The sequence below is a fragment of the Cynocephalus volans genome, chromosome 8 (genome assembly GCF_027409185.1).
Source record: "Cynocephalus volans isolate mCynVol1 chromosome 8, mCynVol1.pri, whole genome shotgun sequence".
Lineage (NCBI taxonomy): Eukaryota > Metazoa > Chordata > Mammalia > Dermoptera > Cynocephalidae > Cynocephalus > Cynocephalus volans.
This window is the reverse complement of record NC_084467.1, coordinates 87,848,332-87,920,420: the sequence shown is the minus strand read 5'-3', so window position 1 is coordinate 87,920,420 and position 72,089 is coordinate 87,848,332. Positions and strand designations below refer to the sequence as shown.

At 36.8% G+C, this 72,089-nt stretch overlaps 1 protein-coding gene across 1 annotated transcript; it reads left to right on the top strand.

The window, feature by feature from the left end:
- The first annotated feature begins 40,576 nt into the window (after window positions 1-40,576).
- Window positions 40,577-69,093, top strand: FRRS1 (ferric chelate reductase 1). Its single transcript, XM_063106917.1, has 15 exons — window positions 40,577-40,772; window positions 41,665-41,801; window positions 42,837-42,931; window positions 44,009-44,156; window positions 46,641-46,823; window positions 53,467-53,565; window positions 54,835-54,982; window positions 59,952-60,065; window positions 61,396-61,511; window positions 63,183-63,269; window positions 66,429-66,526; window positions 66,776-66,834; window positions 67,666-67,809; window positions 68,866-68,927; window positions 69,001-69,093. The coding sequence occupies exons 1-15, from the start codon at window positions 40,577-40,579 to the stop codon at window positions 69,091-69,093; spliced, it is 1,779 nt and encodes a 592-aa protein (XP_062962987.1).
- The last annotated feature ends 2,996 nt before the right edge of the window (window positions 69,094-72,089 follow it).

The window sequence follows — 72,089 nt, the reverse complement described above, 5'->3', positions numbered from 1 at the left end:
ACGCCTCTAGTTTTGTCACCTCACTGCAAAGCAACCTCCACTGTCCAATGAGGTGTAGAAGACTCAGACCAGAGGCAATATTTAAATTCAGATGAGGTGCCATGGTGGTTCCAAAAAAATCATTTTGGTCATGAGAACTCCAGCCAATGACAGAGATATGAGAAATAAGATCCAATATCCCAGAGAAGAAGCCTAGAAAAAGTTACAAAAATTATCACGGTAGGTCTCCAATGTTTCTGTGGAATAGTAGGCAGGGAGACCCAGGCTAAAGCCCAGATACATAAACTGGGCCAACAAAACAGGGACAGAGGAAGGCTCAGCTGGATTAAATATGGAAACACATGCCCAAGGCACATTAGATTTTAAATCTAGCCCCAGAACTTATTCATTGGTAAGGCTGAGCTTCAAATATATTCCTGCTGTGTTTTATTAGCATCATATAGAAATATGGGACTTGGGTAAATCCTCAGAGCACTAAGACAGACATGTGAAGCCAAAATTTTGTATGTGGTGGGGACATGGGGGTGGCAAACACTGATCTATCAGAAGACCCAGCATGTGCAAGTTTATGTGGAGGAGTAGTTGGGTTTAAAGTTGGAGACTGAAGGAAGTAAACAGATTAATTATTAGTTGATTAATTAAGCCAGCAACCCCTTTTTGTTTGCTAAGCAGAAGGGTCATAAGATCTAGTAAGATACAGACCTGGCCACAATGATATTAGAGTCTCAAGTGGAAAGCAGATAAGCATAATAAATTAACTGAGAAAATGCTAATATATCTGTGTTTTGAAGGACAGGAAGGAGTTAGTTGGATGGAAATGAGGGGGAATGCTGAGAAAACATCAGGTGAAACAGTAGGGAGACGTAAAGGTCCCCGAAACATCTGGGGCACTACAAAAAGTTTTGGATAGTGGGAGCAAAGAACAGGTGTGTGTAAATGGCAGATGATGCCAGAGAGGTAAGAAGGATCATATTCTAAAGGGCTTTGAGTGACATGCTATAGAGCTTGGACTTGATTATGAAAGCAGAAGATTTAAATATGAAAACGATTTAAACAGGAGAAGATTTTAATCAGAGGAGTAATATAAGGATTTGTATTTTAGGAAGATACATCCAAAGTAGTGTAGTGGATGAATCAGATGGGGACAAGATTAGAGGCAGGCAGACCAGTTAGGAGGGAAGCACGAGAGCCTGAATTAAGATAGTGACAGTGGAGACAGAAAAACATGGAAGAATATGAACAATCATGAAGGCAGGATCCACAAGAATTGATGGTCAATAAAATGTGGAGGATAAGTCAAAGGAGAAGACTATGATTAACACCAGGTTTCTAGCTTGGAGAATGGGTGGCTGGGGAAATAGATTTAAGAGTGAAAGTCTGAGGAACATTAATGTTTAAAACCTAATGTTAAGGGCCGGCCTGTGGCTCACTTTGGAGAGTGTGGTGCTGACAACACCAAGTAAAGGGTTAAGATCCACTTACCGGTCATCTTTAAAAAAAAAAAACTAACGTTAAGAGTATAAATAGAAGTCCATGTAGGAGCCTGAGTACAGGAACTCAGTAAACTTAAAGAAAAATGGAATGGGTTCTGAGCAATAGATGGAATAAGTAAGAAACTAATATTAAGATAATTGTGTGGAATGAATGTTTCTTTATCCCACAAGAAAGAAAAAATGATAAGAAACCCCAAAGCTAAACAAGCAAACATGAAACAGTATAGGAAAGGCATTGTGTTAGGGTTCTCCAGAGAGACAGAATCAATAGAATATGTTATAATTATATGAGAGGGATTTATTAGGGGAATTAGCTCACGTGGCTATGAAGAAAAGTCCCACGATAGGCCATCTATAAACTGGATGCTGGTAGCATGGCTCGGCCCAAGTCCAAAGGCCTCAGAACCAGGGAAGCTGATGATGTCCTTGGTGTAAGTTCTGGAACCCAAAAGCTGAAGAGTCTCGAGCTCTGAAGTCCATGGACAGGAGAGAAGAGTGACAGATAGACAGCTTCACCTCTTTCCTCTGTCTTTTGTTCTCTCGGGACCCACAGCAGATTGGATGGTTCGCACCCATTCTCAGGGTGGGTCTTTCCCACCCAGACCACTCAGACTGTCATAATAATCTCTGTTGGAAACATCCTCATGGACACACCTAAAAAGATAGCTTTACCAGGTTTCTCAGCATTCCTTCATCTAACCAAGTTGATGTCTAGGATTAACCTTCACAGGAATGTTCAAAATATGATGCAACCTAACATATGGCCTGGTTTTGAACAATTGGTGGGAATGTAAGAAAAGAGAACACATTTTGTACATTGTCACATGAGTGGCACTTGCGTCAAGTCTTTGGAGACATAGATTAGTAAATCTGTCTTGACTTTCCAATGAATAATATTAGAATAATCCATAATCATAATCTAAATGCTGTTTATAGTTTCAGATTGGGAAGAACAGGTGAATTCAGTAAATGAAATTGGGATTGAGTGGCCAGTAATTTAGGAAGAAAACTGAGAGAGAGCAGAGAGTAGAAAGTGATTTCAGGAGGTGGGTGTGGTCTATTGTGTCAAATGCTGCTGAGAGCATGAACATATCAGGGACTAAGAACTGACCAGTGACCCCTTACTGCCAGCCACAAAACAAAGAAACAAACAAAAAATACCAAAAAAAAAAAAGAACTGACCCGTCTGTGGGTGACCTTCATCAGAATTACCCAGACAGCATTTTTTTGTTTTCTTTTGGGGGCTGGTTGGTGCTGGAATCCAAACCCTTGACCTTGGTGTTATAACACCGCTCTCTAACCAACTGAGCTAACGGACCAGCACCAGATAGCTTAAGATGAAATTTCTCGACCCACTTCAGACCTATTGAATCAGATCTTCTGGGGGAGGGGCCCAGGAATCTGCACTTAAACAAGCACAGGGTGATTCTTATGAAGCTGAGCGCTGCTGTCTTTGTCCATAGAATCATGCCAATCTTTTGTCAGAACAGTGGTTGTCAGACTTTTAACTTGCATCGGAATCACTTGGTGGGCTCCTTAAAACATGGATTGCTAGGTCCCACCCCAGAATTTCTGATTCAAGAAGACTGGGTTGAGCCTGAAAAACTGTATTTCTAACAAGTGCCCTGGAAATGCTGATACTACTGGTTGGCAGACTATACTTTGAGAGACACCGGGCCAAACATTTTGAAATAGGCTTTTTAGAAGTAGAGTAAAGATATGTTTGATTAAGAAATGTACCTCTTCTTTGGCTAAAAACTCTAACATAATAACATGGTCTAGACTCTGTTTTTAGAGACTTACTGGCAACATCTTAAAAGAAAATATCTCATTCTAGGCCAGAGAAGAGCAAGCTTGGCCCACTGGGGGCAGCAGAGAACACAGTCTATTAGCTGTTAGCCCCAGAGAAGGCAGCTGACAGTGATTGGTTACCAAGCAACTTTCCTGAGTGCCCAGATAACTGGTGTGATCAGTACTCAGCTCTGCTGTTGGCTGATGGGAGGGAAGAGACTGGAGCAAGAGTGTCAAGTGAGTGGTGAGAGAAGGGAGACAAGATAGAGCCAGGATCAGAGCAAGAAAAAAAACCCCTCTGATTTCTGGTATGCTAGAAGACACACTGGATTTGGTAGGGTAGAGACCAAACCAGATTTGCCAACAAATAGGAAAATCAGATTATTAGAAGCCCAAGGTAAAACCAGGCAACATAAAACAGCAAGTCTGAATTCTTAGGCTCCTAAGGAAGTGTTCCACCCCCATTTTACATGGGTTGTCTTTGCTGATGTGGCCAGGTACTGTGTCATAGTCTTGTGACGCTTTTGTGATTTCTATTACAAACATACCATCCATGTCCTCTGGCTGGCTGGCTCATCTAATTCCCAAAAAGTCACTTCCTTCTGTTTCTACTTCCTTATATTCCTCACTCAAGTACTCTTTTATCATGTTTTCAAACTTGGGGACTGGATGGGTGGTAGTGGGAGACATGAGGTTCGTACAAGTCAAGTGTTAGTCTTCTGTCCCTTTTTATCATAAATGTATCATTTTGGTAAAGGAGAGGCTTTTGTTTTATCATTCATTCATCCATGTGATAGGTATTTAAATGCCTACTATGTCCTGGACACTGTTGTCAATACAGAGGAAAATACAGGTAATATAAAAGACTTCTAAGTATTAGAGAATAATGGGAGGAGACAGACCTGTAAAGCAATATATGCAGTAAAGAGTCACAGATGATAGGACAGAGAGTACACATAGTGGGAAACAAAGTAAGGAATGGCTGATTCTACTGAGTCTTTCATGAAAGGCTGCACAGAGGAGATGATCTTTGAAATGGATCCTGACTCATGAGTTCAGCAGCATTCAGTGTAGGGGCTTGGGCGGGGGGACAGGGGGCTCATTGCAGGAAGAGGGAGCAGTGTGAACAAAGGTACTAGTGCATGACAGACCTTGTACATTTGGAAAACTGCAAGTAAGTTAGTTTGATTCACACTTAGGTTGCCCAAGGGTGGAGAGAAGAGGTAGATTGAACTAAGGGATCATAGCAAGAAGACGGATGCAAAAGTTGGTCTCAAACAGCAATAGGGACACTTTTTCCTTTGAAACTAGATGTAGATATAAATAACTTTGTAGGGGTGGAGGTAGATAGTTGAAGGAGTCAACCCCTGGCCACTAGCCACTGTTGAGTTACACTCACATAGCCCAGAGAAAGGTGGAAAACATTTCTTTCCTATCAAGTTGCTTTTCAGTCCATGCAGAGCTGGCCTCAGATGGGTATTGTCTTAGTCTGTTTTCTGTTGCTTATAACAGAACACCTAAAACTGAGTAACATGTAAAGAAAAGAGGTTTATATCTTATGGTTTTCTAGGCTGGGAAGTCCACAGTCCAGGGGGCACATCTGATGAGGGCCTTATGGTTGGGAACACCCTACAGGGTCTCATGGTGACACAGGCAATCACATGGTGAAAATGGCATGAGCAAGAGAGTTAACATGCCCATTTGCTGTCCTTACAAAGCCATCAGGGCCTGGCCAGTTAGCTCAGTTGGTTAGAGCACAGTGTCACAACACCAAGATCAAGGGTTCATATCTTCATACTAGCCAGCTTCAAACTGTGCCGCCCTCATACAAAAAACCATCAGAACCAGTCCCTGATAACCCAACAAACCATTAACCCATTACTCCATTCATGGATTAATCCATTCATGAGGGCACAGTCTTCACAATCCAAATACCTCTTAAAGACCCCACCTTTCAAATACCATAATTGGATTCCCATTTTCTTTGTACTATTACTATGGGGATCAATCTTCCAACACATAAACTTTGGGGAACACATTTGACCCCTAGCAGGTATCTTCGAGTTCTCACTCTCTCTGGTCTCTTTTCCTTATTTTTTTTCTACCTCTCCCTCCTGCCTGCACCAGCCCCATCCCCATGCTCCCACCCTGGGTGCTGATTCCATCCTGGGATGCTCTGTATGATCAAGCTTGAGAACAATGTTCATAATATTGGGTCCTTCCAGTCCTCCTAGCCACGGGCTGAGGTCTTTCTGATTATTCCAATATTACCAATATTGATAGACTGTCATAAACAAACAAACAAACAAACAGACAGACAGACAAACAAAAACCTTCTTTGCCTTACTATGAGGAAAACTTTTCACCAGGAAAAAGGAGTGGAAGGAACAGAAGGAGTGAGGGATTAGAAAACCTTTTATAACCATACCAATTTCTGGAAAGAGCTTATCAAAAGTGGATGACTATTTTAACAACTCACTTGGGCTCTTTCACCCCCAGAGGAAAATAGGTGAGGGTTTGTGAATTCCAGGCAAAGGGGATGGCATTGGGAGAGGGATGGACCTAAGGAACAGCACCAAATGTGCCGTGGATTATAAGTGGTGGAGAGCTGCTGGAGCATAAAGTGTGAGGCAGGTACTGGGGAAAGATGAGTTGGAGAGGTGGATGAGGCCAGTTCTTGGAAGACTTTGTCATTTTAATAAGGTTTTAATTTTTCAGTAGGCCATTGGGACCTATGAAAGATTTTTTTTTTTTGAAGATGACTGATAAGGGGATCTTAAGGATCTTAACCCTTGACTTGGTGTTGTCAGCACCATGCTCTTCAAAGTGAGCTAATTGGCCATCCCTATATAGGGATCCCTATATAGGGATCCCAACCCGTGGCCTTGGTGTTATCAGCACCACATTCTCCCAAGTGAGCCACGGGCTGACCCCTATGAAAGATTTTAAACTGAGGGAGTGGCATAGTCTTATTTGAATTTCTAAGTACATCTGACAGCTGGGTAGAAGAAAAATTTGGAAGAAAAAAATCTGGGTTCAGGAAAACTAATTAGGATACTGTTATAATTCTTAGGCAAGAAATGACGAAAACCTAACTAGGAGAGGAAAGATTAGGGAAATATTTAGAAGAAAAATAGTTATGAAGATATTTTAACTAATGGAGCTGTCTTAGTGAGTTTGGGCTGCTATAGCAGAATACCATAGACTGGGTAGCTTAAATGACAAACATTTATTTCTCATAGTTTTGGAGGCTGGGAACTCCAAGACGAAGGTGCTGGCAGATTCAGTGTCGGGTGAGGGATGGCTTCCTGGCTTGTAGATAGCCACTTTCTCATCATGTTGTCACGTGGCCAAGAGAGAGTCTAGTCTCTCTTAAGGGGACACCAATACCATCATGGGATTAACCCTCAAGACCTCATCTAAACCTATTTACCTCCCAAAGGCTCCACCCCTGTTAATCTCATCCCACTAGGGGTTAGGATTTCAACCTGAATTTTGGGGGGGACACAAACAAGCAGTACATAACGAACAGTGTAGAGGGAGGAGTCAAGGATAACCCCAAGGTTTCTGATCTGGGTGGCCCTGGGAATCAGGGGAGATGAAATTCTGGTGCAGGAAATATTGTAAAGTGGCTATCAGAGTGGGGACAGGGATAGGTGGACAATGGACAGAATGGCAGCCATTGCACAGAAACAGCTGCTCCTGTATGCTCCACAAGGACTCTCAAGGTTTTCCGGAGAATTCATAAACTACTTAAATTATTTTCTCTGTTTGACTACAGGCAGTCTGCTCAATGGCAGACTGTCCAGACAGCCCATTAGCTAGCTGCCAGTCAATTAGCTTACACAAAAAACAGACAAAATAGAACTGGCCAGTTAGCTCAGTTGGTAGACTGTGGTGCAGATAACACCAAGGTCCAGGGTTTGATCCCTGTACTGGCCAGTTGCCAAAAAAATAAAATTAAATAAAATTAAAATGGACAAAATAGATTTGCTATTTCCAGACTGCCTACAGTTTTATTTTTTCTCCCCTTTCTCTTACAAATCCTGTTTTTGCCTTTGTCCTTTGATAGCCTAATGTCTATCTTCTTTATGAAAGGAAGAAAGAGTGTGAAAATAATGAAATAAAAGTCTCAGAATTGTTTGACAGCACATGATTACATGAAAAAAGTTCAAAACAATATGCAGAGAATGATACTATTTATATTACAAAACCAAAGCCATATGTTTTTGAAAGTACATAAAACTGTAAATAAATGCTTAGAAGGAAACATGCTGAACTGATAACAATGATTGCTCTTTGGAAAGAGAGTGGGATTGGACGGTATCAAATTGAATTTTAAAGTTGTCTCTGCATTTCAATTTTTACAATGAAAAGGTATAGATACAGTATTTGTGTAATTAAAAAGAATTCAAAAGAAACTAGAAGACAAAGAAAGAGAAAGAAAAAAAGAAATGCACTGAACATTTTGGGCCATTAACTGGGTAATCTGGGAAGCCTAGGGAGTGGGTGTTGTTCATTCCATTTTATGCCATTAGAATGCCCTGATTCGCCTGTGCCAGCCCACTCTTGCATAGAAAGTCACTGAAAGCTCTGTGCTCCATTCCAGAATTCATCCAGATCGTCACTTCTAGCCCATTCCATTGCTCTTCACTCCTGCTGTTCTTGGTTCTCAAGGTTTCTTATTTTGGCCATTTATTTCAGCACACATTTAGACTGGTTGCTTTGATTAGAGACCAAATTTGGCTTTGCTTCTCTTGTTTTTGTATTGTTGCCATGTAAGGGTATCACATTTGGTATCTACTTTCAGGTTTCATACAACCAAAGGCTTTTGGGTAAAGGCTTTTTGCTCCTGCATTCAACTCTGGGGCACTATGGGATAGACAATCTCCTACTTCCCCTGATGGGATTGAAGTGGGGGAATCATATCCCCATGATTCACTGATGTCCTGGGATTACTTCCCATTTCCACAACACATGATGCTGTTTACACATCTATGAAACAAATGGTGTTTGCCATTCTACTCTTTCTGTCTAGGATGACCTTCTCCCTCCTGTCTGCTGGGAAACACCCATCTGTGAAGACACACACAAGAAGCTAGGAGTTGCCTTTTGGCTTCCACACCTTCTTGTGTGAACAGTCTTATTTGTACAATCTCCCACAGCAAGTAGCACATCGTTTAAACTGATTGTTTAATTAGATTTCTGTTTGTCCTACTAAACTTAGAGTGCCTTAGGGCTGGGACCTTATGTTATTTATCTTTATGCTTTATGTTTGTAGAATTTAAAATTCTACAACTGAAGGTTTTTCCAATAGAGAAAAAGGATTCTTGTAAAAATGTTTAGGTGAGCTGCCAGCTTTCATTATAAATATTACCCTGACTATATAATGTTTTGTTCATAAAAAAACTAATGACTTTTTACCCAAACAATAAATCTATTACTTCTCAGTCTGACTGTGGAGAGTATAGTTTCTCCAGTATTGAGACTACTTTACATTTGTGTATATTAAAGGCTGTTACTTAATAGAATGGGAACTGAGCCATCTTAAATAAATGACATTTTTGAAGTTGAGCAGCTCAAGAGCTACTACAGCAAAGTTCTATAGTAAGTTATACTATTCTTTCATTGTCATAATTTGGTAAATAAAAAAATTAGGTTATTATTCAATAGATCTAAATGCTTTTTTACTATTTTCTTTGAATTTTTGTTTCTTCTTTTCATTTGCTTTAATAGATTTTATAGATTTAATAACAGGAATGGTAGAAATTTGAGTGTAGTATAACCCTAATTGATGGGAACTAGTAAAAGCTGCTGATCATAATCACGATGGCTTTTGACTTCATGTTATGAATATAGGTAATTGACAGAGATTTTACTATTTATTTAGCAGAGCTGAATCAACCTTTTAATATTTTACTTTGATCAGTGGTGCCATATCTGTAGCACATAATTACAAAGCATTAATATTGTCTTATGCTAAATTAAAGTGCCACAAAAGAAAATTACTTAATCAAAGAGGATAGAAAATGTCTGTCATGCTTTCACTAAAGTCAATAAATCTGGTCTTAAAATGAACTGAAATTCAAATTGAATTTGAAGAGGGGTAAATAGAAGGAGCTTTCTATCTTCTACTGTTTAAATTAAGGTAAGGCCTTATATTTAACAACTTTTTTTTTTTTAGTTCCTAAAAAGAGGGTATTATCCCAGGGATTGCTTATAGTGAGTATAAATTTTCATCCTGTGGTATTGGCTACTTGGTACAATGTACTGAGAAGAGTTTGAGGCTGTGTCTGGGGTTAGTGGTAAAGAGCATTGCAAGTAATTAATGATGACTGCTTGGGTATGGGAATGGCATCTTATGTAATATATATTTTCTCACTCTAATGTAAGATGTTAAAAATAGTGTCACAGCAAATTTTCAATATCATTCTGGTGCTAGTGTGGTAAAATATTATCTCATGAAATAATCACAAAAACCTCACATCATTATCTTCCTTATACAAATGAGGAAAGTGAGATCAGGGGGTTAAGTAATTTGCCTGAATTCAACAAGCTGTTAATGAGTAGAGCTTGGATTTCAACCTAAGTAGGTCTGACTTCAGAGAGCATGATCTTTTTTAGCAGCTGGCCAGTCTGGGGATCCTAACCCTTGACTTTGGGGTTGTAACACCATGCTATAACCAGCTGAGCTAGCCAGCCAGCTTGCCAACATGATCTTTTAACTTGGCCATAGAATCATTTTTAATGAAAAAACGAATATTAGTTCTAATTGCCAGAAGAGTTTCACGGGTGGATGGGGACTTTTGCTAAACCTTGAAAAATGTCTGTGTATTAGTCCATTTCTGTTGCTTATAAGAGAATACCTGAAACTGGGTAGTCTATAAAGAAAACAATTTCTTACAGATTGGAGGCTGGGAAGTCTGAAGAACACATCCAGTGAGGGCCTTCTTCTTGGTGGAAACTGTACAGAGTCCTGTGGTGATCAGAGTATCACATGGTGAGAATGGGCTGAGCAAGGGAGAGCTAACCTACTCACTTGCTCTCCTTCTAAAGCCGTCAGAAGCTGGCCAGTTAGCTCAGTCAATTAGAGTGCAGCCTTATAACCCCAAGGTCATGAGTTTGGATCCCCATATGGGTCAGTTGCCAAAAAAATAAAAAGAAAAGAAAAAAGCCATCAGAACCACACCCATGACTCCATGAATGGATTAATCCATTAATGAGGACACAGTCCTCATAATCTAATCACCTCTGAAAAGGCCCCACCTTTTGAATACCATAACTGGAGTTCCCACCCTGTTAACACTGTTATAGTGGGGATTAAGTTTCCAATACATGAAGTCCTAGGGGGCACATTTGTCTCATAGAGGTCTGGTATTTAATAAGTGGTTAAAAAGGAGATAAGGGAACAGTATGAGCAAATGTGGAAAGATGGGAATAAGTCTCTGTGTAACAGATTGAGTTAGTCTGCACTATCAGCTGAGAAAGCAGTGAGAATGCTTAAGTGTGGCCACATGATGGAATGCTTTGTATGTCAGAAAGCATGTGGATATAACTCTGTAAGCAATGATAAATCACAGTATGTTATTGATAAAAGCAATACTTTAAGCTCTCTCTTGCTCAGCCCATTCACCATGTGATACCCTGGTCACCATGGGATTCTGTAGAATTCCCACTAGGAAGAAGGTCTTCACCAGATTTGGCCCCTGGACTGTGCACTTTCCAGCCTTTGAACTGTTGATGATCTTACAGCATAACTAGAAACTTCATCTTCAAAATGTCTACATCTGGATGCAAAGAACTCAAGTTCTTTGACAAGAGTTATTATCTATGAAAACAATACAAAAGAAATGTGAAAAACTAGAGAAGAATAAAAAGTTCAGAGAAGTAGTAGCGAACCTCAAAAGTCATATGGAAATGAATATGGTAGAACGTGGTCATGTAGAACAGTATAAATGGGAGATTGAAGAAAGAGCAAGACAGGATACGGAAGAAAAATTAAAAGAAGTCAATCTATTTTTACAGACACAAGCAACATCTCAAGAGAACTTACAGAAGTTAAGAAGTCAGATGGAACTCAGAATTAATGATCTGGAATATGAACTCTTCAAAATGAAAAATTCTCAAGACAATTCTCACGAAACAGAATTGCTAAAATATAAGCAACTGTATCTTGAAGAATCAAAAGCTAGAAAATCATTATCAAATAAACTCAGTAAGACTAATGAGAGGATGGCAGAGGTTGATACCAAATTTCTTGTGGAGAAACAGCAGTTCAGATCTTACTCTACTCTTACTACAAGACCAGTCCTAGAATCACCTAGTGTTGGAATTCTTAATCATGTTTTAGTGATCAACAGAAATCTTATTCCAAGAGAAAACATAATGATTCTCAGCTCAACCCCATGGCCTTTAAATAATAGCATGAGTTGCTTCACCAAGATCATGCTGAACTTGAATCTGTATCCTATGCAGAGCTTCTCCTCTAGGATCTACTGATGAACCAAATCTAAATTAAGATCTAGTTTTTCAAGAATCACAAGAACATGTACAGATTTTAAAGAAAAAATGTGTGACCTAAAAGATAATAAAATTTAATTTACTGGATTATTTACATAACATTTTAATTATTTCCCACTAAATATGTGACATGAAAATCTGTAATAAAATCAAATATTTTTGTATCCAAAAGAAAGCAATGCTTTAAGAAGATTAAGCTGATGATTGATGGAGGCGATGAGAGATAAGGTTAGATTAGTTAAAAGGCTACTTCTACAGTCCAAAGATCTGGAGCATAGATAATTCTAGTGCATACCTTCTCCTAAACAATTTTTATGTTCAGGCACTGAACTAAGCATTTTACATGTATTATTATCTCAATTAATTCTCACAACACATTATGAGGAGAGTTTTATGACAAGGAAACAGGTTCAAAGAGGTTCAAATCACAAAGTTAGTGATAGAGCTGATACTGAAATCCTGGGTGACCTGATTCCAAAACACTATGTTCCCCCTGCTTAGGATAAATAAGTGGGGAGAAGGCCATCATATTGAGTATTGAGAAAGGAGGAAGTGAAAATTGACTTGGTGAGATATTGAAAGCAGTTTGTTTCTAGATTTTTGACAGCCACCTATAGGAGACTTCACAAACGAGGAAGTTTCTACTCAGATGTAATCAGAATAAACTCATGAAATGACATTTATTTACCCTTATTGTATATAATGTACTTAGATTTTTTTCTATTTCACTAAATTTTTTTTGATGGTGACCCACTAAAGTTTTTTTTGTTTTTATTTGTGTAAAACACACATAACATAAAAGTTACCATCTTAACCATTTGTAAGCGAACAGTTCAGTGGTATTAAATACATTCATAATGTTGTGCAGCCATCACCACGGTCTATCTTCATACTCTTTTCATCTTGTAAAACTGAAACTGTACCCATTAAACAATAACTTCCCTTTCTCCACTTTTCCCAGCCCCTAGCAACTACCATTTTACTTTTCGTCTCTGATTTTGACTATTCTACCTTGTATACGTGGAATCACACAGTATTTTTCTTTTTTTGTAACTGGCTTATTTCACTTAGCATAATGACCTCAAGTTTCATCCATGTTGAAGCATATGTCAGAATTTCTTTCCTTCTTAAGGCTGAATAATATTTCATTGTATGTATACACCACATTTTGCTTATCCATTTATCTGTTGATGAACATTTGGGTTGCTTCCATGTTTCAGCTATTGTGAATAATGCTGCAATGAACATGGGTGTACAAATATCTCTTGAGACCCTGCTTTCAATTCTTTCGGGTATGCCCACTAAAGTTTTTACCATCTCCTAATAAATGGGTTGTGACTGAGTTGAAAAACTCTGAGCTGTAAAATCTGTTAGAAACAAAAAAATTGAAAATCATCTCTAGTTTTTAGCTTGAGTGTTGAAGAGAATGGGTAGAACGGATTGATAAATGGGGAAAAATTAGAAAAGGGAATTGATTAGTTTCCTGAAGCTGCTGTAACAAATTGCCATAAACTTGATGTCTAACACAGCAGAAATTAAATTCTCACAGTCTAGAGGCCAGAAGTCCAGCGTCAGTATCAGCGGGCCAAAGTCAAGGTGCCAGCACACCCGCTCTCGCTCCAGAGGATCTAAGGGAGAATCTGTTCCTTGCCTCTTCCAGTTTCTGGTGGCTGCCGACATTACTAGGTTTGTGGCCAGTATCTGCCTTCGTGGATATATTGCCTTCTCCTCTTCTTTTATGTAATCTCCCTCTGCCTCTCTTTTAAGGACACTTGTGATTGAAGTTAAGACCCACCTGGATAATCCAGAATAATCTTCCGTTTCAAGATCCTTAATTTGGCTGGCTGGTTGGCTCAATTGGTTAGAGCACAATGTTATAATCAAGGTCAAAGAGTTCGGATCCATGTAGCGGCCTGCCACCAAAAAAAGAAGATCCTTAATTTAAGGACACCGCAAAGCCCTTTTTGCTATGCTAGGTAACATTTATAGGTTCCAGAGATTAGGATGCGAATATCTCTTTGGGGGCCATTATTCAACCTATCACAAGCACTGACAGAGGAGACGATATAGTAAATCCAGTTTTTGTTTTTATTCGTATCTTTTAAAAAATTTTAAAATTTTTATTTGTTTCTGTGAATTCAGTTTTTGAATGGCGAAATGTTCAATTGCCTCGAAAGCAGTTAGGAAAACAGTACTTGAATTTATTAATATATAAAAGGTGAAGGTTGTACTTAACATCAGCATGATAGTTGAAGCTGTGAGAGTGTATGTGTGAATGCAAACACAAACTGAACTCATCTTCGTAATACATACAATGTTGGGTATTGGACAAAGTGTGTTCAGGTCAGATGTCTGGAAAGCAATGAGAACCATGTGTCTACAAGCATAAGGGCTTATCAACTAATTATGCATCTGTTTATCTATCATCTATATATCTAATCTCCACCTAGAAAATCACAATATATGAGAATAGATGCAGAGCCACTTTGTATAAGTATGGGTTAGTGCCTACCACAGTATCTGCCATACAGTAGGTGCTTGAGAAGATATTTGTTGAATGATTGTGATAATTCTTTTTAAGCATGACCTCTCACTCTGAAAATATGGTCTTAATAAGGTAGAAAGCTTATTATCTGTCTCTTCTTGTCTGTCAGAAACCTGCATTCAGAATTTGGCATGAGAAAAAAAATAATAAAAAAAGAGAAATAAAAAGAATTTGGCATGAGAACTTAGAAAATGTATAATTCTGGTTATAACCTGCTGGAGACCAGCTCCGCAGGATTCATTGGACCTGAATAGGTGGGGTGGTTAGGATGAGGAAAAAAGAAAAAGGCGGACCACAAGTGTCTAGTGCAAGTGTGGACAACAACCATTAGAATCTTGCTTTATTTATATTTTTACTTAACATTTTACATAATGATTTATCTTTTAATCAAAACATTTTTAATTTCATCTCTATAGAAAAAGAAAAATCAGAATGTTCCAAAGCACTCATGCTATGATAAAAGCACCCACTCATGCATCAATAGTTCACCCGAAAGCCTGTGGCTTGTGGCCAGGAAACTATACAATAGCAGCATGATTGGCTTTAAAGAGTGTCAGACTTTTAGTTTAAACTATAATTCTTAACCTTCTTAACTTACAATTTAACCCTTTTTAAATCTTACTTATACTTACTATACTTGATTTTAATAACATTGATTAGTTATGGTTAATAATTTAATATTGCTTATACTCTATATTGATCATTTTAATTTATAATCAAAATCACAATGTTTATACCTTTTATTTCCCTGCCAATAGACCCCGGGAATAGCACAGGGGACAAAGTAAAAAGTTAAATGATCCTACTCAAACTAACAAAAACACACTATATCATTCTTATTATTACTAGGGAAACAACATGTTCTTGGTAAGTCAAGTGAAACCATGGGAATGGGGAAAACAAAGAAATCTGTAATTGGTTAATGATCACATAATTGTAAACACCATTGCACTCGGACTCACCACCTCCCTGGGGGATGTGGATAGAAATCCAACATAATAACTTCATTCCACATGTATAAGAGCATGACCACAGCCACAATGGGTCCATGCACACATCACTAACAAGAGAGATTAATAACAAAATTTGAGCCAACCCATACTGGGAACATGCATTAAATAAACCAGTTAATTTTGATGTATTTTAACATGTCCTTTGAGAAACTCCAGGGAATTTCCCAAAGCCATACTAAGCCAAAGGTTAGGCTGTTTAATTCTGGGAAGCCTTGTCAAGCAACCAAAGGTGAACAAACAAGAAGTTCCATTGAGCCGTGCCACACACACAGGACCCTCTTGTAGGCTGCAGAACACGGGACATCACTTCTCAGGCTCCCATGCTGTTCCTTATAGTAGGACGGCTCTCGACAGTAACCCCTTGTCTTTACCCTGGAGGTAACAAAACAGACAGGGTAAGTGACTTGCACAGGGTGATCTAATGCTCTTTTCTCTATAATCCTCTGCCTTTTAACATTCATTTTAAGCCAAGCTTCTTTTGAGTTTATCTGTCAACGTGTAGAAGTACTATTCTTTGCTAGGAAGGGGTAGTACTCTAGTTCTTTCCCCTCTTGGTAATTATTTTCTTCAAAAGCAAAATGTTTTATTCCATTGGGACCCAGAGTCATCCATCTAATCATAGCCTTACGAAGTGGATTGAGGCATTATTTCTGTTTCCTGCCACAACTTTGCACATGTGTGGTGGTATTTTTTTGATTATTAACTGTGGGGGAGAAGAAGGCTTTTGGTATGTCATAGCTTGGGTCAGGAATGCTTAAACATTCTGCAATGTGCAGGACAGTTTGTCACAACAAAGAAATATCTCACTTGAAAAGAATTAACAGGGGCCGAGCCCATGGCGCACTCGGGAGAGTGCGACGCTGGGAGCACAGCGACGCTCCCGCTGCGGGTTCGGATCCTGTATAGGAATGGCCGGTGCGCTCACTGGCTGAGTGCCGGTCACGAAAAAGACAAAAAAAAAAAAAAAAAAAAAAAAAAAGAATTAACGGAACCACCAAAGAGCTATCTTCTGTGCATTTACATTGAGGTAAACTTTTGTGACTTCAGATCATTTCCAAGTGATTTTATAATGAAAAAAATATTATGATGAAAAGTATTTTGAAAAGATTATTATTATTTTTATTTTTAGTGACTGACCAGTTTGGAGATCTGAACCCTAATCACCTGAGCTAATGGCCAGTCCAAGATAAATTTTATCTAGAGAATTCAGAACTGGGTTTCAGTGATAATGTTAGTTTCTTTTTGAAGACACAGACATCTCTAACCAGAGGTGGGAGTGAAGGGTCAGATATTCTTCAGGATCTATTATCATAGGGAAGTCACTTTATATTGAGTAATTTAAAGATTAAACTGTGTTTAGAGGAGCATAATGTGAAGTGACCTTGAACTAGTGGGTAAGAAAACTATGAAGAAGAATGTTACTACAATTAATCCAGTGTTGAGAATAGCTTCATGTTGTCAAAGAACATGTAAAATATGAATTTAGTGAACAGAGTTCAGTCAGAAGTCTGTGGGGGAATTTTGGAGCAATTTATTATTTGCACTGGGACGAAAGGGATGTTTCATTTACAAAGCCGCCATCAAAAAAAATTTTTTTTCTTTTTAGCTACCATTCATTAAATACATATTTTTGTGCCAAGAACTGTGTTTTACAGAAATTATTTTATTTGACCAACTGTCTATGGAATCTGGATATTCATTCATAAAATAATAAGTAGGTAAATAAAGATTTTTTTTAGCAGGAGAATTACCATGATCTGAGTTATACTTTAGAAAGATTAGCATGATATCATGATAGTATGTCCTGGCTACTTAGGTTGATGAGAAACTGGAGGCACTTAGTAGATAATGACTATTGTCCAGTTGAGAAGCAATGAAGACATAAACCAGAATGATGGTGCTGGAGATGGAGACGAGGGGATGAATTTGGCTGTTTGGATGAGATGGACATAATTAAAGGCCAAGTGAGAATGAGTTCATTTTAGATGGTGAGTTTCAGATTTATTGAGTGGAGGCAGGGTTTAACCAAATGGAGAGATACTACTTCAGTGTAATCTTTCATGGAATGCTGATTATAATAGGAAAGGAAAGTTCATAAATTTGGTTCATCAGTCCTAATTAAGACTTGGCAGTAGGGCTCAGTGGAAAGTTAGTAGTTCTAGCTTAGAATCCCATCTGTCACCTTTCTCTGCCTGATCTTGGGCAATTTACTTAGCCTTCCCCGCCCCACCCCACAGATTCTTAGCATTCTTGATTGTAAAATGCCCATAATAATGACTTCTGTAGAATGTCCATAACAATAACTTTCACCTAGAGTCGTTGAGTGACTTAGAAAGGATAATATACTATGTGCCTTGGTCAAAATGGGTGTTCAGTAGACGGCAATTATTGTAATTGCTATATTTTATTTTTCTTATTCATTCTCTTTCTCTCATGAATATATGAAGTTTTCCAGTGGCTACCCAATGTGTTACATGATATCACAGCAGATTGATTGTAGAAGCAGATAAGAATATCCGATTGTCTTGTACTGAGCTAGACATTAAAGAGATTTCAAAAATTTGAACAATGATGATCTTTTCACTAATTTTTCATTTTTGAAAGTAATCATAAAAGCAATAATGAAAACATTATGTTAACATGTTAAGAGTTTATTGTTGTCATTTAAAAATGAATTTATGAATATTTAAATATTTCTCTTTTAATTTTTAATACAAAAATATTGATAGATATCAACACATAAACAAACATATATTTGGGCTTCACAATAATTTTTAAGAGTTGTAAAGGTGTTACTGGCATCCAGGTCCCTCTCTTCTCCACTGAGAAAGAAAAGACTTATCAGTCCTAAATATTGGTGTGAGGCAGGAAGTTTATTAACATCTGGGGAGACATCTAGAACTGGGGAGATGGACTAGAACTGTCTCCCCAGCTTAGGGTTTCAGGGAGGGGGTGTTTAAAGACTAACTGAGGGAATGGAAGACGGGAAATGAAAAGCAGGGGAGAGGGGGACGTACAAGGGGGCAGATGCAGTCCTGCCAAGACACATCTGGTTTTTGCTCTTGTCCTTGTTATCTCATGGCCTGCTAGAGGGGTGGAATCAGCATAGCTTTATTGATGTCTTCCTTGGTTTCCCTTTGTGCGTGCAAGTCTGCGGCCCCAGGCTGACTGGAAAACAACTTTACATTCACATAAATAATTACATACTGTCCCATAACCAAGGTTCAAAATAGCAAATAACATGGGAAAAGAGGGAGCTCAGGGATGCATGCTAAAGAAAAAACCATGTCCTTTTAAAATCTTTTAGAGCCCTTGCAGTTTTGGGTCTCAACATGGCTTCAGTCCTGCTCACTCCAACAAAGGGGTCCTGAAACCAAAAGGTTTGAGAACTGCTGATTTAGGGGCATGAGAGTAGGATCCAGCAGGGTAGTTTCAACTTCTTAGAGTCTAAGCTTCTCTGGACATTTTAATAAATTTAGTTTCCTTTGCGACAACTGACAAGTAGCTGCTGAAGAAAGAGCCTGGTAGAACTTCTGGGAGTGAGTAATAAGAGGTGTTAAAGGACAAAATTACAACAAGTTTAAAGGTCTCAATTGGCTTTAATACAACTAGAATCGGGCAATACTTCATACTGTAAAATAGAATAAGTGTTCCAAATGAGCTGAGCCGAAGAGTTTGGTTTTATAGACAGAAAATAAAGCAGAAGAAAGCAGAAACAAAGAACAAAAAGCAGATTGGTCATTTAAGAATTACTTTCCTTGTAAGGTGGGGACAGACAAAACAATAGAAAAATAACATCAGGTTAATAATAACATGATTATTTAACATCAGGTTACTTCAGGCTATTCTTTTTTTTTTCTTTTTTGGCATTAAAATTTTTTTTTCCTTTTAAAAAAATATTTTTAAAATTTGAATTGACACATTATAATTGTACATACTTATGGAGTACAATCTGATGTTCTGATACATACATATGTTGAAAATAATTGGATCAGGGTAGTATCAATCACCTCATGCATTTATTGTTATTTTGTGGTGAAACATTCAAAAGCCTCTCTTCTAGCTATTATGTAATTAATATACAAACTCAATTGTTAATCATAGTTACCCTACTGTACAATAGAACATCAGAGCTTATTCCTCCTATCTAATTGTAATTTTGTACCTGTTGGCTAACCTCTCCCTCCTCTGTCTCCCCCTCCCAGTCTCTGGTAACCACTGTTCTACTCTGTCAGGCTACTCTTTTTGTGTAAGGGTTTGTCAAAGAACAAAATTACAACAAATTTAGTTGAGGATTTTATTTCACTTTCTTGAGATTCTAGAATCAGGTGACACATTGTTCCATAAAATAGAAAAAGTGTTCCAATGAAGCAAGCAGAGGAGGATGGTTTTATAGACAGAAGAAGAGTAAAAAAGCAGAAACAAAGAAAGAAAAATGGGTTGGTCATTTCAAAGTTACTTTACTTGTAAGGTAAACAAGTAAACAGGAAGTAAAAAGGAAGACAGAATAGAAAAATAACATCGAGTTACTTCATGCTATCTCTTTTGTGTAAGGATTAAAGCACAGTGAACTTCATTATCATACCTATTGAAGATTTACATTTGCCTGTTCTAGGAAATTGGCTGTTATCTCTTTCTCCTGACTTCTTGGAAGGTTAGACCACAGCCTAAGTGACAAGGAATTTAGCAGGGGTGACTCCATTTTGGTTTTTTGTCTAGTCTATTTGGGGTCCAGTGCAGGAACTTGGTTAAAGTAATGGCTTCCAATAGTTTTTATTTAACACTACTATGTCATACTGCTTGTTAAGAATACTTTAGGACGTAAAATTATTATAATATATTCTAAGAATTATTTGCTTTATAGACTTTTTATCATACTTTTGGCATGCAAAATGTCCAGTGGGAACTATACATGGAAAAGGTCTAATTATAACTTCAGATAGCTTTGTTACCACCTGAGGCTTTGAATTAAAGTATTGAATTTCAGCTGACAGCTTAAAACTATTCATATTCCAAGCAGCTTTAGGTGAGAAAACCATCTCTGGGTCATTTTTATTTAAAGACTCTTTAAGATTCTGTAGAAAGGGACTTTTGTTAATTGTGAGTAGTTCTTAAGGAGAAAGATGAAAGTGATGGCATTTCTTCCACTCTCTTTTCTCTTTTTAAAATGGGTTTGGAGAATTTACTAGTGTTGACAGACAACCAGTTATTACCAGTCAAGATGTGTGTGTCATAATCTAATTTTCCAGTCTATACATGTTAGTCACGGTCTAAAGAGGAGTGTTTAATGATGATGTTTTCAGATACACTGTCTTTTCCTAGACCTGAAGTTTTTCTTTTGCAAAAGACTTGTGAACCACAAAAATTAAAGCCTTAAAAAAACAAAACCACACAAAACTCCTACATTTCAGGGTATATTTTGCAAAAGAAAAGAATTCTTTTACATTATATCATGCACACTTCCAAAGGTTTCAGTTCTGTGTAGTCTGATCCTCTTATACATTTTAATTGAAATAGTTTGCTAATTATAGTTATACCCTAGATAGGAAAATATTCCTGTAAATTCCCAGGATAAATATGAATTTCAGATAAACTAATCATTCTAAAAATCATGTCCCAAATATTGAAAAGGTCAATACTTATACTAAAAAATGAAATTCCAATTTAACCAGGCATCCTGTATTTTAATTTGCCAAATTTGGCAGCCCAACCTAGGCACAAATAGGTTCTTTTGTATGTCTTTACTTAGCATTACATAGAACAGATGTTATTTTCAAACAGATTTTTAGTTAAAAAATAGTTTATGGTGAAACAATTACTAGTAGGTAAAACGTGTTTCTTTGTGTAAAACAGACCCCTTCATTTTCAGAAATAGAGTCCTAAACTAGTACTTGGCCTTGCCAGTCAAGTTTTACAGCTTAGCTTGGGAAACGTTCCCTGTAGTTTATGGGGTAAACTGGCTCCACCCCGCTGCTGAAATGTGATACAAATTGTAACAAAACCGGAAGTTGGCGAGCCTGCCTTAGCTTCTTAAGGTAAGTGTACTCTTCTATTTTCCTTAAGTCAGAGCTCTTTGCAAAGCGTCTAAAAATTGAATCCAGCCAGGCGACAGTCCTGAGAGCAGGCGCCTGTGCTGGGCGGGGCAGTAGGCGAACCAGGACGGACGCTTTATTCACAAACTGTGTTCTGTAGCTTGTTCTGAGCTAGTGAGTGTTCACTAACGAATTACGTCCCGTGACTTTGACTAACGAGTTTTAATCCCAGGAAAAGTGTGGTTATAAGCAGAGAGACGCTTGGGATCCAAAAAAGTATGGGCTTTATTCATTCGTGCACCAGTTCTTTTTTTTTTTTTTTTTTCCATATTTAAACTCTGAGAACTCCCTTTTATATTTAAACCGAGAGGCGTAATTACCTGTATGGTTACTTAGAGCCTTACGTGGTTTTTAAAGTGACTTTTTATATAGAAATCTTAGCGCCACCCAAGCTGCCCCCTTTCCCGGTGTGCCATTAGAATTTCAGAAACGCTGTCGGGTGACAAGGTGTTACCTCTAACCTTAATTTTTTTTTGTATCTTGTCATGCTGTCCTAAGGGCAAAGGGGATTTGCTAATTTGTAAATATGCTGTCAGGACTATTTTTTAACAAACCCGAACTTTTGAGTTCAGATCTTCTCTCTTTACTCTGAATAAAAAAAGTGGAAAGATTTGAGTGTCCTACTTGGAAAGTACAGACGGGGTGGGGGCTTAAATTTGATCCATCCGCTTATTGAAAACAAAGCTAAACTCCTCAAAAAATGGTTTTGTTTACTGGAGGAGTGAGTTCTAACTAGTCATATAAGCCAATGTGTGATTCTTGTGGTTGGCAGTACCTTCCATTTTGCAACCGCCAATTTACTTAATGTCAGATTCTCTCGAAATTCCATTTAAAATCACATTGTAGGAATAGTGTTTTCAAGGCTGTCTGCTAGTCAGAATGAAAGATCAGTGGAAGCTTATACTGCCATGCAGAAGTTTGCCATGAGATAAGTCACCAGTTGTGGCCATGATAAAATTTCCTTAATGAAAACTAAAGCTTATGGAGTTTCTTAGAAGAGAGCAGTTATATCAGGCTGGTGGAATGAGGCAGGATTCCAAGGAAAGAAAGCAGTTTTAATGGGAGACCTGGTTTGTGGTGGTCATGTGCTAGATGTTTTATAAATGTTATTTTATTTAATACTCAGAAAAGCCCTTGATATTGGTGGCATTGTCTCTAACAAGTTCTAAAACTAAGACTCAGTGAGGTTATGTAATTTCCCCAGGGTCACTGGTGGTGCCGGCCAGATTACATTAAATAAGTGGACTAATTCAAAGCCAGGTCTATGAGATTTCAAAGTCCATACACTTCACTGTGTCATAGGACACAGTACAGTTGATGGCATTGTAAACGGATCTTGAAAGAGGGGTAGAGGTTTTGTTTATTAAAAGAAAAACAAACAAAAATAGTAAAAGTAACTCAGAATGTTTGAAAACAGAAAAAAGGAAATCTAACCACCTTAAAAGGAATTTAATGTATTTCTGTACAGTTTTTACATATGCATATACATATCGTTGTGCAGTTTGCTTGTTTTCATTATTGTGTGGCATGAGTGTGCATCCACTTAAGTACGTGCCGATTTATGTCAGGATTTTTGTGAAATGAGTTAATACTTGCAAAGCATTCAAAACAAAGCCTAGCTCCTAGAAAGCACTCAATAATTATTAGCTGTTGCTTGCCATACTGTACTATATTTCATTCTTTTTAATGGATATACAGTATTGTATTCTATAGTTTGGGTGTAGCATATTTTATGTTTGTCACCACTTAAATTATCTTAAAATTTTGCTGTTAGAAATAATCCTTGCGTAATTGTGTGGGTTTTTCTGTAGGATAAATTTTTAGAAGTGAAATTCCTAAGTCAGAGTGAAACATATTTTTAGTTTAGTAGAATACTGTCAAATTTCCTCTGAAACGTTGTGACAATTTATCATCTTCATTGTGTATGAGAGTGCTTGCTATGGTTTGAATGCCCCCAAGCTGATGTTGGAACTTAACCCCCAGTATAGTGGTGCAAAATGGGTCCTTTAAGAAGTGATTGGATCTTGAGGACTGTGCCCTTGTGAATGGATTGATCTGTTCATGAAATGACTCATTCATGGAGTAATGGGTTGATGGTTTAATGAGTTGTCCTTGGTGTGGTCACTGAGGACCCTGTAGAGAGTTCCCAACCAGAAAAAGGCCCTCACCAGAAGCACACCTGAACTGTGACCTTCTTAGCATCCAAAACTGTAAGAAATAAATTTCATTTCTTTACACATTACTCAGTTTTGGGTATTCTGTCATAGGCAACAGAAAACAGTCCAATACAGTGCTCATTTCCCCACATCTTTGCTTATATTGAATATTATCAGTCTTTTCCATTTTACATGAAATGATAGGCAATGCACATTTTTTTTACATCGTTTAAGCATAGTGTACATAGATTTTTGTATCTTGTTATTTTCCATTTAACAAATATTCATTTTTATTTTTTTTTAAATTTTAAATTTATTTTTCTTTATTTTTTTTCTTTTTTTGTGATTGGTAAGGGGATCGCAACCCTTTGCTTGGTGTCGACTGCACGGCGCTCAGACAGTGAGGGCACCAGCCATCCCTATATAGGATCCGAACCTGCTCCCAGCGCCACACTCTCCTGAGTGAGCCACGGGGCCGGCCCAACAAATATTCATTTTTACATGGTAGGAATTTGATAGGTGGAAAATGGAGGTTCAGTTAGAAGGCAGAACTTGAGTAAAAACCAAAAGAGGAGCTTATTCCAGGAACAGCAAATTGTCCATTGTCATTTTACAGGATAGGGAAAAATATCCTGGAATTTGGCTTGAACTGAAAAGAATAAAACATTAAATGTCTAATACTTTTTTCTTTAATTAAGTAATTCCTGGGAAGCTGTTGAATGTTTTTAGTGGGAGGAGAGATGTGATGAGAATTGTGCTTTAGGATAATGATCTTGTGGTGTTGAGTAAAATAGAGTAGAATGGAGATACAGAATCAGGGAGACCAACTGAGAGTGTTTCATTAATCTGGTGACAAATAATGAAATAACAAAGGCTTTATGCTTGGAGGTGGTGGAGGAAGGAAAGCAGCAGACAGATGGAATAGAGGGAATGGAAAGTAGAAGAGCAATGCAAAAGGGATAGAGCGATGCAAAAGGGATAGTTCTGTGTGGAATCTGCAGAGCTTGTTTGGACTTAGGGTCCAAAAGAGTTTTGGAGTCAAATCTTGAGGGTTGGGGCTTCAAATCCAGTTAATGAGAAATGTATTGAGAGGCCACCATCAGCTGAGAGAGTCAGGTGCAAGAACAGTCTGCAGAAAAAGATGATGAATTTCATTTCAGACAAATGGAGCTTATTGTTATCCAAACAGAAGTCCATTCACAGTTGGAAATTTGAGTCAAAGCATTGTGGAGATGTGGGGTGGGGGCAATTGAAGAATTTAGGAAATATTATCCTAGAGGTGATAATTGAGGCCGTAGAAGTGATGAGCCTACAGAGAAATGGGGGGGGGGCGCGGGGTGAAGAAGAGAGCCCAGAGAAGTCTTGGGGATGGACATCTTCATGTAAGAGACATAAAGAGGAACCAGACTTAAATTCTTTTTACAATAACTTTTTTTTTAAAACCGAACTTTTATTATCAGATTCAACAGACAAAATTACATTTCAATAAATATAATAAGAATGAACATAACATAGGGAAAAATTTAAAAGTTCCAAAATCTGTACACATTCATTGAATATGCAGATTGTGTGATTAATACAGAGAATTGCTATTATACTCATAATGTTTTGTTGTTATGCAATCATAACTAAACCAAAAGTTATGAGTAAAATAGTGTTTCCCCACTTTGAATGAATGTCACAGTCACATATATCAATAATGAGGGTTTTTAATAGACAAATGTACGTGTTATTGCTTGATAACCTAGCTTATCCAGGCAGAATGGTCTTTATTGCTACTCTCAGGGTACAATATGTGTCAAAACTATTTTTATGTATTGTTTAAATAAAAGCTTAGTGGGGAAACCAGTCTCACAGAGATTTGTGGGAATGGAGGAGGAGATTTAAGGAAATTTCAGGAAGCTTAGGATTTTCATCTTTCAGTTTTATCCAAAATGAAGCAAATAATTCTGTATTTTCAAAATTTATCTTTAATTCTCTATCAAATGCCAGTTCCAACAATTTGTCCTATAAAATTATAGGTTAAATTAAATTATCTTTCAGAGAAAGCAATGGATTATGGATCTTCTTTTTTAAAATTTTATTTTATTTTATTCTTTTTTTAAAAAATTGAAATGATTGTACATGTCTGTGGGGTACAGAATTGCATATCAATACCTATGTGCAATATGTAGTGTTCAAATCAGGATAATTAGTATACTCAAAATTATACAAGGTTATCATTTTTCAATGCCCTTTATCAATTCCTCCTTTATCCCCTCTATTAGTCTGTTTCTGTTTCTTATAACAAAATACCTGGAACTGGGTACTTTGTGGGAAAATGAAATTTATTGCCTACAGTTTTAGAGACTGTGAAGTCCAAAGTCCAGGGAACACATATGATAAGGATTTTCTTTGGTGGTGGCTTTACAGCAATGCAGGGATTTCACATTGCAGAATATGGTGGAGCAGAGAGAGACTAACCTCTCATGTGCTCTTTTTTTAAAGCCCTCAGAACCGTGCCCCTGACCACTATTATTACTCCATTCACTATGGCATCATCCTACAATCTAATCACCTCTTCAAGGCCCCACCTTTCAATTACCATAATAGAATTTCCCACCCTCAACAGTTACAGTGGGGATTAAGCCTCAATGAGGTTGGGGGTTGTCCAATGTACAGCAGCCCCCACAACTCCCCTTCCCACCTTTGGTAGCCTCAGTTCTGTTCTGTCCTTTTGAAAGTTCAATGTATTTTTATGTTTGTGGTATCTTTCTTTTTTTATTTGCTTATTATTTTAGCTCCCACTTATGAGTGAGGACACACAGTATTTCTCTTTCTGTGCCTGGCTTATTTCACTTAACATAATTTTCTCAAAGTTCATCCATGTTGCTGCAAATGGCAGGATTTCATTCTTTTTTATGGCAGAGTAGTATTCCACTGTGTATGTATACCACATTTCCTTATCTAGTTGTCTGTTGACTACATTAGGTTGGTTCCAACTCTTGGCTATTGTAAATAGAGCTGCGATAAACATGGGAGTGCAGGTCTCCCTTCAACATGATGACTTCTGTTCCTTTGGGGGTATACCCAGCAGTGGAATTGCTGGATCATATGGCAGTTCTATCTGTAGTTGTTTGAGGAAACTTTATACCAATTTCCATAATGGCTGCACCAATTTACAGTCCAACCACCAGTGTAGGAGGGTTCTCCTTTGTCTGCATCCTCGCCAGTATTTGTTATTCTCTATCTTTTTGATAATAGCCAATCTAACTGGGGTGAGATGATACCTCAATGTGATTTTGATTTGCATTTCCATGATGATTAGTGCTATTGAGCATTTTTTCATGTGTCTGTTGGCTATTTGTATATCTTCCTTTGAGAAATGCCTATTCAGCTCTTTTGCCCATTTTTTAATTGGGTTATTTGGTTTTTTACTGTTTTGTTGTTTGAGTTCCTTGTATATTCTAGATATTAATCCTTTGTCGAATGCATAGTTTACAAATATTTTCTCCCACTCTGTAGGCTGTCTTTTTGTTTGTTAATTGTTTCTTTTGCTGTGCAGAAGCTTTTTAGTTTGATATAATTCCATTTGTTTATTTTTTCTTTTGTTGTCTGTGCTTTTGGGGTCTTGTTCATAAAGTCTTTGCCCAGTCCTACTTCCTGAAGTGTTTCCCTTATGTTTTCTTTTAGTAGTTTTATAGTTTCAGGTCTTATACATAAGTCTTTAATCCATTTTGAATTGATTTTGGTATATGGTGAGAGGTCCTGGTCTAGATTCATTTTTCTACATATGGATGTCCAGTTTTCCAAGCACCACTTATTGAAGAGGTAGTCCTTTCCCCAATGTATGCTCCTATTGTCCTTGTCAAATATCAGTTGGTATAAGTATGTGAGTTGATTTCTGGGTTCTCTGTTCTATTCTATTGCTCTGTGTGTTTGTTTTTATTTGAATACCATGCTGTTTTGGTTAGTACAGCTTTGTAGTATAATTTGAAATCAGATAGTGTGTGCCTCCAGCTTTATTTCTTTTTGCTAAGGATTGCTTTGGCTACTCAGGGTCTTTTGTTGTTCCATATGAATGTTAGGATTGTTTTTTCTATTTCTGTGAAGAATGTCACTGATATTTTGATGGGGATTATGTTGAATCTGTAGATCACTTCAGGTAGTATGGATATTTTCTCAATGTTAATTCTACCAATCCAAGAGTGTGGAAAGTCTTTCCATTTTTTTTGTGTCCTCTTTAGTTTCTTCCAGCAGTGATTTGTAGTTCTTATTGTAGAGATCTTTCACCTCTTCGGTTAAATTTATTCCTAGGTTTTTTTGTTTGATTGGTGAATACTGTAAATGGGCTTGCTTTCTTGATTTCTTTTTCTGCTAGTTTGGTTGCTAGCTACTGATTTTTGCATGTTGATTTTGTATGCTGCAACTTTACTGAAATCATTTATCAGCTCTAAAAGTTTTTTTTTGTAGAGTCTTTAGGTTTCTTTATATGTAGAATTATGTCTTCTGCAAACAGGGACAATTTGACTTTTTCTTTTCCAGTTTGGATGCCCTTTATTTCTTTCTCTTGCTTCATTGCTCTAGCTAGCACTTCCAATACTATGTTAAATAGGAGTGATGAGGGTGGGCATCCTTGTTTTATTCCTGTTCTTAAGGAAAAAGTTTTCAGCTTTCCCCTTTTCAGGATCATATCAGTGGAGGGTTTGTTGTATATGGCTTTTATTGTGGTGAGATACTTTCCTTCTATAACTAATTTGCTAAGAGTCTTTATCATGAAGGGATTTTGAATTTTGTCAAATGCTTTTTCTACATCTATTGAAATAATCATGTGGTTTTTGTTCTTGATTTTGGTGATGTGGTTTATCACATTTATTGACTTACATATTTTGAACCATCCTTGCATGCCTGGGATGAATCCCACTTGATCATGGTGTATAATTTTTTGATGTATTGCTGTATTCTGATTGCTAGTATTTTACTGAGGATTTTTGCATCTTTGTTCATCAGACATATTGGCCTGTAGTTTTCATTTTTTGTTGTATCTTTGTCTGGGTTTGGTATCAGGGTGATGCTGGCCTCATAGAATGAATCTGGGAGAGTGATCTCTATTTCAATTTTTTGGAAAAGTTTGAAGAGAATTGGTATTAGTTTCTCTTTAAAGGTTTGGTAGAATTCAGCTGCAAAGCCATCTGGTCCTGAGCTTTTGTTTGTTGGGAGACTGCTGATTACTGCTTCAATCTCATTGCTTATTAATCTGTTTAGGTTTTCTGTGTCTCCTTGGTTTAGTCTTGGTAACTTGCATGTGTCCAGAAATTTATCCGTTTTCTCTAGTTTTTCAAATTTGTTGGTGTGTAGTTGTTTATAATAGTCTCTAATGATTCTTCGTATTTCTGTGGTGTCAGTTTTAATGACTCCTTTTTCATTACTGATTTTTGTTATTTTGGTAAGATGAGCCTTTTGTTGACGGCATATAGTTTGGTCTAGTTTTTTAATCCAATCAGTCAGTCTGTGTCTTTTGTATGGGGAATTTAATTCTCTTACATTTAGAGTTGTTATTGAAAGATATTGTCTTATTCCTTACATTTAATTGCTTTTCTTATGGTTCCTTTTTTCCTTTTTTTTTTTTTTTTGTTCCTTTCTTTCTTTTGTTCCTCTCTTTTTTATTGTTTGTCTTTGGTGTTCATTGGTTTTTTGAGGTGGTTCTCTTTCTCATTTTCATATCTGCTCTACCAGTGGTGTTTGTTCTTTCTCATGTGTTCATGGTGATGATTATCATTTTTCTGCTTCAGGTGCAGGACTTCCTTAAGGATTTCTTGTAGATCTGGTCATGTGGTGGCAAAATCCTGCAGCTTATGTTTGTTTGGTAAATACACTATTTCCTCTTCATTTCTGTATGATAGCCTTGCCATGTATAGTATTCTTGGCTGGCAGGTTCCCGCCCCGCCGCCCCTCCGCAATACTTTGAATCTACCATCCCATTCTCTTCTAGCATGCAGGGTTTCTGCTGAGAAGTCTGCTATTAGTCTGATGAAGATTCCCTTCTAAAGGTGACTTGATGCTTTTCTCTTGCTGTTTTTAGGATTCATTCTTTTTCTTTGACTTTTGACAGTTTAATTATAATGTGTCTCAAAATTTTGGATTGAATATGTTTGGGGGTCTTTGAGCCTCTTGGATCTGGAAGTTTGTATCTCTACCAGTACCTGGGAATTTTCTGCTATTATTTCATTGAGTATGTTTTCAATGACTTTTTCTTTCTTCTCCCCTTCCAGGACACCTATGATTTGGATGTTTGTGCACTTAAGATGGTCTGCTAGCTCCCTTAGATATATTTAATTTTTTTGATTCTTTATTCTTACATTTTTTTTTGTTTGCTTGGGTTATTTCAAAAAGACTGTCATCAAGCTCACAAATTATTTCTTCTGCTTGTTCTATCTGGTGCTTACACTCTCAATTGTAGTTTTTATTTTGTCGAATGAGTCTTTCAGTTCCAGAAGTTCTGCTACATTCTTTTTTTATGGTAATTATCTCCTTCTAAATTTTCTCCTTCATGTCCTGGTTTGATTTTCTGATTTCTTTGTGTTGTCTAACTGAGTCTTCTTGTATTTCACTGAGTCTTTTTAAGGTCATTACTCAGAATTTCCTTTCAGACATGCCAAGGGTTTCCTTTTACATGGGGTCTGGTATTTGAGAATTATCGTGTTCCCTTGGTGGTGTCATATTTTCTTATTTTTTCATATTTCTAGTATCCCTATGTGGATGCCTAGTCATCTTGTGGTTGCTTCTTCTTTTGCTCTGGTATGGCTTTTGAGGAGAGAGAATCCCTCCTGTAGATTTGTTATATATTGCCATTTGGGTGGGGTGGTTTAGTTTTGGTTTTGCGTAGACTTAGTAGTTTCAGTAGTTCTGGGTAGACTCAATTCTTTTGGGTAGAGTCAGTAGTTCTGGATTGACTCAGCATTCCTGGGGGATGCTGGTCACTATGTCTGTGGCTGGGGCTGCATGTGTGGCTGGGCCCATGCAGGTTGTTGGGTGCTGTGTGGGCAGCTGGGGTGGCTGGATGTCTGGGCACATGTGTGCAGATGGTGACATGCAGGTGGCTCTGGTGGCTGGGATCATGTGGATGACTGCATGTGTGGGGCTGTGTGGGCAGCAGGGTGGTTGAGGTTGGAAGGGTGACTAGTTGGCTGGGCCCAGGTGGGTGGGGCTGCATTGGCAGTCAGATGGTTGAGGTCACGTGGGTGGCCAGGGCCACACAGGCAATGGGAAGGCTGGAAGTGTGAAGGCATTCGGTGCCATACAGACAACATGAGCTGTACAATGAGGTTTGTTGTGCATGATGAACCCCTGTGCTGGGAGAAGGGCGATAGCTCTGGAACTAGACAATGGCACAGGCAACTGCAGTGGTGATGGTGGTGGGCTGGGGCAGGAGCAGGAGGAGGGTTACCTCTGGGAAGTGCTCACAGCTGAGCAGATTATTTCTGCTGTAAGGGAGAAAGAATTCCTTCTGGCTGATCCTGGTTTGGGAGACATGGAGGCAGCTGAAGCCACATGCCTCTTTCTCCTCTACACCACCCTGCTTGGTTTTTGTGCCTTATAGTGTCCTAACCAGGTTCCCCATGCCCTCCTATGGTCTCCCATTGATGCTCTCCCCTGTACTTAGCTGTTCTTTCCTTGCTCTGTTCTCTTTTTCTGGGAGCATTGTGTGCTGGGTACCTCTAGTTTGCCATCTTGCCCTATCTCTTACAATGACTATTTTTAACATGTCTTTGATTGCAGTTAGACTGTGCCTATTGCCCCCAAAAGTTCATTCTTACTTTTTTCTTTCTATCTCTGGTTCTCTTATTGCTCCAGTTCAAATCATGCTCATTCAGAATTCCTTTTCTTTTTTAATGCCTTATTTGCTTACCATATGTATTAGTCTGTTTTTGGGTTGCTATTACAGAATACCTGAGATTGGGTAATTTATAAAGAAAAGAGGTCAATTTGGCTTGTGAGTCTGGGACAGCTGCATCTGGCACAGTCCTCAGGCTGCTTGTACTCATGATGGAAAGTGACAGGGAGCTGGTGAGTGTCGAGATCACATGGCAAGAGGAAGCAAGATAAAGAGGGGTAGGGGAGGTCCCAAGGCCCTTTAAACAATTAGCTCTTGGGGGAACTAATGAGAACTAACTCATTACCCCCAGGGAGGATGTTAATCTATTCATGAGGGATCTGCCTGCCATGACCCAAACAGCTCCCAACACTGCCACACTGGGGATCAGATTTCAACACGAGCTTGGCAGGGCCGGGGACAAAGGTTGGGAGGACAAACATATCCAAACTGCATCACCACGTCAGCCTTAAAGGTCTGGTCTGAAGCTGTGGATAGCTTGATGGTTAAAACTAGGCCAGAGACTATACTTTTCACATCTCATTTACTGTGACTTTGGCAAGTATCTTAATCAGTGCCTTATTTTATATATTGGGGACAATAATACCCCCAACAGTCCCCTAGGTTATTGTGAGAAATACCTACTAAGTCCTTGACATGATATCTAATATGTTGTGAGCCCTTAGTAATAGTTAGCTCTTCTATTGTTATTTTCTCCCATACTTCTAACTGTTTTGTCCCTGTGTGATCTTAGCCAGTGTTTTTTTTTTTTTTCTTATAACATCTGTGAACTTCAATTTCCATACCAGTAAAGAACCTTTGTATATTTCTTCCAAGGATTAGATAGAGTTCATACATGTATAGTACCAAATGTGATGACTGGAATAGAGCAGGCATTCAATAAATAGTAACATCATTAAATGACAGATTAATGGTATTTGCTTTTGTTTCATCTATTAGTTTTTGTGTCTTTAGAGAAGGGGCCATTCCACTTAACACCTAATTTTGTTTTGAGGACAGGATTATTGTGAGAGCCATATGGAATGATCCAATGAAACCTATATAACATGTAATAAGATATTTGTTTCTAATCATTTTTCCAGAAAATGGATGAGGAAAATGAAAAAAATTACTTGATAATGCTGTGATGAGAGAAACCAGGATCAGATCATAGAGGTTCATATTACTTTTTGGTGGTTTCCTCTACCTTTTTCTTTATAGTAGTCCCTCGTCATCAGCAAGTTTGATTTCAATGATTTCAGTTACCTGCAGTCAATAGCAGTCCAAAATATTAAACAAGAAATTCCAGAAATAAACAATTCATAAGTTTTAAATCACATGCTGTTCTGAGTAGTGTTCCACCTGGGACGTGAATCGTTCCTTTGTCCAGCAGATCCAGGATGTAGATGCTACCTGTACGTTGGCCACTTAGAAGCCATCTGGGTTATCAGATTGACTGTTGCTGTATCCCAGTGCTTGTGTTCAAGTAACCCTTATTTTACTTCAAAATGGCCCCAATGTGCAAGAATAGGGATACTGCATATTGTTATAATTGTTCTGTTTTATTATTAGTTATTGTTGTTAATCTCTTACTGTGCTTGATTTATAAATTAAATTTTATCACATGAGAATACTTTAAAAAGTTCATGGAAAAAGTTGAAGGAAAAGATAATACAGTTGAGATCCCCATACTGACCAGCTGCAAAAAAAAAAAAAAAAAAAAAAATAAGAAAGGAAAAAGAAAAAGAAAAAGAAAATACAAATCCTTCTATGAACTTTTTGAAAACCCTTCATAGGTATGTATGTATAGGAAAAAACATAGTATATATGGGGTTCTGTACTATCTGTGATCCACTGAGGGTCTTAAAACATACACTCTACAGATAAGGGAGGACTACTGTACTTTGTCTAGCATTCATTCAAACTCTAAAATCCTTTTCAGAAGTCTTTTCTACCATCTTAAGTTGTCAGATGTGACAGATCTCAAATTGATATTCAGTGTACTATTTTGTATGCTCTTTGTTTTTTATATCCTTCTCTGAAAATGTCATAGGTCCAATTATTAATTTTAAAAAATCATTTTTATCTTTATTTCCTGCTGTGAAAATGGAGTCTAAAACATTTTTATCTGGGGAAGTGGAAATACTTGGCTTATTTTTCAATTTCCCTGTAATTTGAGATTCAGTGATCAAAGTCAATTTAATTCTTGATGTGGAAGTTTTCTGTGAATGCAGAGAGTTAAATTACTGGAAAGAATAGATCCCCTTACCACCCAGCTACCCCCCTCGAAAAAAAAGTACTGTATAGAAAGGGAACAAATTTTCTGAAATATTTTAGAAGGCTTGAACAAATAAAATACAAATGCAAGAAATATGTTAAAATTTCAGTTGTCTAAGCACAGTAGAGTTCAAAGAAAATAGTACATACTGGTGATATCTATTGTTTTAGGTATTGAACTAATTGTTTTTACATCCATTCCTTCTGGAGCTTTAGTTCTGTGGAAGAAATTTCTGCATTGCTACTCTGACTCTTATCCAGTGGACTCAACATTTCTGAATTAGGTAGACCAATTTAGATTTCAACCTTAGTCACAATATGCCCTCCACTCATGTTCTTCATTGTGAAATTTAGGTCCCTGTACTTTCCACGTTCTTTTCTCTCCAACTAGGGAACAGTGACGTAGAGTGAAAAGGAAATTGATGTTGCAGTTAGATTTAGGTTCTAATCCTTAAGGTATACATACTTAGGGTACATTCCTTAGCCTCAGTGTCCTTATCTCTAATATGGAGATAATATCTGCTTGTAGTAAGGATGACATCAGATGTAGTATCTAACATCAAATGTTTGTTTCTTTTCCTCTTTCTCTACTCTATGTGCCCTATCCTTCCCCTCTACAGTAATACTGTAACCCCTTTCTTTTTCTTAGCCCTAGAAATTTCATTGCTTTCCCTTTATACCTTGTTTTTAGTCTTAGTGTTTCTGACTTTATCAGTCTCTCTGTCTTTCTGTGTTTCTACCAAATTTTCTAAAGCTCTTTCCACCTAACTCTGCCACCTATTTCCACCTCTATCCCCGGTCCCTCTAGGTTTTTGGTCACAGTGCAAAGCCCACCAGGTTCGCCCCAGATCTAGATGAAATGCTGAGCTTACAAATGTGCTATGTCCCCAAATTAGTTTCTGATTCAGCTAGGAATTTCAATTACATTTTCTAGTAGAAACAGTATTATAAATGGTGCTTTTGTTTTCAGGCCAAAGCCTAGAAGCAAAAGCATGTTTAACTCATAAATTAATTGAAATGCTTTGTACTTGTACCAAAATAAAATAAAATATTGCCATTGTAATTCTAGTAATAAAATAAAATGAAAACAATATTCAATAAGAAGTAGCTATTTACTTTGAACATTGTAAATGTAGTTAATGGAAATTCTGGAAAGAGCTTTCAAGTGCTTTAAGGATTGCAGTGTTTTTATATTATGGTTAATTAAAAAAAAACCTTTCCCATACAGATCACTATAAAAATGCTAATTTATTAGCCATACTTATAGTTTTTGTTTAGGCTCACAAATGGAATGAAGACAGAATAAGGCATTTTCTATCTTATAAATCCATCTTTTATCTCCAAAAATATTCTCTGTTGCTTAGCTTGTTTGTTCCCTCTTTAGTTCTGCGAATTTTTCCTTTTTACTGAAATCCTTAATACTCTTAATTTAAAACTTGATTCAAGGATAAAACTTAAAGGTCTAAATATAGTGTTTTTCAAACTGCAGGTTAAGATCCTTTGGTAGATTGTGAAATAACAATTCAGTAGAATGTAACCAGCATTAAAAAAAAGAAAGGAATAGAAAATACATGAATTTATAGTATGTGGTAAAGGTAAATAATGTCTTTTAAAAATTTGTTGGGTCATAATGTAAAAATATTTTTTACTTTGCATGTGGTAAAAAAATAAACTCACTGCATATAGTAAAAATAACCTTCTTGTAAATTTTTTAGATATTTTACAGTGAATTATTTTGGTTACATTTTTGTTTTTTTGCAGCTCATCTACATAATTAAGAAAACCTTGTTACTTCATATTTACACATTAAGACACCCAGTGCATGCTTACACTTGTATCTTGAATGATGTAGAGTGGATATTACTGGGCTGAGTTACCACAATTTTTTGTCTGCATATTAACTTTTGAACTCCTTTGATGCCTTAATTTAAAACAGATGACTAACAATAAGAGCTAGAACTTGAACGCAATATAACTAGACTTGATTAGTTATTTGCTAGCTTAATCATCTGTCATGGTTTTAAAAGATGTGTTTTCCTCCATTTTTTCTTATCCTCACTGTTTTCAAATCACACAATAAAAAGACATTTAATGACATTCTTTTTTCTAATGAGTTTCTTACATCTAAATATCTTTTCAACTGGATTCATCTTATTTTATCTGAATTTTATTTGTTGTAATAAATATATTGTCCTGATCAAATTCACTTGCCTCTGTGGCCCACAGTCACAATAATAATTACATGTTCATCTAAGCACGAGAATTTTGTATTTACATAATAAAGAATACAGTTGTTTTGAAGTTTCATGTTTATGTGAGATGTACGTAGAGCATGGTGTAAGCAGTCATTATGCCCTTTTACTAAGCAACTGTCTTTCAGGCAAGAAAGAAAATTGTGTAAATCTTATCAGGTTTGGAAATATTTCAGTTACAGAAACAAGATAAGCTCTCTTTTAATATTTTAAACTTACAGGCCTATCTTTGTCCTGAGCTGACAAAATGTAAATTATGACCTCTTTTGTTTGATTCTCATATTGTATACACAGTGGAATGTGAATATTAACAATTTAAAAAAACATTCATAATCAGTAGGAGATTTTTTCTGTGCTTGCAGAATGACCTCATAATATAATGGCTTATTTTTGACATTCCATAATATCAGCTTAAATATGAAGGTGAGTAACTCCTGTTCTTTTTCCTGTCATAATTATGTGATCTGTTGGTATGGGTTGGCTAATGGCTTAATATATTAGTTTGAAAAAAAGTTGTTCCTTAAACCATCGTTTGGAAAACCATTACTAGCCATTGTAATGGAAATAGAATTTTACCTTCAACAGTCAGCTTTTGACAAAAGACAAAGAAGTTGCCATTGCTTACTTCCCTCTCTGACTTTGTTATATTTTCCTAATGAATGGGGGTGGTGGTGTCTTAGTCACTTCCCTTCCTGTCTTATACTTCGTGTTCAAATAATTCCTGTTCTATACTTCGTGTTCAAATAATTCCTGTTCTTTTCCACTTTGCTTTTCTAAAATTATAAAATTTTAGAGTTGTAGGTGGCCTTGAATTTCTTCTGGTTCCCATGCTACATTTTGCAAATGGTGAGACTGCGACTTACAGAGAGTAAGTGATTTGGTTGATGTTATTCAGCTACTTATTACATAGCAGAGACTAGACATCAAGTCTTGTTTCCACTGTCACCTGAGACAAAGTCAGTGCCAAATAAATATTTGTTAAACTGAACTAAGTCTTCCCACTATCCCATCCGTTAGATGAGTGGCACATTACTGCGTTTAATATTCATGATAACTTGGCCAAGTTCACATGGTTTAAGCTGTGACCATGATCCTGTCCATGGTCCTAACAACAGGTCTGCACCTAACAAAAGGGCTAGGAAACCAGGTTTCAATAGAAAATTTCCCTTACTGCTGTGCTCTTTAGCAGTTATTTTCTTAAATATTCTGTTTCCTACAGTAATTTACCATTTTCTTTTTCTTTTAAGACTAGTCAAGTGCAGAAGGGGGAAAAGAGTAGGAGTTCGATCTGTAACTGACTGTGAACAATCAATTGAGATATCTCACTACCTTTGGACCAGCCTCAACTATTTTCAGTTATACTTTTCCTCTGTGTCTGCAGAAAAATCTGTGGCTCTCTCATGCTGTAGATTTTTTTTAGAAGCTCTTGATTGGTTCATTTGTTCTTTTGCTCATCCTTAAATGAGAAGAATTCTGCCTAGCTTTTTTTTTTTTTTTTTTGCCTTTTTCGTGACCGGCACTCAGCCAGTGAGTGCACCGGCCATTCCTATATAGGATCTGAACCCGTGGTGGGAGCAGCGTCACTGCGCTCCCAGCGCCGCACTCTCCCGAGTGCGCCATGGGGTCGGCCCCTGCCTAGCTTTGATGTTTGATAAAAGATGAGTATATAGTATAATGTCAGACCCTATGCTATCTGCTTGGTAGCTCCTGATATCATGTGTAGGACTGTCTGAAGTGTGCATACCCCAGCACAGTTTCTGGAGTTTAGTGGGAATTCTGTAGTTTAGCTCTGGTCCAGTGTGGAGTTTGGTTACATAACTATATATGCATTCAGTGCTGTACATTTCCCTCTAAGCACTGCTTTTGCTGCACCCCATAAATTCTGATAAGTTGTGTTTTCATCTTAATTTAGTTCTAAGTACTTTTAATAAGTACTCTTGATACTTCTTCTTTGGCCCATGTGTTAGTCAGAAGTATTTTGTTTAATCTCAAAGTAGAGATTCTTAAGTATGAGTGTCTTATAATAACAAATAAGCCTAATTCCTTCCTCCCATTCCTTGTGCCATTGCCGTCATTCATTTTGCTAATACAGAAGCATACATACATAAGCATATAAGCGTAGAAATTGAATACATTGTAATTGTCATTATATTGAACAAACGGTTGTGAGTTAGATCAATTAAGAATAAAAAAAATAAGTTTTTGTCTTATCCTCACTTATTCCTCCTTCAGTGCTCTTCCTTTCTTTATGTAGATCTGAGTTTCTGGCTTTTATAATTTTTCTTCTAAAAAAATTTTTTTTAACATTTTTTGCAAGACAAATTTACTTGCAATAAATCTCCTCAATTTTTTGCTTGTCCGAGGAAGTCTTTATTTCTTCTTCACTTTTGAGGGATAATTTCTCAGGGTACAAAATTCTAGGTTAGTTTTTTTTTTCTCTCAACACTTCAAATATTTCACTCCAGTTTCTTCTTGCTTGTGTGGTTTCTGAGAAAAAGTTGGATATAATTCTTATCTTTGTTTCTCTATAGGTAAGGTGTTTTTTTCTTCTGGCTTCTTCCAAGGTTTTTTCTTTATCTTCGATTTTCTGTAGTTTGAAAATGATGTGCTTTGTTAGTCAGGTTGTCTAGAGTAATGGAACCAAATAGGATTTTATTTGTTTATATTTTATATGTTTATTATGGGAATTGGCTCATGTAATTATGGAGGCCTGGAAGTCCCACAGTCTGCTGTCTACAAGCTGGAGAACCAGGAATGCTTGTGTTGTAATTCAGTCTAAGTCTGAAGGCCTAAGAACCAGAGGAGCAGACAGTGCAACTCTCAGTTGAGTCCAGAGGCCTAAGAATAGGGTGAGGGGGGGTGGGATGGGGACGGGGAGTTTACTAGTGCAATTCCTGGAGTCTGAAGGCCTGAGAACCAGGAGCCCTGATGTCTGAGGGCAGGAGAAGATGGATGTCCCAGCTCAAGAAGAGAGAGCGAATTCACCCTTCCTTTGCCTTTTAGCATGCCTTGTAACTTTTTCTCAATAGCTGGACATGAGGCGTTGGTTAAAAGGAGCTCTCATAAATAGGCCTTTAGTAATGTGGTGGTATGGAGTGGGGAGAGGAGAAATGTTCTGCAGTCTTATGAGTAGGTCTCAGTCTTTTAGTGCCCCTATGCCCCTGGAGTATGAACTTCACAACTGCTTCTCAGTTTTTCCTCCCTCAGGTGGGACAGGATGGCTAAAGTGGGTTGGAGTTGGGTGTTTCCCTTCCTCCAGGCCAGTTAGGCTCTGATAAAACCCTAGCAGGTTAGGCTCTGGTTAAATAGTTTCTTCTGATTTACGTAACTATAAAATGATAATTTGTTCCAGTGATTCCAAGGCTGCTATTATTTTGTCTGTGACAAAATAAATGTGATATAGAAAACTCCATTTCTATGGAGAATGAACTGCTTCTTGGGCTCTTCCCAAGTGCAGCCTGTCCACGGTGTTAACTTTATTTACATGTAACATGTTCCTGCCCATCTACCTCCAGCCTTGTTGAATACTGTGATTTGCAGGTTCTGAATATATGCATGAAGTAAAGGGATTGATCTGGGCTAGAAGAGGGTGGGACTGATGAAAAGTAGCTGATTTTCTATTACCCAGGTGGGGTAAAAGGAAGATGGAGGAGGATTGCATGGGCTGATAATTGTGTTTCTTAATCTGGAAGTATCTGGTCTATGCATGCAATAGAAATACAGTCATGTGCTGCATAATGTTTTGGTTAATGATGAACACATATACAGTAATGGTCCCATAAGATTATGATGGAGCTGAAAAATTCCTAAGCTTGGTGATGTCATAGCCACCATAAAGTCATAGTGCAATCCATTGCTCATGTAGAAGCAGTAAGTTATACCATACAGCCTGGGTGTGTAGCAAGTTATACCATCTAGGTTTGTGTAACTACACTTTATGATTTTGCACAACTCTGAAATTGCCTAATGGTGTTTCTCAGAATGCATCCCTGTTCTTACCTGATCGTATTGTCTGTTGCAATTAGTTGTCTGTTATCCTCAATTTTCAGAATTGTAAATTAGGTTATCCTCCCTGTCATCATGATTTGTTTAATGGGAAGCTGGGAGAAGTCATATCAGAGATTTGTGCAGGTGGTGATATTTAAATCCAGAAGAAACATTTCTTATTTGATTTTTAGGCCTTTTAGGCTGAAGTAGAGTAAAACCGTATTGCTTTTATTTTATTATTTCTTAATCCTACTAATGAAAGCTATTATTTATTATCTTCCTTGTCAGACTTTGGGCTGTATCTTCATTTTATTAAAATAACTTTGAAAAAGAGTCTTTGTTTCCTCATTTTTCCGATAACGAAGTAGAGGTTAAGTGATTTGCCCATAGTCTCACAGTGGGTAATTGGTAGAGCTGAAATTCAAATCCGGGTCAAACTTTACATATCAAATTCTTTTTACTATGTATTTTGGGAATACAGAGGACTGAACACTGAAAAGAAGTTATTATCTAGAATTACTCTTTTGTGGTATGAAAGCTTTTATATTTTACTTTAATTATGTCTGAAAATAATATGCTTTCAATCTTCTTTTTTGAGATGGCGGTTCCTGGATTTACCCTTGATGTCTTCATATTTCTGTTGCACATTAGTTCTGTGGCCAGTTATCCCAATGGAAAAGTAACAGGGTCATGCCATGGAATGGTTCCTGAACATGGTCATAGTCCACAGTCTAATCCTGTTCACAACATTGCAGTGAGTCAGAACACATTCAGACCAGGAGATCAGATCACAGGTACTGTGCTGGGATGAAATATCTACAGTTTGAATTTCACTTTTTTACTGTTCATCGAATCTTTATTATTATCGGATTTGGACTATTTCATTTAAATCTGTTTACCTGTTTTTGTAAGATACCATTATCTTATCTTTCCCATTTTTTTGTTTAACTACTACAGATAATTATATTACTTAAGTAGTGTATTTACTTTTCATTCAGAACAGGTTTTTAAGTAAGTTTTTATCATTATTTAATTTATCTTTATTAATAGCACTACTAATACAATAGAAGAGGAAAATAAAGTTTATCTTGTTTAAAATATAATAAATCCTTGTTCTTCTTGATATAGTATAATTTCTTATGTTTTCCTGGCTCTTCTGGCAAAATGTAGGCTGACCGTTAAAGTTGTTCCTATAACAGCAGTTTGCAAATTCTATTTGCTCCAGCTGTAGAAATGCAAAATATTAATAGGTACTCTCTAACAAAAAGGGTGTATGGAAAAATAAGTTTGAAATACTCAGTGTGTTATATACTGGTTTAATATACCTCTTAGAATTCCACACTGCATAGTAAAATATTAAATATCCTAAGAGATTTGCAGTAAAGAAACAATTATTTACTTTCATCTAGGATTTTCCAAACTAATTTAGTCCTATGGATTGCCCCTGACCATCACTTACCTTTTTTCCCCTCTGTGAAATGGCTGTTAACATTTCACAGAGTGAATGTCCTATGGAACAGTTTAGAACTTCTTTGTTTATAGGATGATTTCTACTCTTTTCTCTCCAGGAATAGTTTTGCATACACACACCCTATTCTGTGATGTGTCTCTTCTAAATACTTCTCTAGATGTTCCTTTTTGGAATGTTGCTAAATCTTTTAACCTATCTTTTTATCTGTTTCTCAGTTACTTTGTCAGGACCACCATTTAAAGGCTTTCTTTTAGAAGCTCGTAATGCTGAGGATTTGAGTGGCCCTCCTATTGGCCCCTTTACGTTGAACGACAGTCAAGTGTCACAGCTTCTGACTTGTGAAGATATACAGGTTTGTGTTTAGTTTGAAATTGATTTCTGTCAGTTTCCTCGGATCTTTTCACTACAGGGTGGTGGTTGCAATGTAAAGGATGACATTACCCATGTATTGCAGACGTCTAAATAGATTCACAGTGATCAACCTTTCCCTCTAATTTTACTGCTTGCAATATGTTTTTACACATCAGCATCTTAGAAAAGGTGGGGCAGTAGATGGAAGAGTTTATAGCTTGTGATGTTTTATATCATGTTGATTCTAATTATATTGCTTTTTGAAGAGATTCAATATTGAAGATCGAGCTCTAGAGTGGAACCGAGGTCTAATTTTTGTCATTTATTCATTTAATGAACTTTTATTATACCAGGAACTGTCCTAGGTGCAAGGGATATGGTGATGAACAAGACTTACTCTTGTTCCTTGAAGAACTCAAAGCTTTATACATATGTAGAATGTATGGACACAGGACAGACACAGAAGTAGAACAATGTGAGAACTTAGGTTAGCAGTATATGCAGGTGAGTGAGAGAGTGAGAAAGCACACAGGCTGGAGGGAATTGAGAGAGAGCTTCTTGGAGGAAGTGATCTCCAAGCTAGGCCTCAAAGAATGAGTAAGCATTTGCCAGGTGAATGGAAGTGGGAAACAAGATTGTTCAAGAGAAAGGAATTACTAACATATTATGCTACATACTTGGAGCCAGGAGGTTTTTCTTTTTTCTTTTGATAAATCTTCTGCACTCTATTTGTGTCTATTAATGGAAGGAATATAAATTTATAGCATAAATGAAATAATGAGCAGGCTCTACACCACATTAACACCCGGTGTTCATGACTCTCTTCAGTTCCTAAGTTTCTGTTGATGCTAATTTATTCACAAAGCCAGCTGCTAATCTGTTGTCAACCAATCAGCATGTATTTACTGAGTACCTGAGTCCTTGTTCTAAATAAAATAGTCTTTCCGGAATGCCAAGGTCATGCAATGATAAATTACTTTGCAGAATGCTGAGCTATTGAGTGACTGAATGGTAGATCTTTTCCATTTTATTTCAGGGATCAGCTGTGAGTCACACAAGTTCATCCAAAAAAACAGAAATTAAGGTCTACTGGAATGCTCCAAGTGGTGCCCCAAATCATGTTCAGTTTCTGTGAGTAGAAGAGATTACAACTCTGTAACTAGTATAACTGAAACCATAATTGTCTGTATCATTTCCATACCTATTAGACATTCACCTGTATAGGAGAGGTTTGGTACAGTAATGACACCACCCTACTGATGTGGGAGGTTGTTTTGCTTTTTTGTTTGTTTTTTCCACTAGTATATATCCATCACCTAGCACAGGATTTGGCACCTAATAGGCACTTAGTAGACATTTGTTGAGTAAATGGAGTATTGCATTACTTTAATACTAATAAGAGCCATTGATTAGTGCTTGAGTTTATATGGTGTATGTGGCAATACTTTTTTTTTTAGATTTGCTCTTATTAGTATGAGAATACAGATAAAACAGTCCTGAAATTTGGATGACTTCTTCGCAATGTTACAACTTGAAGATTAGGTTGTCAGAAAAGTAAGACCCTCAGAATTATGAAACTCAGTAGAATTAAAATAATACTTCTTCCTTAATCCTACATACAAGGGATTGGTCATAAAGCCATAAAATGATTCCTGAGTGGTGCTGTACACATATATTTTAAGGGAAGAATTGCTGTCCTGACATGTCTCTATTTTCTGCTTTACTTGTGGACAGGTTCCTAGCTCATAGGTACACAGCTTTGCACCTGTGTGTTAAGTAGAATGTGAAGAAGGGGATAAGACCCCAGTGAGAGCTGATGGTTGCTTATGCAGCCTTTATGCAGCTTCTTGCAATTGCTGCCTGGTGCACATGCCCTGCGGAAGAATTTGAACAGTGCACTATGAAATGAGTAGTAGTATGTTCTTTATATGTCAGGGAGTAGAAATCTGTCCCTGGGTCAGGCATTCATGGATCTTGTGAATATGCCCAAAGAATAGTCAGGTTAGAAAAGAGGGACAGAGGGAGAGAAAACAATAGTGATGGGGTGGAAGACAGTCATTAGATCTTTGCCTCAGACAAAATTAGAGGACTGTTAGGTACTAAGAAATTGTATGTTCCTAGTTCATTTTTTTTTTTTTCCTATAATGTTTTGATTTGATTGCTGTCGGCCACAGTCAGGGTTCTAATCTCACTGGTACTGCATTTCAGAGTCACAGTTGTGGAGAAGTATAAAATCTACTGGGTGAAGATTCCTGGTCCTATAATTTCACAACCAAATGCACTTCCTTTTACAACACCTGAAGCTATAATAGTACCTTTGTCAACGTTACATCCAGTCTCCCATTTAACCAAATCAGTAAGTGACAATTTTATTACTTCACCAAATGCAATCTACAATGACATGAAACCAAATCTTCATATATTATAAATTGTAGGCAAGAAGGAAAATGAAATAAAGTATTACATAGGAGTAAAGTGCTTTACTTAGTCTTCTCTATGTGGACAAAGAGGTACATTTGTGGTTGGAAATTGTGGCTCTGTGCTTGGCAAGGTGTGTAGAGAAGTAGCTGGACTGGGTTGTGGTAGCAAGGTTTTGGATTCTCTGTAGGAGTCTGAAGGAAGTCTTCGTTGCGACGTTATGACTTATAGGTTAGAATGAAGGGAATGCGAGACCCTGCATGTCAAGGTGTGGCTATGACATTCACATGTAGTCTTTACTAGCAGTGGGTATGTTTCCATTTGAAAATAAATCTAATGAAGCAGTAGCTTCTTGTTTGCTTGCTTTGTCCTCCTCCTCCTCCTTCACCCCCTTCTTCTTCATGTCAAATATCAAACACGGAGAGGGAACGTAAGCTAAATTTAGACAGGATTTGGAGGAGATTCTTGAAGTGATGATATAACTTTTAGATCTCATTTCCCTAAGGTCAACGACTACTGTGGAATTCTATGTACTGAACCACAGAAAATCTCTTGCAAGCCCATCAGCTAGAATTCCATTTAGGCCCTCTGATTTGAAAGAATTATGATTAAAAAAACACATCTTGGAAAGGGTAATGCATATTAGAAACATTAGGAAGACGAGTTTTACTGAAGGAAATTCTGATAAATTAGACTTCATAATTCAGAAGTGGATATAGTGAAAAATGTCTTGAAGCAGTTGTTACAATTGAAAGAACAAGCCTGGGCCTGAACAATGACTTTTCTAATTTCTGTGTGTCTTTGGACAGATAACTTAATTTTCAAAGTCTCAGTTTCTTTACCTATAGAAAGAGAAATAGAAATATCTAGCTCTTAGGATCACTGTAGGAATTAAACAAAATAATGAATGTATTCTAACGGTGCCTTGAGCTTAATAGATATTCAGTAAATGTTAGTTCCTTTTCTCTTTCCATCTCTTTCTTGTCCTTTTATACCTCTTTGTTCACATAGATGAGACTAAATAAAACACTTTACTCCTACGTAATGTCTTACTTTGTCTTCCTTCTCTTCTACATTTTGTAATATATGGACATTATATTTGATTGCGTTATTATGAATGTTGCACTTTTGTTTGACCCTAAACTAGATCTATTATTTGTACTAGCTCTCAGTTTAGTTTTAGTGCTTATTTATTTAAAAGCTGCTTTAGAGGAATAAATAGTCAGTTTAGACATGAGCTTCCTGATAGAAATCTGTTGACAATATTGTTTTCTTTCCATATATTCACATAAAAGGTATTAGTGCTTGTTGGAGCTTTTTTTTTGTTGGCAGCTGGCTGGTGTCAGGATCTGAACTCATGACCTCCATGTGATAAGGCTGCGCTCTAACCAACTGAACTTACCGGCCAGACCTGGAGCTTTTATTATGTCTCTGTGCCAAGTTTATAATCTCTAATTATAGGGAAGTTCATTCAGAGTCAAGGGATTATAGCATTTTTAGAGCTAAAAGAGACCACAGAGTCTATTTCATTCAGTTTCCTTGTTGTATAGTTGAAGGTTAAGGGACCCTGGGAGAATAAATTTGGCAAACGTGGCTGAGTAAAGGAGAAAGCAGAGACCAAAGTCCAAGTTTCCTAGTTCCTAGTGGCTTGTTCTCTTCACCCTACAATGGTTTGTCTTTAAGTTCCCATTACATCTAGTTACATAAAGTTAATGTTTAGCTCTCTTTTGAGATGTAAGGTCACAGCCATTCTAACAGGGTCTGCCGATTTGCTCTGTCAAATTGTAGAGCTGATGTTTTTTGAGGCTCTTTCTCTTCTATGCCAAACCAAGAGACTTTGGATCAAATTGTTGTAGGTTGCTGTTTGTTTCTCTCTCGTCTAAATTGTTACTATTATTTGGAATGGTGGTATATTTTGGGGTAACTTTTTTCTTAATATTATTTTAAAATCAAATTTGAACCTGAATTCTAGAAGTAGATTCCCAGATCTAAATATAAAAACTTGATAAGTCTTTGATTGTTTGCTTTTAAAAATTCCATCTCTGAAAGCTAGAGGATACCCTTTAGGCAAGGATGTCAATACGGGCTTAAATATTCCCTAAGAAGTTTCTCACAATTTACCAGAAACTTTGCTTCAGAACATACTTAATGTGAAATGTTTTGTGTATTAAAGGAGCTTTAATACTCTTGCACAATTACAGTCCCAATAGTGTTATGTTTTCCAAATTTTAATTAAAATTAATTAAGTTTAAAAGTTCACAACCTAGTTGTATTTTTTGTTGCCTTATTTGAATTCTTATTATGAAAAGGTATTCTCATTAAAACCTGTATTTTCAGGTACTGGCTCTTCTGTCATTGACAATGAACTGCTTGTTTGATAATTAAGACATTTTCCTCCCCTGTCATCCTGTCATTTTTCTAGTTCAGTGCTTCGGACTGTGGAAACAAGAAGTTCTGTATTAGGAGTCCTTTGAACTGTGACCCAGAGAAGGAGAGTGCCTGTGTCTTCTTGTCCTTCACAAGAGATGACCAGTCAGTGATGGTTGAAATGAGCGGTCCCAGTAAAGGCTACTTATCCTTTGCATTTTCTCATGACCGATGGATGGTTTGTACCTCTCACTTATGGAAGTGGTAATGAAAGGAGAATCACTGGAGTGAGCTCTGATCAGTGGTGGATTAGTTGTTTGTTCCAGAGTCAAATGATCATTCTTAAGGGTGGAATGGAAAAGGAGAAACTAACTTAGAACAGATTCTAAATGGATTGGCTTTGAGTGTTTCATGATTTTAACAGTTGGGCAATTACATACTTCAAGGACAGACTGTCCTATGGAAAGTTAGGAAGATCATTTGACTTCCAGTGCATATGCCACTTTATGTCTGTCTGCCTATCTCTCTGCGATAAAGCAAGAAGCACAGTTAAAAAAAAATAGTTGTTGTGCATAAAATGTCCTATTGTTTGTAATGCTTTTCAAACCGTAGTTGTTTACTCAAGTGGCGAGAACTGAAGCACGTATTCTGGCTCTTGGTGTCCCTGTTTTAGCAGTCATCAGTGCATTTCCCAAACAGAGAACTAAACCTGTGTGTCCAGGCAAAATGTATTAATTACCAGAGGCTCCTTTGTCAGATCTGCAAAAGGCAGCATTTGTTTTAGGCTGATTCTCACTGTCCCTGGGTGGTGCTGAATGGATTAAAGGATTCCATAGGTGGCAGCCTTGTGCTGTGGTGTGGCAAAGCAGAGTTCTGCATAAGCATCCTGACATCCCAGGGAGAAAGAAAAAGAATATTGTGGCCAGGACATATGTAAGTCCTGTTTAAGCAGAGTTGGTGGTGGGGAGTGGGGATGACCACAAATGGAGAAAGCTCCTTATTTCCACATTGGCAAGGACAAGGAGACTTTTCTTGAGTTTTCTTCCTATCAGAATTGAAACTTAATACTGATTCTTTGGGGAAACATATTTCAAAAAAAAAAAGAAAAGAAAAAGAAAAGAAAAGGAAGTCTGAGATGGCTGTGATAGAACTAAAGTTTTCCCTGAAAGTGCTCTCTGATCACATTGGTCCTGGTGGACTGGTTACAAGCATCACAGGAAGCCAGGTGTAACTCCTTTTAGGGGGATGACATTTCATTATATACATATGGTCTACATATTTTACTATGTACCTGTAGAATGCACTTGCTGTCTTCTTTGATTAAGCAAAGTATATACCTTACATCTACAAGATACAACATAAGTCATGTGCTTTAAAAATAACATAGTAGAAGTTATGAATTTTTCCCCTTCAAAGTTGCTTTTATGGGAAATTTTATACTTGCTCAAATAATGCTGTAATTGTTTGAAACATTTTCCCCACTTCCTTTGTAATTGCCGTCATACCTGTAGCATATTCTTTTGGGTGTTCTCAGTGCTGGCAAAAATGAACCAGCTTTGGTGCATGAGGTGAATAATGAGGCTGGGTTAAAAATAAAATGTGACTATATAAAGCAATGATGAAAGGTAGTAGTGCTGGTTGTGTGAACGTGAGAAAAATGGCTATGAAAGAAATTCTGAAGATGAGTCCAGAAAGGATTAACAAGGTGGCCTTACTGAGGAAATGTATAGTTTCATTAGACTTTGTCTCTGAGGTATAGCTCTCATTTAGATATATGCTCCAGTCACTTAAAAAACCCCCAACTTATGCCAATCGCGTTATAGCTAGGATTCATGCTGCAGTACACTAACACATTTCCTTTTACTGGTCACGTAAAATCTGTCAGCAAGAGGGAAGGACACTATAATTGCACGGAGTGTGGGGATGAGTGGCCTATAGGTAGGCCAGTTATTTCTGTTCTAAATTGTAGACATAGATGGCACAAAAGCATTTATCTCTGATTCAAGATATATTTATCTTACTCAGAAATATTATGTTTATAGTATAGTACTCATCAAAAATGTTTATAAAAAAGACTTAATTATGCAGGTGCAGTTAATTTACAGAGCAATCCTGTTTTAATGATTAAAATCATCTGTACACCTGTTTGCCTAGATTGGGGGAAATGATTCATCCTCAAAATATATTTTTAAAGTGGTTATTACTATTTTTGGTTGTTATTTTTACATTTTTAGGGTATTTTTATGACCTGCTATTTCTTTTGAGTGTATAATGTAAATTTAAATACTGAAGGTATCTGATGTTATGAATACTGATTAGGTAACCTAAATTATACCTTTTTTTTTTTTTTCCAATTTAGCTTGCAAAGTAATGATAGCAATTGTTTTGGTATTAGACCTCATCACTTAAATTGATGAAAAGTAATTTTCCATATTTTTGCTCACAATGACTTGCTAATGTCTGAATTTTAACTGAATTTCTGGGTATATACATCTTCCCTATCTGAGAGATTTTGCTAAATAATATAAAGTCTATCAAGCATATACATTATTAGCTTTCATCCTTTTCCTTCCCCTTCTCTGTATCATCTTGCTCCATACGTAATCCCCCAATGCCCAAAACTAGTGTATTCCTAGTCCTGACCTCTCGAACTCCAGATTGTGATTTCCAGCTGCTAGCTGGTCTTATCCAGATGAAGTTCCTGGACAACACAAAGCAGCATCTGTAAAACTGAACTTACCTTCCCTCCCAAAGTCTCCTTGTGTTCTCCTTTCTTGGTGATCAACAACAATATTGAAAGGCAGCTACTGTTATTGCTTGCTTGCTTCTTGTGAGGTATGTCTTAGGCCATTCATAGAATATATCACTTATTACTGCCTCTGTTTTCCCTGCTAATCAGAGAAATTTTGGTTTGACTTAGATTCCTCCCTTTTAATTATCTCTCAGGACCTTCTTCCTCCCACTCCCAACTTTTGATTTTGAAAAATTTTAAACCTACATAAATATTGAAAGAACAGTACAACGAAAACCCATAACCCCTTCACCTAGATTTGCTGCTTTATCTTTCTCTCTGTCTGTCTCTCTCTCTCTATCTATTGACATGTCTATCTCAGGTGATTTATGTGGCGTATATAAACACACATTTTTTTCCTGAACTATTTGCAAGTAGGTTGTAGATATCATGACATTTCATCCCTAAAGTTTTCAGCGTGTGTCTCTTAAGAACAAGGACATTCTCTTAAATTACCACAATATCTTTATCACGTTGAGAAAATTTAACAATGATTGCCTAATTTTATGCAATATGCATCTATATTCCAATTTCCCCAACTGTCCCAATAAAGTCCTTTTATAGCTTTTTCTTTTTCTTTTCTTTTTTTTAAAATTTCTGATCCAGGATCCAATTAATTATCACTCAGTGCATTTAGTTGGTATATCTCTTTGATCTCCTTTACTTTAGAAAAGTTACTCTACCCTTTTTTCTTGATTTTTTTTTTCAGGTCAGTGGTTTTGTAGAATGTTCTATAATTTATGCAGTAGATTCAAGTTAAGATTTTTGGCATAAATACTACATAAGGGATGTTGTTTCCACATCAGTGCATCATATCAAAAGGTTCATAATGTCAAATTGATTGATCACTGGTGTCTGTCAGATTTCTCCATTGTGAAGGTATATTTTCTCTTTGTAATTAATAAGTAATATGTGAGATGATACTTTGAGTCTGTATGAATAGTCTGTTTCCCAATAACCTGTTACCAAATGGTTTGATGATTTATTGATGTTCCTCATGTGAATCAACTGTTACATTCGTGGTTGCAAAATGGTGATTTTCTGACTTATGTATTAGCTGACATTCTTCTGAAAAGAGGAGCTTTCTTTTCTTTGTACCTCCCCTCCCCTTTTGGAGTAACACTATGCATTAATGGGTTCCTCTTGTCCATTGCATTGTAGTTTATTAACACAATAAACTTTTAGATGGTCATATTGACCCAAATGTGGCCAATGGGAGCCCTTCAAGCTGTATTTTTTTTTTGTAGCTTGCCAGTAAGGGGATCCAAACCCTTGACCTTGGTGTTGGCTTCTGTGCCCATGTGTCTCCATCAGTTTTCGAGCATGTCCTTTTTTTCTGTTGTAACAAGATGTTCTTCACTCCTACTTTCATGCATTTCATCATTTCTCAAAGGAGCTTCATTTCCCTTTAGTTAGAATAGTATTTAGAAATTGAGATTTGGGTGCTCATATGTTCACTGTTACTGCTCTCCCAGGTACTTTCTACTCTATCTTTGGATACTTCTTTCCTTCCTGTTATTGCATTGTCACTGTCTCTGACTTGGCTTATACTTTTATTGTTTCTGGACAGCTGCAATAACCCCTCTCTGTTCTACTTACCTCCATGGTTTTCCTTCTCTATTTCATCCTTCACGCAGCCATTGGAATTCTCTTCCCAAGCCACAGTTGAGATCATCTAAAAAATATCCTCAAAAACCTTTGGTGAACCTTTGGTATTTATAGAAAAATTGTTCTTTTTCTTTAGCATGGCTCTCAATACGCTTCAAAGTCTTGGGAATACCTGCTGGAATTTCCAGCCTTAGAGCTCTCTCTGTACCCTTTATGTATTTTAGCTGACAAAACTATCTGTTTCCTAAAATTTTCATATTTCTGTATTTTTGGTCCTGGAAGTTCTCAGGCATAGAAAACCTTTCCTTTAATTCCAGCTCTATCTTATTCTGACATAAATATGTTTTATTCTCCAAAGTCTGCTTAGTTGCTGTTTTCTCCGATAAGCCTTTTTCAATTCTCTGGTCATACATAATTTGTCTTTTCATTGTACTTTGCCTAAATCTCTATTTTATCATATTTCATCTATTGTACTATTTTAACTGTCTATTGCCTCCATTAAAACACAAGCTTTACCTGTAAGAACCAGATTCTACTCACCTTTATTTCTCCTCGTATCCAGCACAATGTTTTTTCATGGTGTGCATTCTAAAGGCTTGCTGAGAGGGGCAAGCTGGAGAGACAGCTCTAGTCCAACCCAAGGAATTGGTGGAACTTCTTATGTTGTGAGCTTCCATGCTCCAAACGTGAAGTTTCTACTCCATGGAGCCTAAGATTGTAGTAACACCCTCTCTTACTCTTCACTTAGAATAATGACAACTGAGAGTTACCTGTTCTCTGTTCCCATCAGCTTTGTGAATACTTGGATCACCTGCCTTTACTGACTTAGTATTATAGTTGACTTCTTATCAGTTTGCCTCAAAATTAAACAGTTTGTTGTACTACTTTTTTTTTTTTTTTAATAACGAAAGAATTCCTATGTCTCACATGCATTATTTACATCAGGGTTCAGAAAACTTTTTCTGTAAAGGATCAGATAGTAACTATTTTATAATTTTTTTTTAACAGCTGACTGATGTAGAGATTGAAACCTGAAACTTGGTGTTTTTAGCACAAAGCCCTAACCAACTGAGCTAACTGGCCAACCCAGATATTAACTATTTTAGAGTTTTTGGGACATGTGGTCTCTGTCTCATTTACTCAACTCTGTTGTTGTAGTGCAAAAACAGCCATGGATAATATGTACACGAATGGGTGTGGTGTGTTCCAACAAAACATTATTTATGGACACTGAATTTGAATTTGATATATTTTCATTTGTCATGAAGTATTATTCTTCTTTTATTTTTTTTAAAGCTATTTAAGTATGTAGAAATCATTGTTACTTAGCTCATGAGCTGTGTAAAAATAAGTTTCTGGTTGAATATGGTCTACAGGCCATATTTGTTTGTTGATTCCTGGTTTAAATCATGACTGTTCTAAATTTCTTATCTTAAGTTGAGCTAATTCTTATTTGACTATAAGATGTGTAGCAGTGAATAATTGCTTTGCTAAGAATATGTCCTTGAGAGTGTAATGTCCTTGAGAGTTTCAAAAGTGGAACATTTTAAAATCAATTTGAGTCTGAAAGTGTAGTAATATGTTAGAATTTCCTACTGGAATTTATAGCAAAATTTATTAGAACTGGATAGTATTGGATCTTATTTAAGATAGTGACTAAGCTCCATAAAAGACCTTGTTAAGTAATTTGTGGAGAAAATAAGTGAAAGAAAAAAGTGTAGACAATAACTTAAAATCAAGATTATTCATTTGTATCATTGCTTACATGTACTCTGAAGTTATAGTCTGCCCACTGATAATCACTTTAAAGAATAAGATCTAACTTTAAGGAAGAGTTAAGGAATGTTGGAGACCAAAGGATAGATAAGAATTAGACTGACAAAAAATTCCTTCTTGAGCTCAGGTATTTTTGTCTCAATTATGTAACATTAAATTTATTGAGCATGAACAATATGTAGCAATTTTTGATTACAGTGTCTTCCATCTTAGAAATTACCAAAAAATATCGAACATAATGCAATGTATTCAAAGTCATTAAAACATGTAGGACATATTCATAAATAAATATCTGGAACAATGTTCATAGTAAGTTAAGTGAACAAAAGTTAACAAAACTGTTTATTTTCCCATCTGGGAAGGGACAAATAGGTATAAATACAAATAGGTTGGATGAATATACATGAAAGCATTAATAGTGGTATTCAACTGGTGATGGGTTTATGGACATATAAACATTTTATATGTCTATCTTAATCTGTTATTTTATGCTGAAATATTAGTGCCTCTGTATTATAACAAAATCATTTTTAATTAACAAATTGGACAACTAGTTCTCTAGAATTCATGATATCATCTAAGATTGAGTCAGTAATTATGTTTTAAAAGCATCAGGTAATACTTGATTTCATTAGGAACTTTAAAAAAACAACAAAACAAAATGCTGAAATTCCCTTAAACTTTTTTCATTTGCAACCATTTTCAGGGTGATGATGATGCTTATCTGTGTATTCGTGAAGATCAGACCGTGCGCATACAGCCTGCCCATTTGACAGGAAGAAGTCACCCTATAATGGACTCCAGGGTAGGTGTGAAAATTCTGGGAACTATGGCTGTGCTGCAAGATAGTCTCCAACCCCCACAGTTAGCAGCCCAGCCTTATCAGGAGACTGGGCCTGGCAGCCGGGTTCCTCTCCCATAATGACACTGGGAATCTTTATTTATGTATTTTTTTGGTGACTGGACGGTATGAAGATCTGAACCCATGGCCTTGGTCCTTAGTGTTGTAACACGGTGCTCTAACCAACTTAGCTCACCAGCCATTCCCCCTGGGATGCTTTTCAACACTTTAGAAAGCTCGAGACAAGTTTCTTTTCTAGAAAAAGATAAATTCTTGCTTATGCCACTTTAATCCTTTTTGTTGCGTCTTACAAAAAGGTGTTTTATGGTTTGTTAAGATGGTCAGAACATCGGCCCCCTTTCAAAAGCCTATAGACACGTTTTTAAGAAGCTTATGTTAGTGACAGAATTTCTGCCTAATGAGAAGGAGGAGCACATGTGGCAAAGACTGGTGCCTCGGGCAGTTGTCTTAAGTGCCATTTGTTGGTATCTGGGTCAAAGGTGGGCTATTTCTGGTAGAGAAGTGTCTTTTTCATAGGGCAATAATCAAGCAAAGGAGCTCTGAAGGAGCAGTAGCTATCACTTAATGACACAGCAAATGAATTCTAATTGAGCAGTACCTATCACTTAATGACATAACTGTGCATAGCTTTCCTGTGGGGTTGACTCCCACAGCTGGCCTGGAACTTCTCCCCAGTTGCATTTTGGCCACTAGGGCATTACTGGTTAATTGTTTCTTCAATGTTTTTGATTGTGTGCTAGTGGCCAGATGGAGTTAATACATCTGCCAAAGTTCCTAACCTGGGTAGAGAAATTGTGGGTTTTTTTTTTTTTAAAGATGACCGGTAAGGGGATCTTAACCCTTGACTTGGTGTTGTCAACACCATGCATTCTCCCAAGTGAGCTAACCGGCCATCCCTGTGTAAGGATCCGAACCCGTGGCCTTGGTGTTATCAGAACCACACTCTCCCAAGTGAGCCACGGGCTGCATCGAAATTGTGGGGTTTTGGCCCAAAGTAAAAATAATATTTTTGCCAAGTGGGATAAAGACAAATTAATTAGAAGAAAATGTTTCTTGTTCTCTTCAAAGTGGAAGTGGAAAAGCAATGGCACTGTAGACAAAACATGCACATATTTTAGGGAAAGGAAATTGAGCAGGGCAGGATTTTGATCATGTCTTATTTTTAGCAAATCTTTGGAAAGTGCTGAGGAAACCCTTTGTGTGTGTTTGTAGGGTACTCTTGAGGATATGGCTTGGAGGTTGGCGGATGGTATTATGCAGTGTTCTTTCAGAAGAAATATTACGCTTCCTGGGGTTAAGAATAGATTTGGTCTAAACACAAGCTACTACATATTTCTAGCAGATGGTGCAGCTAATGATGGTAAGTTTATTGATAAGACTATCATTTCAAGTTTTCTTTTCTCTCTTCCTTCCTCCCTTTTCCCTCTCTTTTGGAGAGACTAATATAATTGCTCACAGTTGTGAGGAGTTATTACCCTTTTCTATTTTGCCTGAAAATTTGACTTTTGGTTAGCCTTCTAGCTTTATTTCCCCAGAAACTAGTCATAGGTGGAGTGTCCATTATGATATAAGGCAACATTGCTTGTGATCAAAATGGCCGGGGATTGGTAAAATGCATTTAAACTAGAAGAGCTAGAAACGTGTTGTAGGCCATGTCTTTGGGCTTCCCTTAGTCTAGTGACATTGACATGTCCGTTGCAGGGGCCCTAGAAACAGTGCCTTTGGGATTGTTGAAAGAGATATTGGCTCTTGTGGGAAAACCTGCCCAATATGAATCTCCCCTTCTTAGACCTGATTCTTCAGGGAGGTGGGGAGGAGGTAAAGAGAATAGCTCCTGGACAGCTGAGTAAACTGCTGCAAGATCTAACATTGCAGGAGAATGCTTCTCTGTGCTCTGCTGGTGTGGTATGTTTCCTGTCCCACATCTTTCTAAGTGAATCTGATGCCAAGGGCAGCCTAAGGTAGTTTTATGAGTGTGAATGTTTAGTTTATCCTTAAGAATGCCCTGGTGGGTATTGCAACAAATATTAGATTTGGATTAGATTTTGTTGAAGATCATGGCTAATAATGTAGTGAGGAATTGCAGGAGATACCAAGGTAATATTTAGTGACTCAACTCTCTGGAGGTAATATTGCCCCCAAACCTTGAGAACATAGCTTACTTTGAAAGTGAGAAGGTGGGCATATAGAATGGAGAGTCAGGGGGTCGGGAAAAGGCAGAGGAAGGTCAAGAAATGTGGTGCAGGCAAAATTGTGAAAAGCCTAGAATATTCTATCATGTGGTGTAGATTTTCTATTATTGGTAAAGTGAATCCCCGAAAAGTTTTGAAGCAGGATAAAATATCATAATCTTTTTAACCCATATAAATGTAAAATGTACCCAATTTCAGTGAAATCTCATAAAGCTCTATCCTTTTAAGACCTTTTTCTACCTGTTGTTTTCTCCAGAATGGTGACATTGTCCTATTCTGGGATAAGCAGTCATGTGAAATGCTGAATGATTAAACTGAAAGATAGAGGTCACTTGCATGAATAAGTAATTCACAATTAGGATATCTACCAATTTAAATAATTAACAAAGTAGAGACCCTGTTATCACATGACCTGTTATTTAAACAATTTAGGAATACTACAGGTCACATAATAACTGTGGAGTCTTGTACTAAGCACGAACTCAATCTCCTATTATAATGGAGCCATACAGTGGAACTGAAAAATTATAATGGACTCTGCTTTCAATAAGTTTAAGTTCACGTTTAGTCCAGAGCTCTACAGTGAGTTAGAGTTTAAAAACACTTTTCTTCCAGCTTGTCTCTCAGGCTCATTGAGAATGTGGTCTCTTTTTCATCACTACTGCTTGACTAATGCAGGATTTTAAGCTTCTTCAATGCCTTTCTTGTCATTTTTTGTTTTCTTGGTCCTTTTCTTTTTTGACATTTTTGTAACTCCTGATGGTTATTGTCCCTTTCTTCTTGACACTCTGTTCTCTAGGCATTCATTACATAAAATTTTTCTCTTTTTCTAATTTATCTCTGGTCTTGTCTGTTATGATAAGCTATGGCATTATAGTATTTGCTGAATGAATAACCATGCATCCTAACCCCATTTTTTGAAAAGTCCATTTTTCCCTCCACTACTTCAAAAGCCTCTTTATTATACATTAAAAACCTATCAATAAATCAAACTATTTCTAGCTTATCTGTTCTTCCATTGATCTATTTGTCTATTTCTGCACTAGTTGGAATTACTATTCCTTTATGATAGGTTGTGGATTTTGATAGAATATGATTTTTTCTCCTGGCCTTCTTGTTCAAGAATTCTTGCCTCTTCATTGTGTATCTGTTCTTCTAGATGAACTTTAGAAATGATTTGTCAAATACTGTTAAAAAATCTTGTTGGAATTGTGATTGAAATTGCAATGAAATTTTATGTTAATTTGGAGAATTAACTCTTTGCAATAGTGAGTCTTCCTGTTCAGTAATATATTGGGATATTCCATTTATTCTAATATTGCATATGTGTGTCTTTTAGTGAAATGTTATGGTTTTCTTTATATCTTCATGTAGGGCTTATGTATTTTTTGTTGCTTTGCTTCTAGGTATTATATAGTTTTCTAAAACAAATTATCGTGAATGGGATGTTTTTAATACATTTTCTAAATTGGTTGGTGTATAGGAAAGTTATTGATTTTAGAATATTTATCTTGAATTTAGCCACCTAGTTTTCAGTTGATTATCCTGGATTTACTAGATAAATGTCACATCATGTGCAAATAACAACAGATTAACAGCCCTCATTTTCTTTCTTGTCACATTGCATTGTCTAGTTCTCCCAGAATATGTAGAATGGCAGTGGTGGTGTGGCAAGCATTCTCCTGTTGTTCCTGATTTTGATGTGAATGCCTGATATTCAGTGTTAAGTGACTTTGTTGTGTTTTCCTGGTGGATCTCCTTTACTGTGTTGAGGAAATGTTCTTCTGTTCTTAACTTTACTCAGAGTTTGTATCATGAATGTGTGCTGAATTTCATCTAATGTTTTTTGGGCAGCTATTGAGATGATATTTATCATTACTTTTATAGATTTCTGGATGGTGAATGATCCTCACATTCCAGGGATAAACCTTACTTAGTCATGTTTTATTATTCTTTGAGTACACTTCTGATTTGATTCACTAATATTTTCTTTAAGGCTTTTGCATTTATATTCATAAGTGATTTTGTTCTATAGTCTGTGTGTGTGTGTGTGTGTGTGTGTGTGTGTGTGTGTGTGTGTACTTGTGTGAATGCATAAATGTTTAGTTTTGGTTTCAGTGTTATGCTAATCTCATAGAATGATTTCCATCAGCACCACACTCTCCCAAGTGAGCCATGGGCCAGCCCGGAAGATCTCTAGAAGAGTTTAAATAAAATAAGAATTTTTGAAATTAAAAAAATTTTTTTTTGTCGTATAGCAGAACTTAACCACATAGTCTGAAGTTGGGGTGAAATATTTGACTAGTTAAAAAAAATTCTATTAATATTCTCCACAGTTACTACTTCTTCTTTGGTCGATTTTTGTAAATATGTCTTTTCCTAGAAATTCGTTAATTTCATTTAGATTTTGAAAGTTGTTGGATGATTTAAAGTTGTATATAGCATTTCCATTTAATTATAAGAATATCTCCTACATCAGCAGCTATGTCACCCTTTTAATTTCTGCCATTGTTTCTGATGTTTCATTTGTCTTCTGGTCAGAGTTGCCAAAAACTCAATTGATTTTATTGGCCTTTTACAGGCTTGATTTTTCTGATTATAAGGCTTACTAATTTAGGTTCTACCTTTATTTTTAGTCTATCTTCCCATCTGGTTTCCTAGGTTATTTTTATTGTTTTAAATGCACCTTGAATTAAATGATTACTTCAATACTTTGTCTTTTTTTTTTTTTTAAGGAAATGCTTTTAAGGGGATAAAAACCTCTTTTGAATAGTACCTCGATTGTATCACATCTGCTTTGATATGAAGTGTCTTCATTGTTATACATCTCTAAGATATGATTTTAGGTTTGATTTCCTATTTAACCTAAAAGTTATTAAAAAGAGTAGTTTCATAAATATCTATGGGGATCATTTTTCCTCTAGCTCTTTGTTGTTAATTTTTAATTTTGTTGCATTTTGGGCAGATGATGTAACCTGTATCCTATGGAATTATTTCTTCTTGGAAATCATTGAGATGTTGTCTGTGGCCTAATATTTCTCATTCGTTTGGGGCAAAGTTTCATATAAATCTGTTATATCAAAATTTTTAATTGTTTTTGGCACTAGCATAGTATTCTAAAAATATGTATGTTCCATAATTTATTTATTCATTCCCCTAATGACAGACACATAGCTTGTTTACATTTTTTGGGAGGAGGGCCGGCATTAAAAAAGGTCCTGTGAACATTTTTGTGCGTGTATCTTTGGTTAAAAAGTAAGTATTTCTTGGGCCGGCCTGTGGCTCACTCGGGAGAGTGCGGTGCTGATAACACCAAAGCCACAGGTTCGGATCCCTATATGGGGATGGCCTGTTGGCTCACTGGCTGAGCGTGGTGCTGACAACACCAAGCCAAGGGCTGAGATCCCCTTACTGGTCATCTTTAAAAAAAAAAAAAGTATTTCTGTACAGTAGATTCCTAGAATGAACACACACATAGAGAATTGTTCTATACATAGATTTAATTTTATACTTAATAAATAGTAATAATAAATAATAAAATAATAATGTATTCTCAATTTGTTTATGTCACTATTATTATTATTGGGGATTTAGGTTTGTTAGTCAAACTCAAGCCAAATTGACCATATGCCAAATACCATACCATCAAAATGCTTTTCTATGTCTTCCACCCATCCTCTTTCTGCAGACCCAATTTCTGTTAGTTTATTCTAGGATTTTAGATGCAGGTGGTGGTCAATGGCTCATAGATTTTAAAAAAAATTACATATTTACTCTCAAGGATTATATTTGACATTTTCAATAACTTTTTGAACATATTAACAGTTAATTACTTTGACATATTGTTTAGCTTATCTCTTGCATACCATCAGTTCTTTTACCATAGCTTCTCCTTATTTTCATTTCTCTCTTGGTTGGCTAAATTATTTCCTTCGCTTCTTTCAAAAAGGCTATGTTCCCTTGCATATATCTTTATGTTGCTTTTGCATAAGAGTGATATATCTGTTGATATTTAATTATTTTTTATTACCTTAAGAAGGTTTGTTTCCACACCATGCCCATCTCTCAATTCTTTCTCTGTTGAGGAAGTAATTCTTCTTTGTCATCTTTTTAAAAAAATATTTAAAAAAATTTCAGGTCGAGTTTATAAGCACTCTCAGCAGCCTTTGATTACATATGAAAAACATAATGTGACAGACTATCCAAAGAACATAGGAGGATCCCATTCTTTGTTCCTCCTGAAGGTTCATGGTAAGTTATATATGTAGTATTATTACTACTTTGTGGAATAAACTTCCCTGGTGACTCAGTGCTGGCTGGATTAGGAATGGTTGGTGGGCATAGTTTATCAAATTTTTATAAGTTTTTTATGTTTAAATATTAACATTTGTAGGTAGCATCATTTATCTTAATGTTTGCTAATTTTTATTAAAAATGGAAAATAGGGCTAATTCAGTGGTTTTAACCCTGGCTGCACATTAACAGCACCAATAGAGTTTTTAAGACATCTATAATGTTAAAAAACTATCCTAATTGTTTCTAACAGCAGCCAAAGTTAATCACTGGGTTCATTAATATAACTTTTATGAGACCTTAACTTTTGACATTTATTAAAATAAATGCTAATAGAAGAGTGGTCTGTGATTTTGATTGTTTAACAGGAGTATGGTTTCTAAGATAGTTTTGTTGTTGAAGAACTAATCAATGTACAGGTATTTGAGGATATACAAAGTACTCAGTGCTATACGTAGGTATCAGATATGGTACTTAATGAGGAATGAATCCAAGTTGGAAGAACTGTAACCTGAAAACAAGGCTCACATATGCTCTGGTTCTACAGATGAAAACTGATTACATTTGGAAAGTTGCCTGGTTTATTGTTGAAAAGATGGGATTTTTAAAGTAGGGGAATGTATACTATACAATTGTAAAATATCAGTATTTGGGGGGAACTTTCCTTATTTGATATATTCCCTTTATATTCTCCAGAGTTATCCATTTTAGTAGAGTTTCCATAATATTACCACAGTTAAACTTGAAAATAACATTGTTGTCAATTTGCTTCTATTCATGTTGTAGCTCCAGTTGAGCAGTAATTGGATCAGAAATAATGTGCCTATTGTTTTTCATTGTTTTTTGGAGTGAGATATGAGAAGATACTGAAATAAAAGAGGTTGTATTAGTCTAATAGTTAAGAACCCAGTTGCTAAAGCCAGACCAGGTCTGTCTCAACTTTGTAACTTTGGGCAAGCTGCTTAACTTCTCCATGCCTCAGTTTCCCCATCCAGCAAAACTGGAATAATAATTGTAACTATGTCATAAGATTGTTGTGAAGACCAGTTAGAGTAATACATGTATAGCCCTTAGAGTGCCTGGCACGTAATAAGAGCTGTGGAAGTGTTAGCTGTTAGAAGTAGTAATAGTGGTAAAAACTATGATGTTTTGGGTCTTTTTTGGTTATACTTATGTTGGCTGAATGAATTTTGCTGGTTGTTTATATTTTCTGAACTTTTGGCTTGGCCATTTAAGGAACAGCTTAATTAGTTTGTGATGTCAACCATTGTACTTTTCTCACCTGTAGGTGCTTTAATGTTTGTGGCATGGATGACTACTGTTAGCATAGGTGTACTGATTGCCCGGTTCCTCAAACCTGTTTGGTCAAAAACTTTCTTCCTTGGTAAAGCAGTTTGGTTTCAGGTATGTGGGGGGAAAACAATGCAATTTCCATATTATTTGAACATTGCAACATATAAAGTATTTGTGTTTTTGTTGTTTTTTGTTTCTGTAGTTACAATTGTTGTAGGTTTGGGATCCTCTTTTTTCTCTTCAGTTTGCTAACCAATTGAGAGCAGACACAGGATGCTTGATGGAGATCAAAATACAAACAGCTTTATGAAGAGTCAAACTGTATTGGAGAACATGTCAGGGCCGTGTGTATCACTTTGTAATATAGACTTTGGGACCCAAATGATCCTTACTTACACATCTATTTGTGGGAGGAGGTGCTGGAAGAACATTCACCCACTGCACTGAATAAAGAATAAAGGTGGGTCAAGGAAGGCAGGAGAGCAGAAGAAAGAAATAATGGGTGCTCCCTGCATTTCAGAGCAGGAGTCTGTCCTCTGGTTGATGGACCAGTGAGTGCTAGATTATCTGTAACTCTTCAGCCAACATCATCTCCCTCCTGTGTGGGTAGGAAGAGAAAGTGGAAGTGTTCTTTTTCCCGTTCTGGCCCCTTCCCCTTGGATGGGGAGGCAGTCTCCTAACAGAAACATAAGCAAGAGTCAATAAGCACCCTTTGGAAGGAAGCAAAACAAACCTTGTCTTTCATGGCTCCTGGAGTATAGATATTTGCATATATAGCGGAAGATCACTGAGTATGTGTTGAATTAGAATGTACACACCTGTTCGTAGAAAAAATACTGCTTATGGAACAGTTTGACTTTATAAGAGGGCATCCTTGACACTGTATAAATTTGTAGCTTTTAAGATTTACCTTATCTAACCTCATTTATCACTATTGGCTGGCAGGGCCAATCTGTTTTATTTGTTCTCCCTGCTGATACATACCTTGCTCCTGTCTGTGCCTGCCTCTGGTTCTGTGCTCACATGCTTTCTCATTTGCGTGTGCTCTCTCTCTCATCTGCTCATGTGGATATTCCCAACTGGAAAACTCTTTATGTCTCCTCTCTATCAATCAAAATCTTCCACTGCCTTTAAAACTATGATGTGTGTGTGTGTATGTATAAACATATACAGGATGTGTAGGGTGTGCGTGCACATACGTGTGTATATATAGAGTGACGTATACATAGAATATAGGGAGACTGTATATCCTACTTTCCCCAGGAGTTTTGGCTTACACACTTATCTTGGCATAATCAAGTAACAGTGCCTGTTTTCACTCTTAATGTTCTCTTGATTTGTACAATGAATTACACATTTTATATATTTTTTGCTTATCTACTCAATTATATTTAAGCTCCTCCGGAGACAGTATTTTCTGATTCCCTGCCATCTCACTGCACCTGGTATAGAACTGTACTTGGTGGTAGAGCTTAATAAATATCTTTAGAAGGAAATGAAGAGCTTGGCAAGTAAGCGTGCTCTGTGTGTGAAGTATTCATTCTTGCTGCTCTGTGCAGGTGAAGTCTTGGCAAATACGTTTGAATGATGAGGATGGGCAGCTAAGGGTTTCCTTTAAAGTTTAGTGAAATACCGAGGTGTTTTTTACTGACCACTAACTGTGATTAGATGTCAGTTGAATGCATGCCTTCAGTGAATCTTGCCCGTGATCTTCTGTTGTGACACCAGTTCCTTTCTCTTACAGAGTTAACCGTCTGCTTGCTTTGTCATTTCATCTTGCAGGTGCATCGGGTGCTCATGCTCACTACATCTGCCCTCACCTGCATTGCTTTCATTTTGCCTTTTATATACAGAGGAGGCTGGAGTTGGGTAAGTACATCTTGAACAGGATGTTTTTATAAAAATTCCTTTAGATATCAAAAAAGATTGCTGTTTTATTCTCAAATGACGGGTAAAAAGATATTCATGTTTCTACATGTATCCCTCTTTCTTTCCTTTTTGAATCGTCTGGTGACTCCTTTACATGGTTGGGGGTCAGGTGTGGGGTGAAGATGTCACTGCAGACGACTTGGTAATGAAATGTATTTTTAGTCTGCATTAAAGGTTAGATACACACTATAGCTTTAGTGAGTTTTTCTCACTATAGAGTGGTAAAAATTCAAAGTGTGATGTTTGAGGAACATGAACAATGTAAGTAGTTTTCTCTAACTACTACTATGATTACCACTAAGCTAATGTAAGTAGTATCCCTACTATGTGACTGGCTGTGCTAGGAGCTTCACATGTGTTATCAAATTCAAATCTCAAATGAGGTAGGTGTTAATAGTAATCCCTTGTCATAAATGAAGAAACTGAGGCTTATTCCCAAATGTTTATCTCCAGCCCAGCCCTCCTCCCTGGCTTGAGACACACACACATCCAGCTCATATAAAGCTCAGGACCTCTATTTGCATGTCTATGACGTCTCAAATTTAGCATGTCCAAAATAGAATTCCTGATCTTTTCTCCCAGTCCCCTCCACCTGCTGCCATCCCCATGTTAGCTGTTGGAATTTCGTCTTTAGACCACAGCCTTGGAATTATTCCTTTTTTTTTTAAGGCTTGCTCATCACTAGAAGGAATTATTCTTAACTGTGCTCTTGTGCACATCCCATATCAAATCCGTTGGGATATCCTATTGGCTCTACATTTAAAATACATCTATAACCCAACGCTTTTTACCACCATCACTGGGTTTGAGTCACCATAATCTTTTGCCTGGACTTCTGCGGTAGCCACCCAACTGGCCTCTCCATTTCAAACCTTGCTCCAGCACAGTCTATTTTTAACAAAGAAGGCACAGTGATTTTTTAAGAAATGTAAATCAGATCATGTCATTCCTGTGCCTCAGACTGATTTCTCTAATGTCTTTTAATTTCACTCAGAGTAAAAGCCAAAGTCCTTCCAATGACATCATGCTTTGGCTCCAGTTATTCTCCGAACTGACGTCCTCCTCCTTTGCGTCTAGGTCATCCATTTCACTCTGGCCTCCTTGCTTGTCTGTAAACGTGCCAGGCATGCTCCTGCTGTATAGTCCTTGCACAGATTCTTCCTCCTGCCCGGCACATGCTTTCCTCACTCCTTCACCTTCTTCCAGTCTTTGCTGAAATCATAACTTCTCAGAGGGTTCTGCCCTGCTATGTATAGTACTATCTTATGTCATTTCTTATAATTTACTTATTTATTATGCTTTTTCTTTGCCTTCCCACACTGGTATGTAACCTCTGTGAGAGCTGGAATATTTACTGGTATATTCACTAGTGTACCCCAAACACTCAGAATAGATTCTGGTACATAAGAGGCACTCAGTAAATAAATGACTAAGGCATAAATGACATACCTAAGTTCAGAGCCTGTGCTTCCATTACACTCTTCAAGTTTTATAGCCATTCGGAATTTGATATCAAAATTTAATATTTCAGAGTTTGGGCTGGTGCCACAAGGAATAAGATTAATGAATCTTGGGTTACAGATATTACTAGGAAATCACCTTCCTGCTTTTTAGTTGATTGATGGATCAATCTACCAACTTTTAAAAAAGAAATTATGAAAATTTTCTGATATGAATTGAGACATTGGAACCTTATTTTATTAAGGTAGTGGGGACAAGGGTAATACATATTTTGTCATTTTGTAGTTTGTAGTCTTTGCAGTTTATGAATTGGATAGTATAAAGGTTAAGAGCATTATTCTACAGCTGGACTACTTGGATGCAAGTTCTGGCATCATCATTTATTCCCTGGGACATCTTGGGCACATTACTTAACTTCTCTGTCCCTCAGTTTACTCATCTATAAAGTGGGGATGGTATAGTATCTATGTCATAGGCTGTCTGTGAGGATTGGGGATTAATTAACTGAAATAACTTAGGATACTTCCCAGCACATTCTAAGCATGTAAAAGAATTTTGTTGTTGCTACTGTTATTGTTTTCAAATTTGGGTAGGGGTCCTTTATGTATCTCTACAGTCGAGGTTATAATTTTATCCATGTATAACTGAGTCCATGGTTTGAAAGTGTTTTTATATTGCTCTTTTGTCAGCATTTAGTTCCTATTTACAAAAACTTCCTATCGTGGCTTAGAAACCACTATATGCCTGTTCTAGATCATAGATTTATAATGTATCTGAGCTTGGGAGTCAGTGACAACAGACTGTGTCCCTCTAAGCATGTCATAGGTTAGTGCATCTTCTTAGTGCTTCCATTAAGTATTTAAGTGAAATTATTTTACAAACTGCTCCAGTGCAACTCTGCTATTTTGAGCGGGCATGAAACATCACTAAGGAAGGGGTGTAGCAGAAACTGTCGAGTTACTGTGTTGATTTTTTTTTGGGTTAGATCCTCATTCTGAACAGAGGAGATAAGCTTTTAATACAGTGGCTATACAGATTATTTACTTGATCAACAATTTGTTGAGTAACTAAGACTCTGTTAAGCTCCAGGGTTACAGAGAATCATGTAGAACCCACAGCTTAGGGAAACACAGAGAGACCAAATCATTATAATATATTTATAATACTTGTGTTTATAAGAAATCATTAAAATACTTCTGGGATGATTGCTGTTGACATGTGGACACTAACTAGTCCTCGTTGGACTGCAAATGGCTGTCCTGGTGTTGGTGGTCCTCTAACATCCTGATGGGGGAGAGGCCGCATTCTATACCTGGATTTCACCACAGCCGTTTACATGCTGGGTGGCCTTGGACACAGTAATTGATTGCTATAAGCCTCAGTTTCCCCATTTGTAAAACTGGGGTATTGATAACCACCGTCAAGCATTGTTTTAAGCATTAGTGATAATGTTTGTAAAGTATGTCCCTGATTCAAAGTATATACTCAGTGAATGTTGCCTGTTATTATTATTATATCTTTATTGAATATTTAAAGCCATCGAAAAACACTAAGAATACATCTGTGTATTCCTTTTAAGTTAAGAATTTAACTTGGTGAGAGCGATTGAGACCACTATGATGAAATGACTGTGTTTAGCGTGCAGGTTACCACCCGTACCTCGGCTGTGTAGTGATGGCTTTAGCAGTTCTTCAGCCTCTTCTGGCAGCCTTCAGGCCACCTTTACATGACCCAAGGTATAACTTTTATATATAAATGCTCTTCATGTGGGTATTATTAATTGGCAAACTAATTCCTTTTCAACTGGAAACATTTGCATTTTGTAAAATTCAGTGATAAATTGTATTTACTTTGAAAGACTTTAAAATGTATCTCAGATATCTAACTTTCAGGCAATAGAGGAAATCACATGCTTTTTATTCTTTTAGGAATTAATTGTAGTTCCATCACTTTTAAAAATATTGTCTGGTTCTTTATTTTGGTAGAAGGCAAATGTTTAACTGGACTCACTGGAGTATGGGAACAGCTGCTAGAATAATAGCAGGTGAGTAATTGTGATGCCACTTATTCATATATAATTGCTGGTTGTTTATATTGCAAGTTGTAATTTGGCTTAAATGATTTTTAGATGCATTAGTAATTGGGGTAATTGGTTGTTAAGGAGAAATCAGCCTTAAACATTAAAATCCAGAAAAGTAATTTCTAGAGGTAACTGCTTAGTCACTATTTCAGTTTTAAGTTTAAGGATTTACGAATGACTTTAAAACTCTCCTTTTAAGACTTTTTTTGCGTTTGCCTTTGCTGGCAGAATATGCTATGCTGATGATCAAACATTTGAGCAGTTCAAGGTGAGGGTCATTTGTGAGCGGGGTTGAGGTGGTCTGTTGGGTCCGAGCCCTCCATCTCCAGGTTCTCTCCATGGGGCTTCCACCTGCCAGGGTAGCGTGGTTTTCAAAAGTCAAGTATGATTCTCCAGTACATTGTGATGCGTTATATAATAAATGCATAAGCAGGTGACTCCTCCCCTAACATTTCTATAGTCTGTGGGATTCTGTAGTCTGTGGAAGAGGGAGGACAATCAGCAATGGTTTCCATATTTTCTCCCTTCCTACATTGCAGACTTAAAACTTTCTAGAAAGTTTGGGTGCCTCTTTTTTAACAATGGATCAAATTATAATTTCCCATCTTGCACCATCTGGCCTTACGATAAAAAAGAGACGAAATTAACTGTTTGGTCTTAAACATTAAACTTATTCTTCTCATAAACTCCTTTAGCATGTTTTACTGGATGTAATTCACACACATATACATACACACAGTTCTCTCTCTTGGTGGGGAATACATTTGAATATAACTTTTTCTCTTTTACACTTAGTGGCAGCAATGTTCCTGGGAATGGATTTACCAGGACTGAATCTTCCTGCTCCATGGAAAACCTATGCAATGATTGGGTTTGTAGCCTGGCATGTCGGGACTGAGATTGTTCTGGAGATACATGCTTACCGACTCTCTCGAAAAGGTAACCTGCTCAAAAAGCCGTGTTATGTCGAGTCACTTTTATACAAACTATTGGAATATAAATAATTTCCTGATGCTAAAGGTTGACTATTACATGGTGGCTCATTAAAATTTTCTGTTGTGATTACTCAGCCAGTGGTAGAAACTGTGGACATTTTCTGTCTTTGTTTTTTTTACATTCATTAGTATTAGAATTTGTGAATAAAATATAAGGGAAAAATTTTAGATTTCAGGGAAGTCTTCTTTTTAAGTACTTTTCTTTGTGTGCTGGTCTGATTTGGAGCCGGTACACACTAGGAATTCTGAGTGCCTGGAAATTAGGGAACCCTGTATTGGAGGAGGAAGAGACTCAAAGTCGACACAGGGCAGAACTGTAGACAACTTGCCGACTTGACAAACTTACTGTGACAAAGTTGGGTTGCCATGTACAGAAATATATAACCAGGCGAAGAGTCCTCTGTGTCTTATCTAGTTTTCAGCCCCCGAAATAAGTGAGGTTGGCCTTCTAAAGACAAAAACTCTTTGTTCTTTAGTTTATATGTTGTGAACCTATGAGCCTGGGCGGCTTTTAGGAGCTGAGTAGTCCTGCCTGCCACTTTTGGTTCTTGATGAGGTTACATACATGCGGCTTTTCATGACCACTGAATTATGGCCTACTGTTTAAAATACATATGGATTAAAACTTTGATCATTATCACATTAATTAGATTGATTTAGCCTTTCCACTATATATACATATATCAGAACATTGTGTGGCACACCATAAATATATACAATTTTATTTGTGAGTTAAAAAAATAAAATTTAAAAAAGCAAACAACTTAGATTGTTAGGACTTTGATGTGGTGTTATTGACTAGAAGAAGAGGGCATATTTTAAGTCCTTTGACAAATGTGTGCTGTAGCCAGCTTGTCATAATTTGTGAGAGGCTTAAATATTCAGGAAGTTTGCAACATTTAGTATCTTGAAGTGGGAGAATTTATACCCTGGAAATTGGTGAACACTACAAATTTACCTGCATAACACTGTCCTTGTAAATTTTTGTTGTTCTCGACAGAGGAAATATTGGATGATGTTAGAATTCAGATCCTTCAGTCATTTACTGCAGCTGAAGCAGAGGTAAGTCCTTTTCTTGTTTATTGACACAACCTTAATGGTAGTACTTTCTTTCATATCTCAATTTTTCTTTCAGGGTCATGCTTTTAAAAAGGCAGTGTTGGTGATTTATGTCTGTGGGAATGTGACTTTTCTCATCATATTTTTATCTGCAATCAACCACCTATGAGCAAGCAAAGACCTTGGATTTTGCAGGCCAGATGATAATTACCATCAAACCAAAGAAACTCAGAGCCTGTACTGCCTCCCTGGAGCATATTTGTGAATTGTAATTTGGAAGACCAGGGTTATGTCGTAGAGGAATCCTGATGTCTAGTCTTTAGAGATCAACATTCAAGAGGGTCATATAGACCATAAACTGACATCAATCCCTTGTGTGTGATTTTGGGTCTTAAAGGGAAGGTTGTACTTGTGGAGAAATGACTCTTCAAATATTTCGTGCCAAGATTTTAAGAATGTTAGCATTTAAGAAAATAAACAAAGATGATTTGGAGAAACAACAAATGTCATCAGGATAAAAAGGAGATTGTGTTAAGGTAAATATACTTTGGACAACAAAGGTGCTGTGGTACTTTAAAGAAAACATTTATTTTTACTATTTTATGACATGATCTATGCTCTTTGTATTTGTTACTTCTCTGGTAAATGTGGAAGTGGAGCTGACACTATTGTAGATTTTATTAACATTTAAATATATTATGAATATTATAACTTCTTTCTTAGCAAGTATGCATCTTGTGCTTAAAGACTCTTTATATATTCAACTACAAAGCCGAATGGCATTTTATATTTTTGATTAAAGTCTTTATAGCATTTGGAGATTGTAGACTTGCATTTCAAAATTGGTAAAACTCACCCTTGTGAACATATCTAGCAGCTATTTTTTTTCCTTGTGAAAATAAAATAATATGGGTTGTTCTGTTTTGTTAGAAGTTCCTGATTATTGAATAAGAATAGTCAGTGTTATTTTCCTTCTATTCCAATAATTTTTTTTATTGTCGGGTCTTATATTTGTTATGAGGACTTCTAACCAGTGGGTGGCGCTGTAATACCGAAGTACAGGTGCGGCTTTGTTCCTGCTTCCTTGTGCTGATTGATTTTTAGTATTTAGGTAACGTTAATGGAATGACATTTCCCTTAAACTTCAGCAACTGTTTCTAATGTTTATTTGAAAAATTTCTGCATTTTGAGGAGTCTTAGATTATGGGTTAGAAACTTAAATTAGGGACCAATGTTGTTTTCTAGTTCATTTCTGTTTGTTTTCTAACCGTGATTATTTACAACAATTGTTTGCTATTTCGCTTTGCATTCCCCAGACCCTGTAACAAGTGAATACAACTGCGTAGTCAAAGGAAACAAGCAAAACTGGATATTTTTAAAATAAAAAGTTTAGGAAGTTATACTTTATTTCTTCAGGTATTCTTTCTGACTATTTTGCAGTTTTTGCTTGGTCCAAGAACCTTATTTCTATTTGTTGTACATAATAGCCTCACCTGTGTGTCCTACATTTTTTACCAGGTAAAATGATATGGAAGTTTTGTTTTTGTTCCTCATATAGGTCTTTATCGTTATGTAGCTTAGGGTTTGGATATGAACTTTTTGTGTTCATACTCTTTAAAATAAAGATAAGTATGTTTTTCGGGTGCCATACTACTTACAGTCTAAATTTCATTTTTGAATGTCTTTATTTAAGAAATAAAACCCCCAAAATACTTACTATAGCAAATTAAATGTATACTAAAGTATTTTCCTCCAGTTTTCTGTTATAAGGAACTTAAAGATTAATACATTTCCCTTAATAAGTTATATTCTATATCTGACAAGGAAAAATTCTTTTAAGGGAAAGATGAGCCTTGATGTGTTTAGTGTTCAAATATGTGAGCTATTTTCTTTTTCTTTTTTTACTTATTCATATGTTGGCACTATTTTGCTGCTGGGCAGTACAGGATCTGATATGTTGACACTATTTTGATTCATCAACTGACATACAGAGTTGTCCAAAGTAGTCTTTGTCATTTAATCTTAATAGACTAACTCTTTTTTTAGGACCAATTTATGATCCTTCCACTTAGTATCCACAAATTGTGAAGGCCTATTGTTCACCCCTCTCAGTTTTTTTTTTTTCTTGTTTCTGTAATAAACCATCTGGGTATTCTTTAAAAATTATTTTTGATTGGAGTGATTACTAAATTAAACGCCTTTATTTATTTATTTTTTTAGCAATGTTGCCAAAAGCTGAGCAAATTGTGTTTTCTTCTCAAAGAAGGGGTACTCTATAAAATAAAGATAAGTATGTTTTTCAGAAAAAATGAAACAAATTCTAGAAAATTGTGGTTGGGTTTGCTATTCATAACAGAGGCTATTTTTGTTTTTATTATTTTCTGAAGGGCATAGGTAGTCTGTAGCATGAGTTATTGAATAAACAAATCAAGTTCGCTTCAGTTCTTACTTGTTTTTTATCAGGATTTTCGGCAGTAATGTGCTAAGTGATACCTCACCCCTTCTACATCCTGCCCAGTCCCGGATGCAGTGGGAAAAAATGCAGCAGATGCCAACTAGGAAGCTCCACGGGCACATGTAGCTTTTGGCTGAAGTTCTGTTTATCTGTATACTTTGGTGAAGCAGGGGAAAAAAAAAAAAGAAAAGAAAAAGAACAAAGGTTCTTGTTTAAGATAATCTATTATAGGTGGGAATGAAAGGAAAGTTCTTCTAAGCTCTTTCAAATCAAATTAGGAAACTCGCTGTCCTATCCACATCTTGCTTCTTTCTTTCTTATACAGCCCCCACCAAACTCATCTGTGCACCCAGGTCATTGGTGGTCACCTGCCTGGAATGCCCTTTCTGTTCTTCTCTTTCTGGTAAAAGCTAATTTATTAAGTTCTAGTGCAAGCTCTTTCTTCTCCTTAGAGCCTTCCCTGACTCTCTACTTAACATGGGTCTCTCCTTGTCCTGCCCATTCTTATAAATGGGGTGGTGGTGGCATGGGAGGCAGCCGATCCTGTAAATTAAAGAACACTGGGAGTTGGAAGATTGAGCATGCATATTTGCTTGTTGATTTACAAGCTGCATGTCCTTGGGCAAGTCCCTTATCTTTTCTGAGCCCCATTCCTTCATCTGTAAAGCCCATGTCACAGAGCAGCTGGGAAGATTGAATGAGGTGATGCC

Bases quoted from the DNA above. Each gene is read 5' to 3' on its own strand.
- FRRS1 (XM_063106917.1), top strand. From the start codon at position 40,577: ATGGCGGTTCCTGGATTTACCCTTGATGTCTTCATATTTCTGTTGCAC. The intron at 61,512-63,182 runs GTATGTGGGGGG...TTCATCTTGCAG, and splicing joins GTAAAGCAGTTTGGTTTCAG to GTGCATCGGGTGCTCATGCT. The intron at 63,270-66,428 runs GTAAGTACATCT...GACTGTGTTTAG, and splicing joins ACAGAGGAGGCTGGAGTTGG to CGTGCAGGTTACCACCCGTA.